This window comes from Quercus suber, unplaced genomic scaffold (genome assembly GCF_002906115.3).
Source record: "Quercus suber isolate HL8 unplaced genomic scaffold, Cork oak 2.0 scaffold_285, whole genome shotgun sequence".
NCBI classification, from domain to species: Eukaryota; Viridiplantae; Streptophyta; class Magnoliopsida; order Fagales; family Fagaceae; genus Quercus; species Quercus suber.
This window is the reverse complement of record NW_027069741.1, coordinates 217,513-289,601: the sequence shown is the minus strand read 5'-3', so window position 1 is coordinate 289,601 and position 72,089 is coordinate 217,513. Positions and strand designations below refer to the sequence as shown.

At 37.7% G+C, this 72,089-nt stretch overlaps 1 protein-coding gene, 2 long non-coding RNA genes and 1 pseudogene across 5 annotated transcripts; 2 read left to right on the top strand and 2 right to left on the bottom strand.

Moving 5' to 3' along the window:
- Positions 1-1,310, top strand: part of LOC111997170 (probable indole-3-acetic acid-amido synthetase GH3.6) — a 13,552-nt pseudogene extending 12,242 nt beyond the window's left edge.
- Positions 1,311-2,283: 973 nt separating this feature from the next.
- Positions 2,284-2,935, bottom strand: LOC136071105 (uncharacterized). Its single transcript, XR_010632421.1, has 2 exons — positions 2,879-2,935; positions 2,284-2,583 (listed from the first exon to the last, which is right to left on the bottom strand). It is a non-coding gene; the product is annotated as an uncharacterized LOC136071105 (long non-coding RNA).
- Positions 2,936-25,362: 22,427 nt separating this feature from the next.
- LOC136071097 (secreted RxLR effector protein 161-like) lies at positions 25,363-25,806 on the bottom strand. The gene has a single exon (XM_065781988.1). It carries the CDS (start codon positions 25,804-25,806, stop codon positions 25,363-25,365), a length of 444 nt encoding a protein of 147 aa, XP_065638060.1.
- A 38,878-nt stretch (positions 25,807-64,684) lies between these two features.
- Positions 64,685-67,357, top strand: LOC136071092 (uncharacterized). Of its 3 annotated transcripts, none has more exons than XR_010632401.1 (4): positions 64,685-65,268; positions 65,389-66,231; positions 66,316-66,861; positions 67,137-67,357. It is a non-coding gene; the product is annotated as an uncharacterized LOC136071092 (long non-coding RNA). The 3 variants fall into 3 exon arrangements; XR_010632400.1 differs by lacking the exon at positions 67,137-67,357 and having other exon boundaries at positions 65,389-65,537; positions 66,164-66,231; positions 66,316-67,078; XR_010632399.1 differs by lacking the exon at positions 67,137-67,357 and having other exon boundaries at positions 66,316-67,078.
- Positions 67,358-72,089: the final 4,732 nt, after the last annotated feature.

Genomic DNA, 72,089 nt, shown 5'->3' with positions numbered 1-72,089 from the left:
TGAATAAGGTCCTATGGTTTATTTATGCCGATAATATAACAAATACCAAAGGTGGTTTTAAGGTTATGGTTGCTTCTTCATATCCTATGCATAGCAGTAGGGCGAACTGGTCTCAGTTGGTCTCTTGTTCAAGCCCCCGGGAAGTCATTCTTGGGTCAAACTTAGAGCACCAGATGTATTGCCACCTTCTTTGTGGCCTTAGAAACTCTGATTCTATTGATGGGATTCGTGCCCCATATGCCATAAGCTTGATCAATGTGTTTAGTCTTTTAGAGTCTAAGTGGGAGCAGCTATGTGATGATCTTGAACATGGGGTCCCAAGTTCAGAGATTTTCGATGTTGTGATGAAAGATTCTGTTACTGAAGTTTTTGGGGGCCCTCAACCAGAATTGTCAAGGAGAATTCGGGTGATTTGTGAGGACAATAATTGGGGTGGGATAGTGTGTAAATTGTGGCCTAATGTGCGGTACATTAGGTGTGTTACCACAGGGAGTATGAAGCAGTATTATCCAAGGCTTAAGCACTATGCAGGAGAGGTACCTTTGTTAGGTGGAGACTACTTTGCTTTAGAATGCTGTGTGGGTATCAACTTGGATATTATGCAGCCTCCCGAGACAACCAGATTCGTGTTGCTTCCAACTGCAGCTTACTTTGAGTTTCTTCCGTTTGCTTTGGATGAGATCAATGTTGTTGAAGAAACGGTGGACATTTCTGGTGTGGAGGAAGGCAAGATGTATGAAGTGGTTGTCACTACATAGAGAGGATTCTACCGATATCGTTTAGGTGATATTGTGAGAGTTGTTGATTTCTATAATTCTGCTCCACAAGTGGAGTATGTGATGAGAGCTCCTAAAACTTCATCCGAGATAATAACTGAGAAACATTTGATGTCTGCCATGGAAAGTTTTCAAAGGGTCATCAGAAAAGATATGGCAGCGGAGATTTCAGAGTTTGCAAGTTTCTTGGACTTAATGTTGAGCCCAAAGCATTTGAAGCTTTATATAGAAGTTAGATAGGGATGTAAGATTTTGCCAGAAGAGAAGTTAGAGTCAATTGAAATTCTCAAGAGGTGTGGTTCCTCTATTGAGGATAGCTTGGGAGGCATTTACATGGTGCAGAGGAAAAGAGGTGAATTAGGTCCTTTGGCAGTATCCATTGTAAAGCCAGGTAGCTTTGATAGACTATCATTGGTAGCCATTGAGAATGGAGCACCAGCTAGTCAATATAAACCACCCAAGATTATAAGAAATCACCAAATTGTTGACTTCATGGAAAGATGTATTGTTGTTACTATATCTTTGGATGGTTAATTAAGACTTAATCACTAGATTGAAATCCTTTTCTGAAGAGGCAGTATAGTCCCATTTCGTTATTACAGTTCATGATTCTTTTACATGAAGCATTAGCTGGATCCTAAATCATGAACTAATGTAACTGAACATATATGTAAGAATGATTCTCCTTGCTGTTTTTTGCTTGTATTATTTTTCTCTCAATAATGTACTTGACCAGTAAACGTAAATGAGTCTGTAAGTTGCTTTCGACAGGTGAGCTACGTTTCTCAGTAAGCTAATTTGTAAATTTGTGATCTCCAGTAATGCACGCAATAATTAGCTTGAAAAGCTAGGAGAAACTCTCAAAATGATCAACATTGATTAAGGCCTTTGCAAGATCAACCATCTTCCAAAATTAAAAACCTAGGGAGCTGTCTGGAATATCATTTTTTAGTCTGACATTTTGAGTCAAATTTCAGCATTGATTGAACATTTTAAGCATTTTCCATTGATGTAAAAACTCATTCATCTCGTAGCTCTTTGATGGCTAGGATGTCAATAACTAGAAATCAAGTTTTTTTGTGCAAACAATAGGGGACTCGTGAATGCATACAAATTGGCTAGTGCAGTAATTACCAACTTAGCATTACTCTGGGAAATTCATAAACGCCTTATTTACTTTGCTTGTAAACTTTCCTTTTATTATGATAATTGGATCTTTGTTTAAAGGTTTAGGCTTTGTTTTTCTCTTAATCCTGCTTCAATACATTTTTACTTCTATCTTGAACGAATAAAATTTGTTTCTTAATACAATAGCATCCATTCATTCAATTGTTTCTGACAACAGCATTACAATATTCTGGTAGTTTTGAGAATTTGCTTGAGATGTCTAATGTAGCCATGTCGAACTTTCAAAAAAGATTTCCTCAGGCGAAATGGTCCTTATTTCCTTTTTTTTTTTTTTTTTCATCTTCCCACCCAATTCTTACTTGGACAAAGGAAAAGGAAGTGTCTTTGACAAATTTTTGTTGTTGATGACCTCAAATAAATAAATTGAATATTGATAAATATGTAATAAATAGAATGCAAAAATAGGGTAATGGAACATAATAGAACATTCTTATTACCCTCCAAAGAAAAAAAGAAAAAAGAAAAAGAAAAAAAATAGAAGATGAAGAAGAAGAAGAATAACTTTTTGTATTAATGGCTACTTCGATTTGTTCCAGAGTCCTCCCCTTTGTTTCAGGTACAATCGTGATCACAAACAATATAGCCAGTGCATTGATTGCTGCATACAGAAGGAAGGTACCTGAAAACCAGAGACACTAGTTAAGTGGTATCTAATGATCTCCTAAGGTCATCCTAACATAGAGTTAGGTGGTATTTTTGTGAAAAATCCCTGTTCAAATTAACAGACTGCTCAAATTCTTTTTAGTTTCATCACTCCAACAAGCTAAACTGTTTTTTGTATATGTTGTGATTCCCTAAACTTGTTTTATATTTCCATACTAAAATTTTTTGTTGCTAAGCTAGTAAACTTGCCTAATATAGTATTGCCATACTAATTACTAATACTACTTTTAAATGAAAAGGAAGAGCTTTACCATAGGTGCTCCAGCTCATAAGAAAGTTGAAAGTGTAGGAACATAGCCATGCACAAATTTTTTTAAAGAGTTAATAAAATATAAAAATGACTATCAATAGTATTTAAATTATATATATATATATATATATAGTGTGTGTGTGTGTGTGTGTGAATTATATTATGTATCTTATTGTATATTTTTAAGTGTATCCATGCATATGCATGAAGTTACAAGCTAGTTAAGTACAAATGCTTAGGGTACGTTTGGTTCACTGAATGGAGATTACGACATGAATTGTAATCTTTATTGCTAGTAATAAAATGTGTTGTAATGTAATAACTAAACCTATCCATTAATTTGGTTGTAAGTTATAACATTAGAATGAAACTTAACATTTATTTTAGGAAATATCTTACTCATATAATTATATCTCCTTAAAAATTGTTATTTTTAAATTTAAGAGAGATATGTATAATTTTTTTATGATTTTTTATTTTTATAATTCTTAGATGTATATGAAAAGTTTGTTTATTTGGAAATATATTAAGTTTTGAAATAATTGCACTTATTAAGGAATAGCTAATACAACCTTTTAAAGAGGAATAATTATTCCTCATTTTGAAGAATAGCTATTTATAAGGAATGACTATTCCTTGTAATAAAAACATAACCAAACTAAAGAATAGCTAAATCATAGGAATAACTATTACATTACAATACTTATTACAATCTACCAAACATACCCTTAGTGGGTATTAGGATCCAAGTATTCTTGATTAATGTTTTGGGTGAAGTATACCCAACCCAAACTCGGTTCAACATCCCTAAATCTAGGTATGGGATAATGGCACAACCCAACCATGTCACAAATTTCCATGCCATGTATATGAATTCAAGAAATAAATTAAAACCATTAACCCTATCAAATAATAAACAATAGAACTTTCATCCCTAAAGAGACTTACCTTTCCATGTTTCCAATTCAAATATGTGCTAAAAGCCCACAAGGGAATGAAGACAAGTAGCACATTCAACCGATGGAAACAAAATAAGGAAGGGAAGGCGTACACAACATTGCCAACATATGCGAGTAATCCATGTGCACTTCAACTTGCAAAATAGAAACTCCAAAAGGATAGTGCAAACAAGGAAATCTACGAGAGTTTTTATTTACAATTTGACATAACTAGACTCGAAATGCTTGTACAACTTAAAATACCAAGAACAATTGCAAAGACATCAAATGGGAAAAATTAAAGTATACTATACCTTATACTTTATTTAGGAGTTTATAAAGGAATGAAACGAGTAAATAAATGATTGAAATGAGGAAATAGTGAAATGTAAGTAATTTTGTTTTAGAACTTGGAATTAACATAAAAGAAACAAATGGCTTTTTGTTGGAGCTAGGATTCATTGGTTTTGGGTCATCTGGGTTTTCATTGTGTTTTGTTGCTAAAACGAATCACTTGGGATTTAACAGTATTTTTTTCTATTTATATGATCATTCCCCTATTCTCTCATCTTATTTCCCTCTTTTTACCCTATTTTTACTGAGTGAGTCATTATGCATGGTCACTACTAGTGCTATAGAAAATTGGTACTCTCTCTCTCCAATTCATTCTTTGGAATTGATAGAGTTTTTGGCCATATTTCATTTAGGAGAGCCATAGCCACGTTTATTCGAACGTAAATTTTCCATTTTCCAATTCATTAATTTTTTTTTTGTCATATATGATATATGGGGATAAAAGCCCAAGTTCGTATATTGGGCCCTTGGGTCCTATTTGAGGATGTGGGCATGTCCGAGGAGGAGTAAATGATTGGGAAAGGCCCCAGAGTGGAGAATCTCGTAAGTAAAGGATGGGAGAATATAGTCCGAGGAGTGTATCCTTCTCGGATACGATGAATATCGGTTAAGTAGGTACTTGGGCAATTTAGGTAAACTTCCAGGAAGCTCCAATGATAAGGATAAACCTCAGGCACATACAAAGGTGATAAGAATATAGAAATATCTACAAGCAAAAGTTGCTACCACCGCATTAAATGCACTGCAGCAACTTTTCTGGCCGCATTTATGTGAAGAAGACTCCTGAACAGTGCAATCTCAGCTACCACCACTCATAGAGAACCAAAGAAGATGTTCGATGGGACATGTACTCAAGTGAAAGCTTAGATGATTAACAAGTGTACGATCAATATGGTCTGAAGGGAAACTATATAATGTAAAAGACCTCCCAAAAGAGGGAGATCGGAGGAAATAGAAAGAAAAGAGAGAAAAAGATTTACTATAGCACTAAGGATTATATTAGCTTTCAGGAACAGTAATTTAGTTCATAGTTCATTTCCTCGGACACCAATTTAATCAAGTTTCAAGTGTGTTTTTGTACTTATTCATCTTTTAAATCCTTATTAGTCGTTGTTTAATTTACAAATAGCCCAACTCTTTCACCCACTCTCTACAAATTCATTGTATTGAGCTCATTAGGCTCACATCCCACATCTTTTGGGCTTGGGTTACAAATCGTGGCCCTACATGATACATTAGCAAAATAGTTTAGTAATTGAATGTAGTTTTCACTTTGAGATTTTGATGGCTTTGTGTGTGATTTAAATTGATTAGTAAAGTTGTGATTTATATGTATGTATGTACACATATGTCTCTGTATGTAGTTGATGTGATTAAGATCTAACAGTAGAATTCATAAACTCCACCATTATAAAGTAAAACCTAATGAACAATGGAATGGGTGTGGCGGTAGGCCCAATACTTTTTACTTTTTACTTTTTCAAACTGAGAATTTATATCTCTACAAAGATGTGCTCAGACATTCTCAACTCGTCCTCTCATATGCTCAAACCCTCCTCACCTCCCTCTCTAGGCTCTAAGCACTAGGCACTAGGCTTCTAGCTTCTTTTATTGTTTTTGGAATTAGCTTCCGGTGCACCGTGTGTTTATTTAACATCAAATTTAACGTGTGATGGGTATTGTGTTAATCAATTGAAAGGAACATACTATTAAAAGAAAAAAAATTCTAGTAAATTTAGACCTAGATTGACTTTAATCAATTATTATATTCTAAAAAAATTGATAAATGAATAAAGTAGTTAATCAATCACTGCTAGGAACAACTGAAACGATCAAGTCTATAAATATAATAATAATAATAATAATAATAATAATAATAATAATAGGTGAAGTAGAGAGAGTGTGAAATTGAATTCCAAATTAGAATTTTAATTGTGTGCCACATGTACACACCAAATTAGAATTCCTAATTAGAGTTCTAATTTTGTGCCATGTGCCTAGAATCTAAAATTGAAGTTGAATTTTGTATCATGTGGCTAAATGTATGTAGGCTCATTCTCATTAAAACCACTTCTATGTATCAGGTCAAGTGAGTTACTGTGCTAATTAAGTTTTTTCTTGATTTTGTAGTCAAATGTGAAAACCAAAGAGATTAATATCGGTGAAATTGAACTTGAATTTTGCATCATGTGGCTAAATGTATGTGGGCTCATTCTCATTAAAACCACTTCTATGTATCAGGTCAAGTGAGTTACTATGCTAATTAAGTTTTTTCTTGATTTTGCAGTTAAACGTGAAAACCAAAGAGATTAATATCAGTGAAAAGAACTTGGTTTGGGTACATTGCATAATTTCCAAAAAGATAGCAAAGCCAGAGTTTGCATCTTTGTTATAAATTGCTTACAAAGTTTGCATCTTTACATTTGCACTGAGTTTCGGATTAAAGTGCTTTCTTCTTGGTTCTGACACTGAGTTTTGTTTACTATTCACTTACAAAATTTGCATCTTTACATTTGTTATAAATTGCTAATATGTGATTAGATACACATTATGCCTAAAATTCACTATCCTTATATTTGGCTTTTTGTTCAGGTTTGGCACCTATAACAATGAAGAAAGCACTGCTGTGGACCGATGAATGATAATTTTTGCAGGCTGCAAGGGAACCTAGTGATCAATGGAATCTCACACGAATTGGAGAGGACCCAGCTGTAGATGTCTGGATGGTAGATGTGAGTCACTACGTTTTTAAAATTTTCAGTGAAGGTAAAGGTTATGAACAATGTAAATTTTCCGGAGAGAGATTTATTATTCTATATTTACATAAGTTTGGTCGCCTTCTTGGAGTGGATCACTCCACCCTATCTTTCTACCGGAATTTTTTATTTAGATTGTTACAATTTAATCCGAAATTTTATTTGAATTTTTTTATTGTTGTTACTATCACATATTATCATTCCAATTATTCAATTAGAATATGAAATTGAAGTCTAATTTTACTATACACGTGTACAATCTAATTATTTTTAATTTTGCTGTCATGTGTAGAAGCCAATGAGATGAAAATAATAACACATTAAACACTCATGCTTTGGGAATCGGTAGTACCAATCTAAATTTATTGGACCTACTTCGTGATAATACAACTATGAAGGATATATAAAAACATGCACAAACTCATCTCTCTATAAAAAGAGATTGGAGAGAATTTCTTTTATCAGCCATGGAACTTCAGAGGTTTTTTCTTTACACAAATGTCCATCATGTTACAAAATGACCCATCGTAAAACTACAAAATGAGTACAACTCTGAGGGTTATTTTTTTTTTTTTTAATTTTAAATTTTTTAAGCTATGAAATTTTCAATCACCAATAGAGATTGAAGATTCAAAAGTGTGAATGGATTTTTTAAATAAACATTGTCATCAAGGTTCATCTTTCTGTGTAAAATATATATACTGCTAAGTTTTGTTAATGAAATTTTTTTGTTAATAATATGAATTTAGACTTAACTGTGCCTTTTAAACATGAATAAACTCATGATTAATAATATATCCATTCCCGTGTGGTAGCACGGGGCTACATACTACTTAAAATAATTGGTGTCATTTATGTAAATTCAAGAAATTGGGAAATTAAAAAGGAAAAGATAATAGTAATGACTACTTGTCTAATAAGAGCTTTCATGTTAGTGTTGTTTGTGCTTGAAATAGCATGGAACGTGAAGCAACAGAATAATATATATATACACACACACACAAAATAACACATCTTAGAGTAAAAAAAAAAAAAAAAAAACCCTTTCCATGCAAAAAACCTTTCTAGTACTACTGCTACTAGCAAATACCTTTTTGAAACTCGTTGTACGATTGGCTCATTGTTCCCACCAATCCCAAAACCTAGCATATAACTTTTGTCCTAACCCTGACTATGTATGACTGTAATGGAAATATTTATTAGGACTATAATGAGAATATTTGTTAGCTTCCAAGTGTTGGAACTTGGAAGTTATATTATAATATCACGAGAAAGTTTATGTCAGTATTAAAAAATTAGGATTAGATGACCAAGCATTCACATTAGCAAGGGACATGATCGAGAACCATTGCATGGACAATTAACAAATTTGTAAGGGAAAAAATGGGTTTTTGCCCTTTTCGGACAAATTAAATAGCTTTATACCCCATTTTCCAAACTAATTTGGGAAATACCCTTCTTTTAAAATTTGATTTGTGATAAATCGAGTTAGGCCCTATAGTGACGTTTTAAGGCCCTATAGTGGCGTTTTGTAACTCGACCTCAATGAAATCAAGTTACAATTAAAAAAATTGCCTGTAACTCGATTTCATTGAAGTTGAGTTAAAAAACACCACTATAGGTCCTTAAAACATCATTATAGGCTCCTTAAAACGCCATTATAGGGCTTCAAATTTTTTTTTTTTTTTAACTCGATTTATGAGTTTAAAAGATGGACATTTCCCTAATTAGTTTGGAAAAGGAGGTATAAAACTATTTAATTTGTCCGAAAAGGGCAAAAGCCCATTTTGTCCAATTTGTAAGTATTCCATTACTGTTAGTGTCCACAAGAAGTGTAATTATTACACCATTAAAGTTTTGTTAATCGCATGAAACTCTTATGGCATATTAAAGTGCCGACAATATTAATTACACCACTAAAATAGTAGAATGTTAATTCTTATCAATTAAAAGTGTCGACTAAAACTAAAACTAATATAGCATAATGTTTTGTTTTAATTAATTGTCAATTTTTTGGTGTGTCCATAGTATTAGAGTTTAAATTCTCCCTTTCATATTATAACTAAAAATAAATAAAATAAAATAAAAAATAAAATAAAATAAAATAAAATAAAATAAAATAAAATAAAAAANCCCAAAACCCCCCCCCCCCCCCCAAAAAAAAAAAAAAAACTGGGTCTAAAATGCATGAAATGCATGAAAGATAAAGAAAAGAAAAGATAGAGACCACATAGCGAAGGATTCAAGCTTGGAAAAGGCTGAAATTGAGAAAGGAAGAAGGTATTTTGTGAAAATAAATGGTTTGGATCGAGAGAGAAGAGATAGAGAGATATTTAAATTTAAGCAAACCGGATCGAACCTCAACTATATATAGAAAAACACAGCTCAATAGATCGAGAAGGTATCGAGAACAAAAACTCGATAGATCAAGAGGTATCGAGAAGGTATCAACAGAAAAAGATTCTCAATAGATTGAGGAGGTATCGAGCATCTATCGAGTAGACAGAGACTCCAAAGAATTGGCTCGATGGATCGAGCTATCAATCGAGAGATATTGAGAACAAACCCAGAAATATTGATAGAAGAGACTTGTATTAAGATGATATCAAGGTTCTATTGAGGAGGTATCAAGCATCTATCGAGAAGCCTGAAACAAGGTTTTTTAAGGAAGAAAAACAACACATCATCAACTCCAAATGCAATCAACATAGACACCAAAACTAGCAACCAAGAAGCATGATAAGCACTTAAACACATCATCAACTCCAGATGCAAAGCATTCCTAGATCAAAACACACTAAATAAGTCTAACCAATTTTATTTCAAAAACAAGTTTAAACAGTTTAGTGAGCATATACTACCACACACAATCATCACTGTTTGATAGGAAACATCACCTTTGAGGTACATCATATAACTCCCACATCTCCTAAAAACATGCTTGCAACCATTTTAAAAGCATTTTGATTCTTTTTGCTTTTCATGTTCTTTGCATATTTTTTATTTTAAGCATATAATGCATAGGCATATGGGGGAGAGAAAAGATACCCAATTATGTAAGCCAAACATATAATTTTTGATATGCAAGTGCTACACCTTACTGAGCATGACTTTTATGAATTACACACAGATGTTTTATGATTGACGAGTTTTAGTGGTAAGATGGTTATTTATGCCTTTCTCTTAGGATTTTTTAGTCATTTCCATCAAAAAGACTAACAAATATATGAATAATAAAAGATCAACCAAAACATACAAATCACATAAACGTAGCTCACATTACTTAGTTGTGCATGAAGATGCTCATCTAAGTTACAAGAGATACAAAGTTGAGAAACTTTGTTTCAAAGGCCATCCAAGGTACACAAGTACTAATATATACAAACACACATTGTTTTTATTTTCTTTTGATTTTTCCCCTTTTTTTATTAAAGCAATAAACAAAACAAACACACAAACACAAAAAAAAAAAATAAATAAATAAATAACTAGACTGACTCAAAAATAAACAAACACACAAGAAGAGCATAAAATGACATAATCACTTGGAATCTTTTTCCTTTCTTTTGCTTAAACCTTTGTTTAGATGGATAAGAAGGAAAGTTGAATCCATTGAAGTTTAAGAGTAACATGACAGCCTTAAGAAGTTCTCCAAGAGGAGTCAAAGAAAGTTGAAGTTGATTTTGGCTACCAAAGGATGACACATTGTTGCTATGTTGAGTGGCTAGCCACTTATAGCAATTTGGACGTGTGTGTCTTGATGCTCCATAGTAATTGCAGAACTGTGGCTTCTTTGGTTAAGACTTCTTGTTAGTAGAGCGATGATCATTCTACTTAATCTCTTTCTTAGTTACCTTAGCGGGTGCTCCTAGAATAGATTTTCCCTTATCAAGTTTACCCTCACTCACATTTTCAATTTTAGGATTAGTTTCCTCAAAGTTATTAGTATTAGCATTAGGGAAAAATGACTCTATTTAAAGCATTAGAAGAGGTACTACAGGAAGGGAGAGAATGATCATACCCAAGACCTATTTTGTCAAACGAAACTTTTTGGAAGTTGATTTCAGCCAACTTGGCACTCGAAGTCCTTTCCAATTGAGCTCTTACTTGAAACAATTTTGCATCTAGTTTCTTGGTCTTTTCAGCCATAAAGTTTTTTTCCAACCGTAATGCTCCGATGGTTTGATTAGCTTCATCAACCTTGATAGAGAGTTCCTCTCATTCCAACTCCACTTCACTTAGCTTCCTCGTACCTAACCTGTAAAGTTTCTTATGTTTCTTGGAAACCTTGTACAACTTAGAGTAGGTAGTGTGGATGTCATCTTGTTTATCCATCTTCTCAAACTTGGATTCCATCAGCTCTTCTTCCTCATCAACCAATTCTACCGCTTCCACAGGAGAATCAATGGTAGCTATGAAAGAACTCACTATTCACTCTTGATCACCATCATCAGAACCTGCCTCTAGTTCTGTATCACTCAAGGTGGCAGCTAGGGCTTTGCTCTTACCAATGGATTTGAGATACGTAGGATATTCTTGTTTCATATATCCATACCCTTAACATCCATAACACCTCGGCCCAACAAGAACACTACTGTTTTGTCCAGCATCTTTAAATTCTCTCTTGACTTTGCCTTGGGACTTGAACTGGGAGAATCCAGATTGTTTGCGATCCTTGTCATTTGTCTTGACGTTCGCATACTTGATTAACTTCTTAAATTATCTAGTGATGTATGATTTGAGCTTAGTATCCTCATCTTTAGATGTTCATCTTTTTCATCACTTTTAACTTTCAACGCCATATTCTTGCTTTTGCTCCCTTTGTCAACCCTTACTAAACCTAGTTCATAGGTATGTAGATTTCCAATCAATTTTGTCAAAGGAATAGTATCAATGTCCTTTGATTCTTCTATGAAAGTGATCTTAGCATGAAATCTCTCTGGTAGAGATCTAAGAATCATTCTGACAATCTTGGGCTCTGGAATCTGTTCTTTAAGATTAAATGTTAAGTTCACTATGTCCTTGAGCTTGGCATAGAAATCATTGAATGACTCATCATCATCCATCCTTATTTCCTCAAAGCTAGTAGTGAACCTCGAGTTTGGAGTTTGTAACATCTTTTGTGACCTCGTAGGTATTCTTATGAATAGTCCATGCTTCCTTTGCACTATTAGTGGAGGAGATATTTTTGAATTCCTCATTGGTCACAACGTTAAACAAAGTATTTAGTGCTCTATTGTTAAAATTTGCAACTTTAAGCTTAGTATCATCCCATGATGCTGGTGGATCATTAGGTTTAGTCCAACGCACTTCAATTGCTAGCTGGACTTTCTCATCTAAAGACTACAAAAAGGCTTTTATGTGTACTTTCCGATATGCATAGTTAGTACCATCAAATAAAGAATGAATAATCAAAGATTTCCCACAATCTATAACAACAAGAGTTAATTGATCACATAGCAAAGATTAAAATCTAATCAGAGTGTGCTCATTCTGATACCACTTGTTGGGTTAAGATAGCTTGACACAAATTAATTAATTCAATTACCTAAGTTGACAAATCACTAAAAATACTAAATGCAGTGGAAAATAAATTTGATGTGGTGATTTGTTGACAAATGGGGAAATCCTCTCGTAAGGCAAAAACCTCATCAGGTAATTTTAAGGCCACCACTCCCAATAATCCACTAATCAACAATCAAGCAATTACAAGTATAAGGAATCTTACCACTACCTTGGTCTATCCCGAAATACCAACTTACAGTTGAACCTTTACTCCAATACCCAATTGGACTTGATCATGTAGTTGCCTTCTTTCTCTTGACGCACAAATCTTCAATCTGTGACTAATCCATTTTCACAGATTCCAGTACGTAACTAACTCCAGCAACTTGAATGGATGTTATTGGTTGCAAAGTTCTTCACTTCATCAACAATGAAGATCAAGAAGCCCATTGTTACAAAACCCTATGGCATACAAACGTAGTAGCTTCTCACAAAGAAAAATAAACTCTTGGTCTCTGTATCTGTGTGTGACAGCTCTTAAAATAAGCCTTATATATGTGAAGGGTTTTGAGAAAATAAACCCTAAACAAATACATAAGGTTGGGCCAAATTTTAGATTTGGAAATCTAAAAATCGTAATTCTCGATAGATCGAGCTTCTATCGAGTCATCTATCAAGCTTCTTATTTAGTCTCTATAGCAATATCTGTTGAGCTATCTATTGAGACTTAATGAAGCAAATTTTCTTCACTTGTTTCTTGGATCAATCTTCATGTCATTGATACGAACACTTGATATGCTTAAACAACATATTTCTTGATGTATTAAACCCAACTTAGATTAACCCAATTACAAGTAAAGTGTATTTTGTCAAAAGATTAGCCAATTACATAAAATATGACCCTAACAAATTGAAATTTTAAAAAAAACCCTCTATAAGGATACACTATTTACCAACATATATCCCCTTATGAAGGATGCAACTTCTCTTTACTTCCAAAGGGCCCAAAGGAGAAAGGTCTTTTCCTCCCAACCAAAAGTGTGTTCGAATTTTTTTTTTTCTCAATTTTTTGGCAAATAATCTAACTTTCAGTTTTTTTTTTTTAATTTTTTTTTATATAAACTAACTTTTAGTTTTTTAACACATTAAACTTAAAATTTACCAAAAACCATATCTTTGATAAACACAATGCAAATAACATTAGAAATAAACAAAAACCAAACTCACATAAAATAGTTCATTAGCATAATTCAATCATTTAATAAAAATAAATAGTACATAAAATATTTAATTTATATTTCTATACTTTACATATCATGTACAATTTTTAATTTATATTTCTTTACTTTACATATCAAAAGATTATCTGAGAAGTAATTGACTAGTATGGTGAAACAGAACTCCCAAGCACCGTTTTCAAAAGTACATGCTGCGAACATAATTTCTTTTTCACAACATTTAAAACATTAAAATTTCATATTTTTTATTGACATGGTCTAATGATAAAGAGCAATTTTTAGGAGCAAACGTCATAGATTAAAACTACCTCAAAAAAATGTATTAAGAAAAAAGAATTCCTGAAACACGCATGCATAACGCATGCTAAAAGGCAAGTAATCACTATCATTAGATTTGCCACCAAAATATTTCAGATTCAATGCCAGATATTGTATGATTTATATATTTTTTGCGTCTTTATAAAATTTGGTTTCCTTATAAACTACACCATCATCCGATTATACCATATGAAAATAAAAGTAATCACTAACATTAGATTTGCTTTGAAAATATTTCAGATTATATGCCGAATATTCCAGGATTTGCAGTTGCTGTGTCTTTAAAAAAAAGTTATCTTAAACACACACACATAATGCATGCTTAAAAGCAAGAAATCACTATTAGTTGATTTGTTTCCAAAAGACTTCAGATTCTATAGCGGATTTTTTGGGATTTATATTTTTTGTCTTTATAAAATTTGGTTTCCTTAACGACTCTACCCCATCATCCTATATATAACTAATCCGTAATGGCAAGTAATCGCTACCATTAGATTTACTTCTAAAAGATTTCAGATTCTATGCTGGATATTCCGGGATTTATATTTTGTGTCTTTATAAAATTTCATTTCCTTAAAAACTATACCATTATCCTATATATATTTTTTACAAAATCTATTTGATTATATGTATTTGTAGAGGCTTCAACTACCAAGCCATTGAATTGTACGACTACAGTCTCAATGATTTTTGAGAAGAGAAACATGGTTCTAGTTTGAAAAGGAAGAGAACAAAGTGTAGGAGGGCTAGGAGTAAAAGTTTTTTTTTTTTTTAGGAATGACTAAAAGCTTCAAGAGACAAAGAACAAGAAGAAGAAAATATTAATGATGGTGGCAATAGATGTTTATATGATTGGATTAGTGAATTACCAGAATTCTTGAAGTTGAGGTATATCCAGACTTTTCAAGCATTTTTTTTTTTTTGGTATATTTTGTTGTGCGTTTTATTTTGTTTATTTATTTGATATTAACACACACAGCCCATTGGATTTTTAGCTTTACAATCTCACCCTCTAGGGCCTCTACCCACATGAGAAGAAGAGTTACCATTTGAGTCAAGGCTCATTGGCAATTTCAAGTTATTTATTTACATGTTCAGAGGCTTCTTTTTTTTAGTCAAAATTTCTAATTCATCCGAATTGGAGATTTATGCATTTGTCCAACGAAGTTTATGTGTTTAGCAATCACTGAAATAGTTGCGAGTAAGATGAGACGTAACACTAGAGCTTTGTTTGATTAGGAGGACAGAAAAGTGGGAGATGAAAAACTCTTTTATTTGGTTGAAAAGAAAATGAGAGGATAGGAAATATAATTTTTATAAATATACTCTAGTTTTTATAAATAGAGAGAAGAAGAAGAAATAACACATAGCAGCATAGAAGGGAGAAGAGTGGGGTAGATGCAAGGTAGTCGACATCATACCGGTCAGTATGTACCGTACTGGCACGTACACTGGTATCGAAAAGCTAATGTTTCGTATCGGTTTAGATACTGGCTGTACCGGCCATGTATCGGCCATATCAGCCAATTTCAAGCAATACCAAGCGTACCGACTGGTACATAAAAAAGCTTTTTGTTTATTTATTTTTATTTTTTTATAGTTTCGTAATTTTTGAATTTTTGTAAGGGCAAAATGGTAACTTACTTACATTAACTTATTAGTATTATTTATTTTCTTAGTATACAATGAACAATTCAGCTTCCTATTTTTTATACTGTGTTTTTTTTTTTTAATTGATGCTAAATTTTAAAACCATGAATAATTTGTTCTGAATTGAGGTAATGTTTTATGGTAAATTTTTATATTTATTATAATATATATGTGTGTGTACACACACATACATACATACATACATACTTATATATATATATATATATTTATAACTATAAAAAATAATGGTAAACCCAAAATGGTACACCGGTATTGACCAGTACCGAAATATATCGTTCCACTAGTCAAATCGGTATAGCCACCGGTACGAGATTGACTCCCTTGGATAAATGGGCAATTTCCTATCAAACTCCCTTTACTCTCCTATTTTTCTCTCCAATTTCTTTTTTGAGAGGGTAGAGGGGAAGAGATTTGGTGGCCTAAGAAGAAAATAGTTAGGCCCTACCAATTCTTGGGTAGGGGTGTTCTAATTAATTTTCTATTTACATGTGAGTAAAATAACGCCCCAAAAATACCATATAAGCCACCTCACCCTAATATAATAACCTAAATTTTGGTAAAACAAATCTCTCTCAATGTGCTTTAATTTGTAAAATTATGTTGTACATGTCCCGAATTGGGATGGATCCATCCATTTGATAAAAATGTATATGATTCTTGTGTTCATGGTCTATATAATAATATAAAGCAATGTGGATATGTTCTACGCATTCTTGTATTGCCTTTTTCAACTTTGATATATTACGTCCAACTCCAAATTTTAGAAAAATATATGAAAAGAAATGTTTAAGAGATGGAAAAAAAAATTGCACATATATAGAATATCACGCAAAAGGCATTGAAGCACCAAATTTAAGGTTCAATTTGTACATGAATAATGGAATGTTCAATTTGTAAATTATGAATAACGAAATTTTCATTTTTTCAGTTTGATTGCAGATGGAACAAGCAGATCTAAACTTTGGGATTGAGTTGAAACACGGTGAAACTACAAGATATCATCTCCTTGATCAACTTTATCCCATCAAGGTTTTGACTGTCTGCAATTATATGCTTCAGGTTTGATCTCTTTAGGTGTGTGCGCGCGCATATATATATGAACAGTATGCAGTTATATTCAAACATATATTATTATTATTATTATTATTATTTTGACAAATTATCTAGTCTTTTAAGGATATGAAACCTGGTGTAACAGTACGTAGGAGTACTTCAACTATCTTCCAAGGTTTGGTTAGAATTGAGGATCAGATTGTGGATTTCATCAGAAAGCAAGTTAAGTTTTGGATTTGGGGAGGAAAGTTTTGTGCTAGTTTCAACATAAATCAAGAACTCTGTTATCGTTAGAGATTTGCAGACCCTGCTCTTAAGAGAAGGTCTCCTTAGCTCATGGATTATGCAAATTCTTCCTTGTGGGTTTTTTTTTGGGAGTTGTCATGCGGATGGATTGTTGGTTTTGTTTGAGTCTGGATGTTTTAGTGCTATTTGTGATCTGGCATTTGGATTTTTTTTTGTTGTTGTAGCCATGCTCTAGCCAGTAGGTTTCTGGCAATTGTTGCTTTTGGCTTGCCATTCCGTTTCCTCAAGGCACGCCCCCTGAGACCAAGAGGTGCATGATCTTAGAGCGGAAGTCCATCATTTGTAGCAGCGGCTTCACCAAAGGGTGCAAATAAGGGAGCACAGAAGTCCTACATCAGGCTCAAGCTCCAGCTTAGATGATGAGCGGAGCCACAAAAGGAGAATAAGAAGCCCACGAAGCAATGTTCACAGGGCACCTTCTCACTTGGTGAGGGGAGAAAGGCACCCTCATAAAAGGAATGGGATGCCTCCCTAGGGTAGCTTGGGGGGTGATGCCATGAGCAGGGCCTTGCGCCAAATCTCTCGGTCACCATTCTCTGGTTATATTGAAGACGTGGAGCTCCCCCGTCACCTTATCCAACCAGTCTTTACAATTTACAACAGTAAAACAGGCCCAGTAGAGCATGTGAGTCATTTCAACAAGAGAATGACCATTCACTCCAGAAATAGGGCCCTCATGTGTAAAGGTTTTCCATCGAGTCTCGGTCCCACCCATGAGATAGTTTGATGGTTGGAAGTAGGGTCCATAAGGTCGTACGAAGAATTGAGAAGGGCGTTTGGCACGAAATTTGTCACATGCAGCAGAGTTTCCAAACTCCTGGATTCCTTGCTCTCTATAGCCATGAAAGAGGGAGAGACCTTGAAGACATATTCAGAAAGATATTGGGAGCTCTATAACGAAATTGATGAAGATTTTGAGGACATGGTGGTCCGCACCTTCAAAGTGGAGCTTCCTATGAATTTGGACCTAAGAAAGTCCCTTATTATGAAGCTCACACAAGATATGCACCGGCTAATGGATAGGGTAGAGGAGTATAAAAGGGTAGAGGACGACCAAGTCTAGGACAAAGGAAAGGCTAAGGTCTTTACGAATGAGCGAATAGACCCTCGGCCTGATCATTTTGGCCCTAGTCAGCCATGGAGAGAGTTTTTCAACCAAACACCCTAACAGTGAACTCTATATTCAAGGAGCCTGAGTACTGAGTGTTGGAGAAAATAAAAAATGAGTCATACTTCAAATGGCCAAACAAGATGGGTAGGGATCGCACCAGACAAAATCCGAGCCTATACTGTTAGTATCATCAGGATCGAGACAACACGACCGAGGAATGAAGGACCTTGCATGATTTCTAAAATCAGTTGATCAAAGTAGGAAAGCTGAAGTAGTTTATGCATCGCCCATCCAGGCAGGGAGAGCAATCAGGTTTTGGTGGGGACCATTAACGTTATTTTTGTTGCTCCAAGAAGGGAGGCTAGCCCCTCGTCTAGGATAATGACCATCATTCCATAAGCTGCAATTGGAGAAGATCACATCCAAGAGAGGGAAAAGTTAAGACGAGCCAATCTTGGGCTTCTTCGAAGCTGATAAGGTGGGGACCTTCAGCCTCACGATGATGCCCTTATGGTCGCACTCTTGGGGGATTTATTGTCAAAAGAGTGATGGTAGACCAAGGAAGTGGGGCTGAAATTATGTATCCTGACCTATATAAGGGGCTAGGTTTGAAGCCTAAGGATCTTAGTAAGTATGATGTCTCCTTAGTCAGGTTTCATGGAAAGGCAGTAACCTTCAAAGGGATGATTAGGTTGCCAGTACAAATGGGAAACGAGGTAGTGGAACTGGATTTCATTGTAATGGATGTCTTTTCGCCTTACACAGCTATTTTGTCAAGGCCTTGGCTTTACACTATAGAGGCTGTTTCCTCCACCCTACATGTGGAAGTGAAGTACCCGATAGAAGGTCGTGTCGAGAAATTGCTGGGATGCCAAATTGTGGCTAGGCAATGCATGGTCGCAGTTGTAAGGTATTAAATGCTGCAGATAAATCACCTAGACCCAAGCCTCGCATCATAGCAATCAATGACTGGTAAGACTAGGGCTCTAGACAAGATAGCAGGAGCTAATGTATAATGCATAGAACTAGAGAAAGTGATCCTTGAAATGAACTACGAAAAGTATTTCTAGGTGGGGACCCAACTACCACTGCCTGAGCATCGCCTGAGAGAGCTCAACTTCTAGCCTTGCTAAGAATTAACCTGGATGTTTTTGCATGGAGTACATATGAAGCCTAAGGGTTGATCTAGATTTTATATGCCATCACCTTAATGTAAACTCGGCAGTTGTACCGAGTAAGCAACAACCTCAGTAGTCCTTTAAGAAGCGTGCTAATGTGGTGAAAGAAGAGGTTAATTAGCTGAAAAAGGCAGGGGCTATCAAAAAGGTCTTTTATTCCAGATGGCTAGCTAACACCATCATTGTCAAGAAAAAGACGGGCAAGTGGAGAGTTTGTGTGGACTTCACCGATCTTAATAAAGTCTACCTTAAAGATCCCTTCTTGGTCCCGAGGCAGACCAATTTGTCAATCCAATCTTCTACCATCCATGGATGAGCTTCCTAGATTCTTTATAGGCCTACCATCAGATTCCATTAGCACTACTAGACCAGGAAAAGACTACATTCCTCACCCCAACAGGAAACTATCATTACCAAGTAATGCTATTTGGTCTGAAGAACGATGTATCTACTTACCAAAGGATGGTAATAAGGATGTTTAAAGCTCAATTAGGTAAAAACATGGAGGCCTACATAGACGATATGGTTGTGAAGAGCAAAGAGGTATCCAAGCACCTAGGAGATTTGAATGAAGTCTTCTCAGTCCTAAGGAAGTACAAGCTGCGTTTAAATGCTTCTAAGTGTTCCTTCGAGGTGGGATCTCGAAAATTCTTGGGTTATATGATTACCCATTGAGGAATAGAGGTTAACCCTGATTTGATCAAAGCCATTCATAGTTTGGTCCCACCTTGGAACTCAAAAGAGGTACAGCACCTGACAGGAATGACAACCGCTTTAAATAGATTTATATCTCAGTCGGCTGACCGATGTAGGCCATTCTTCCAATTGCTTCATAAATGGAAGGATTTTACATGGATTGACGAGTGTGATAGGGCTTTTAAGGAACTAAAGAAGTATCTGGCTCACCCCCAATCTTATCTAAACTATAAACAAAGGAAGTCTTGTATGCTTATGTAGCAGTCACGGCCCATGCAATGAGCCTAGTTTTAGTTCGAACAGAGGAAGGGGTGAAAAAACACATCTACTACTTAAGTAAATCCCTCCAAGAAGTAGAAGTAAAGTATCTCCCTCTAGAAAAGGCCATCTTAGCCATCATACATGCTACCAAGAAGCTTTCCCATTATTTCTAGTGATCGGCCACAATCTAAATGACCCATTTTGATTAAACCAATTAATTAATTAGCCAAGTTATTAATTAATCAATTTAGCATGCAAATATGTGGAAGCACAAACAAATCATCAAACAACTAAATATGCAGCTGAAATTAAATGACACGGTAATTTGTTTACGAATGGGGAAAACCCTAACGGCAAAAACCCCACCGGGTGATTTTCAGGTCACCACTCCCGAAACTCCACTATTATCAAATCAAGCGGTTACAAGTAAAGGAATCCTAAGTACCTTACCAACCTACAGTTGAACCCTTATTCCAATACCCAATTGGACTTGATCTGTAATGACAGTTCCCACCTTTGATGCACGGCTCCCAAGTACGTGACTAACCAATGCGCGGATCCCAGTACGCGATTTCAAAACACCAACTTAAGGAAGAAAGGTTGGCTGCAAAGTTCTTCAGTTCATCCTACACGACGAAGATCAAGAAGATGCTTGGTCACAAAACCCTATGGTGCAAATACACAGCAACTTCTTCAGAGAAGATGAACTAGGTCAAGAACTTTATCTTTTGATCACAATTTTCTTGAACAAAGATTGCTCAATGAGTTTGCAACTTGTGTCACACTAGACGGCTCTTAAAACAATCCTTTTATATGTTTAGGGTTTGGAGAAAAGAATGCCCAAAAACATATTCACGAATCCCAAGAAAATCAGATCAGAAAATCTAAAATTTGAAATCTCGACAGATAGCAGGTGTCGAGGTAGCTATCGAGCAAGTGTCGAGCTTTAATGAAATTGCACTTCGGCTTGCTTTTTCTTAGACAGACTTGATGACTTCAACATTTGACCTGGGAACCTTGTTTTTTGAAGTATTAAAACCACCTAGAACTACCCAATTACAAGTAAAGTGTGTTTTGTCAAAGGATTAGCCAATTTACATAAATAAGTGACATACGTTCTTAATAAGTGAAAACACATATGTCCTAACAATCTCCCCCTTTGGCAATCCGTGACAAAACCACAACAAGCAAATGAACATATGAGAAAAGTCATAAATCACTAAACTCATATTCACTTGTTGAATACAATAAAATCTATCCTAACACAAACTCTTGAAAAATTTTGCAAGAAGAGAGTTTATGGCAAGTAGACTTTGACAACCTGTATTTCTGAAACACTTTAAACAAAACTCATTAAGGCATCTTGTGTGAAACAGAAACAATAGATTGCATAAAAATATAATGAACATGTGTATAAAGATAGAGAAGAAATAACACATGAAAAGAGAGGTGAAAGAAACATACATCCACACATATAAAGAAGTATAAGTACAATGTATGTAAAAATGGTCAAATGACCTCATATACAAGATCAATGTATCTAAAAAGAATAGAAAAGAAAAGATACATAAAACTTCACTACATCCCTCAAGAATATCAACATTCCCCCTATCAAAATGTCCTATACTAACTCTCCCCCTAAGATGACTACTCTCATAACCCAAAACTACTTCCCCTTTTTGTCACGAGTGACAAAGGGTAGAGTGTCATGTAGACATCTCATCAGTAGAGCTAGCATCTCCATCATCATCATCATCATCATCCTCAAAATCTAAAGCTACCGGAGTAGGTGGTGAAGGAGTAGCCTCTGGAGAAAAACCGCCCATGGTCGCCTGCAGTCATGCAATACGACCAACACGAACATTCACTTGATACAACTCGGTAGATAGTGTATCAAGGCGAGTGTCCATGCGCTGCAACTGCGCCATAATGTCTCTTAGAGATACATCGCCCGTAGAGGAAGAAGGAGCGGATGTAGATGGAGCTGATCTGGATGGAGCAGATCTGGACGGAGCCGAACGGGAGGGAGGAGTGGAATCCATCTGTCGCGATCTAAACTAAGCCTCACTACGTTTTACGGTAGTGGCATCTATGGCAGATATGTGTGTGAAGTGGTCGGACACAGGAAAGGGAATGGAAAAATGGCATAAGATCCTCGTGATAGCAGAAGGAAAGATAAACTTATCACGGGATGCCGAATCAAGATGAACATCTATGATAGAAAGAATAAAGTGAAAAGGAAAATCTATAGTGAGATGCTCAAGAAGAGATAACAAAAATCGAGCACGAGGCTCTGTGATAGAGTCGTAGTGAAAGAGAGGATGGAATACAAACGTCATCACCATGTTCAGGAATCTAGGACCTTTAGCAAAAGGCCTATATGATGTGTATTGATGCTCACCCCAATCAGCAGGGCGCTGACAAAGGGCAGAGATGAGCTCATCTTTGGACACAGTCCTCAGACGCTCACAAGAAGGATAGTCAGGAAACTCTATCCTAGGAACCCTAAGCACATCCGCAACTAGCTGCGGTGTGACAGGGATGCGCATACCTCAAACGCAAGTGAAAAAGAGAGATACTGAATGATCTATCCCATGCATGTTGGAGTAAAACTCCTGAATTAGCATGAGAGGACAAGTGACCAGGACGTCACATAGTGACTCCCATCCCCTACTGTGAATGACAGAGGGAAGGTTCGATTCGGCGAAGTCCGCCAAAATAATTTGGCGTTCCGAATGAACACCTCGTCGAGAAAAGTTCTTCGTAAATGCCTTGTAGGCATCTCCATCACGGAACCGAAGGTTAAGAGGAGTAGAGTCAGAAGAAGAGGAAGCTCCAGAATGCAGAGGGTTCTGAGCAGGAGTGGATTTACGTTTGGGTGTCATAGACACTACTAACGTAAAAGAATGAGAAAAAGATAGAGAGGGAGACAATCAGAAAAGTCCCAACACAGTTCAATTAGAGCAAATATGATAAACAAAAAGAATGTATGCATGGGAATGCATGAGCATGTGACATGCAAATCAAAAAGGCATCATGGGCTCAGCCCAATCCAATCCTACCAGCACACAAACATATAGCACATATCTAAATGCATGTAAATATCATTCTAATGCATATGAAATGCAATGTATGTCATTTTGAAAGCATTTAAATGAAAACCCAACCCAAAATTTCAAGAAAAACTCATTAATTTAGAAAAACCCCAAAAATTTTCAAAAATCCCAAAAACTAGGTTTCAAAACATGAAATGCATGAGAAAGGAAGTGAAAAATGAACATACCAAGTGATTGAAACCAAGGGAAGGCCAAAAATCAAGAGGGTTTGAAGATTTGGGAGAAAAAGGTGTTTGGGAGGTGAACAGCCACGGATAGATCGAGAGAGTTCGAGGGAATGAAGTCTGAATCACGAAAAATCCTTATATAGACACTTCAGTAAATCTCGACAGCTGAGGTGTTTAGAGGTATCGAGGAAGCTTTCGAGGAGGTATCGAGAAAAATGGTCGTCGATAGCTGGAGGTATCGAGAGGTATCGAGGTGCAAGATCAAATTTCAAAGAACAAAAGCTCGATCGATCGACAAGGTGACGAGGAGGTGTCGAGGAGACAGAAACTTTCTCGATCAATCCACTAGGTGTCGAGACAGGTGTCGAGATTGCGATAGGAAAAGGCTTGAGAAGCTCGACAGATGACCAGGTATCGAGTAGGTGTCGAGGAGGTGTCGAGCCAACAGTTAAAAGTAGTTTTTCGAGAGGAGAAAAACACAGACATGAATGCAATCCAACATACACCTCAACCAATGATCCACTCAACATATAAAGCTCTCAAAATCATCTCTCAACAAGAATTTAAGCACATGGATCCTCAAAAACACACACACACACACACACACACACTAAACAAGTCTAACCAATTTTATTTTCCAAAAACAAGTTAAAACAATTTAGCGAGCATACATTAGCACATGTAGAACCTTTGTGATGGCCAAATCACATTGTACCTGCACATGTATCAAAAGTAGCAAAGAATATTGCGTGTTGTGTGTGAAAAACATCGCAAGATTGCATATGTGTATACATATTATGACGATTTCAGATATGAGAAAATAACTTTAACTCACACACAATCATAACTGTTTGATGGGGACTATCACCTTCGAGGTACATCCTATAACTCTCACATCTCCTAGAATACACACTTGCAACCATATTTAAAGCATTTTTGATCTTTTTGCTTTTTATTTTCTTTGCGTATTTTCTTTAATTTTAGCATACCATACATGGGTATATAAAAGAGAGAAAAGAAATACCCAAGATGTTAAGCATTTGACATCGCACTTTTGCTATGCCGAAGCATACGAATGTCTTTGATACTGCACTTTTGCTATACCAAAGCATACATGTGTCATTTATGATTGGCGAGTAACAGTGGTGAGATGGTTATTTATGCTTTTCTCTTAGGATTTTATAGTCCTACCCGTCAAAAAGAGTGATATGAGTGTTAAGGTTTAAGAGATAACTTAATCTTACTCATCACAAACAAGAGCCACAAAGCTCACTTGCTTAGTTGTGCATAGCGATGCTCATCTAAGCTACAAGAAATACAAAGTTTAGAAACTTTGTTTCAATGGCCATCCAAGATACACAAGTACCGAAGTACACAAAACACACACTATTTTTGTATTTTTCTCATTTTTTCAATTTTTTTTTTATTTTATATTAAAAACAAAATAAACAAAACTGAAAGTAAACACACAAAACATGTTAAACAAAGCAAAGCATAAAACTAGATGCAAATGCATGAGGAAGAAGAACAAGAGAAGGAGATCAATCCATGGAGATGACACCAATGTTTTGACATAGGAATTCAAAACGTTTGCTGCCAAGAGGTTTGGTGAACAAGTCAGCCTTCTGATCATTAGTGTGGATAAACTCAAAAGTGAAAGTACCATTTTCGACAAGCTTCCTAATGAAGTGATGTCGAATCTCAATGTGTTTGGTTCGAGAATGCTGAACAGGGTTTTTAGAGATATTTATGGCACTGGTATTGTCACAGTAAATGGTGAGATGCTCTTGACAAATATCATAATCATGAAGGAGCTTTTACATCCAGAGGAGTTGGGTGCAGCGGCTACCGGCAGCAATGTATTCAGCTTCTGCAGTGGATAATGAGTTGGAGTTCTGCTTTTTGCTCATCCAAGAGACAAGATTGTTACCCACATAAAAACAACCCCCCGAAGTACTCTTTCTATCATCAGCATTACTAGCCCAATCAGCATCAGAGTACCCAGCTAAAACACCATTAGTGTCTCTGCTATACCACACACCAAACTCAGCAGTGATTTTGACATATTTAATAATTCTCTTTAAAGCAGTCATGTGGGATTTCTTGGGATTAGCCTGATATTTAGCACACACTCCAACACTGTAACTAATGTCAGGTCTACTCGCAGTGAGGTAAAGAAGACTACCTATCATGCTTCTATAAAGAGAGGGGTTAACACTCTTGCCTAACAAGTCTACAGTGAGCTTAACATTTGGGCTCATAGGGGTTCTAACAGAACTAGTAGATTCCAGACCAAACTTTTTCACAAGATTCTTAGCATATTTAGATTGAGAAAGGAATATACCTGAATCTTGTTAGTGAATCTGTAGTCCTAGGAAGTGAGTCAGCTCTCCAATCATGCTCATCTCGAACTCCACTTGCATGAGTTTTGAGAAGCCATGAGCAAGTTCATCCTTAGTCGACCCAAAAATGATATCATCAACATAGACTTGAGCAACTATCAACTCACCATCTTCCTTTTTAACGAAGAGAGTTTGATCAGCCTTTCCTCTTGTGAACCCATGTGACACCAAATATTGTGTGAGTCTACCATACCAGGCTCTAGGAGCTTGCTTCAACCCATAAAGTGCCTTTTTAAGGTACAATATATGATCTGGAAAGTGTGGATCAATGAACCCTTTTGGTTAAGCCACATAGACATCCTCTTTGAGTAACCCATTCAAGAAGGCAGTCTTTACATCCATCTGATAGAGTTTGAAATTTAGTTGACATGCTAGGGCAAGCAAAATTCTGATTGACTCCATTCGGGCAACTGGTGCAAATGTTTCATCATAGTCTACTCCTTCCATTTGTGAGTACCCTTGAGCCACAAGTCGAGCCTTGTTGCAAATCACATTGCCTTTTTCATCAGTCTTGTTGCGGAATATCCACTTTGTACCAATGATGTGCTCACCTTCTGGTCTAGGTACTAGAGTCCAAACATCATTCCTCTGAAATTGAAGTAGTTTATCATGCATTGCTTCGACCCAACTTTCATCTTGTAGTGCTTCCTCAACTTTCTTGGGTTCAACTTGTGACAAGTAACAAGAATAAGACACAAAGTTAGCAACACATTTATTGACTGTACGTTTCCTTAATGTGAGTTCATTCATGTTTCCCACAATAACTTCAGGAGGATGATTTAATTTGATTCTATAGGAGGGTCCTTTTTCTTCATGAGACTCAGAATCTAGTGAAGTAGAAGCATCTGCAAAGTCTTGCACAATACTAGGAGTACTTGGGGACACAGGCTCTGGTTTAGCAATATCTTGAACTTCCTTAGGCTCAGGAGGAAGAATTTCTTTGGAGAGTTCCTCAATGCCTTTCTCAAAACTGGAATCAGAAGACTCATCAATGACCACATTTACTGTTTCCATTACCTTCAGAGTTCTCTTGTTGTATACCCGATAGGCCTTGCTTGTGGACAAGTATCCCAGAAATATGCCTTCATCGCTTAAAGAGTCAAACTTTCCCACATTCTCTCTATCCTTAAGGATGAAGCAAGTGCTTCCAAATATCCTGAAATACTTCACATTTGGCTTTCTTCCTTTCCATAACTCATAGGGAGTCTTTTTGGTACTGGGTCTGAAGTACACCCTATTAACCGTATGACAAGCAGTGTTTACAGCTTCTCCCCATAAGTTTCGAGCCACATCTTTGTTATGCAACATGGCTCTAGCCATCTCTTGAATAACCCTATTCTTTCTTTCTACCACACCATTTTGCTGAGGTGTAATAGGAGCAAAGAACTCTTGAGATATGCCTAATCTTGTGCAAAAAGACTCCATGTATGAGTTCTCGAATTCTTTACCATGGTCACTTCGAATTAGATCGATCTTTAAGCTCTTTTCATTTTGCAGTCTTGTGCATAAAGCCTCAATGTGCTCAGGAGCATCAGACTTAGATCGGAGTAAGATGACCCAAGTGTATCTAGTGAAGTCGTCTACCACCACCATGATGTATCTCTTACCACCAAGAGACTCGGTTCTGGTTGGACCCATAAGATCTAAATGCAAAAGCTCCAATAGTCTGGAGGTAGCTAAAGTCTGAGTGCCCGGATGCTTAGCTTTTATCTGTTTCCCAAGCTGACATAGTCCACACACCATATTGCTTATTCTGCTAAGCTTTGGTATCCCCAAGACTGATTCATGCTTAGATACAATGGATAGATGCTTGTAACTAGCATGTCCTATTCGTTGATGCCATAGATCTTCATTAGGCAAACGAATGCTATTGCACACTATATCGGCATCCGGAACTAATCCATAGCAGTTGTCTAGAGTGCGAACCCCACTAATGAGCTTCTTTCCAGACTCATCTATGACAAGACACTTTCCCTTTGAGAATAGCACCATGAAGTCTTGATCACATATTTGACTTATGCTCAATAGGTTCACCCTTAGACCTTCTACAAAAAGAACATTTGCAATGTCTGGCAGTCCTGGATTCCTTTCCCTTTAATTTGTGACTTGCTTCCATCACCAAAAGTCACATTACCACCCTTTTTAGGCTCAAAGATCTTAAAGAGAGATCGATCTCCAGTCATGTGTCTTGAGCAACCGCTGTCAAGATACCATAGACATGTATCCATTACTTTGAAAGAAGACTTCATCATGAAACACACTTCATGCTTGGATGACAAACAGAGGGAATGGTTCTTTCACTCAACTGCTTTTGATGAGCTAAGCCTTTAACTTTTACTCTTCTCAGATGAACTCCTTTGCACATTTTTATTCTGAGGCAGTCTAGTTTCTTCTTAGCCATACTGAGATCCTTTCTAATAGTCATTATAAAAGAATTCAAATAACTTTTAGACTTGTATTTTTTGAGACACTCAAACAAATAGTGATTAGAAAAGCAAGATGTATTTGAAAACAATGATCTCTTCAAACCAGTTATAACCATGACAACAGAGGTCAATGGATTAACACAGCAAAGATTAAACCTAATCAGAGTGTGCCTGCTCTGATACCACTTGATCGGCTATAATCTGAATGACCCCTTATGATTAAACAAATTAATTAATTAGCCAAGTTATTAATTAATCAATTTAGCATGCAAATATGTGGAAGCACAAACAAATCACCAAACAACTAAATATGCAGCGGAAATTAAATGACACGGTGATTTGTTTACGAATGGGGAAAACCCTAACAGCAAAAACCCCACCGGGTGATTTTCAGGTCACCACTCCCGAAACTCCACTATAATCAAATCAAGCGGCTACAAGTAAAGGAATCCCAAGTACCTTACCAACCTACAGTTGAACCCTTACCCCAATACCCAATTGGACTTGATCTGTAGCGACAGTTCCCACCTTTGATACACGGCTTCCAAGTACGTGACTAACCAATGCGTGGATCCCAGTACATGACTTCAAAACACCAACTTAAGGAAGAAAGGCTGGCTGCAAAGTTCTTCAGTTCATCCTGCACGATGAAGATCAAGAAGATGCTTGGTCACAAAACCCTATGGTGCAAATACACAGCAACTTCTTCAGATAAGATGAACTAGGTCAAGAACTTCGTCTTTTGATCACAATTTGCTTGAACAGAGATTTCTCAATGAGTTTGCAACTTGTGTCACACTAGACAGCTCTTAAAACAATCCTTTTATATGTTTAGGGTTTGGAGAAAAGAAGACCCAAAAACATATTCACGGATCCCAAGAAAATCAGATCAGAAAATCTAAAATTTTAAATCTCGACAGATAGTAGGTGTCAAGGTAGCTATCGAGCAGGTGTCGAGCTTTAATGAAATTGCACTTCAGCTTGCTTTTTCTTGGACAGACTTGATGACTTCAACACTTGACCTTGAAATCTTGTTTCTTGAAGTATTAAAACCACCTAGAACTATCCAATTACAAGTAGAGTGCATTTTGTCAAAGGATTAGCCAATTTACATAAATAAGTGACATATGTTCTTAATAAGTGAAAACACATTTGTCCTAACATCTAGGCTTACACGATTATCATCCCTACCCAGCTACCTTCACAAGCTTTGCTCAAGAAATCAGACATTACAAGGAGAGTGGCGAAGTGGGGGACCATCTTAAGAGCATTTGATATCAAATATCTCCATCGTACAACCGTTAAAAGGGTAAGTTTTAGCCAACCTAGTGGCAGAATTCACTAAAGGAGTAGAGAAAAAAGTGTCTGAGGAGCATCCAAGGGTAGACAGGGAGGTGATGATCATTTTTGCATCTACTCTGCCATATTGGGAGTTGTACATGGATGAGGATGCAAATCAGAAAGGCTTGGGGGTTGGAATAGATATGATCTCCCCAGAATGAATTACTGTCAAGAAATCCTTGAGATTGGACTTTTCGGGTACCAAACATGATGTAGAATGCAAAGCCCTTAAAGCTGGCTTGAGTTATGTCAAAAAGTTTGGGGGAAAATCCATTAACGTTTTTTGTGACTCAAGGTTGATAGTGGGGTAGGTCTAGGGAGAGTTTAAGGCCAAGGATCAAAGGATGCAATGGTATTTGGGTAAAGCATTTGCAAGCCAGCTTTGGAACTTTCACCATAGACCAAAATGTCTAGAAGAAAGAACACTCATGTTAATTCACTAGCAACCCAAGCCATTTCCATAGGAGAGAGTTTGCCAAGGGTCGTAATAGTAGAAAACCTGCCAACCCCAAGTCATGATAGCAAAACTCCCATACTAGTAAATGTGATGCACGTCGGTCTAAGCTGGATGGACCCAATGATATCATTCATAAAGAAGAGAACGCTCCCCGAGGATAGACCAAAGGCTGAGAAGATTTGAAGGAAGGCAACATGATATTGGTTGTCTGAGGAGCAAAAATTGTATAAACATTCTTACTTAAACCCCTATCTGTTATGCATACATCCCGAGGCAGTAGAAATTTTGTTAGAAGAACTTCATGACAGAGTCTGTGGTAGTCACACAGGGGGAAGGTCTTTGTCACACAGAGCTCTTACTCAAGGGTATTGGTGGCCTAGCATGCATAAGTCCATTCAAGAGTTTGTTAAGAAGTGTGACCAATGCTAAAGTATGCCCCAAACATCTATTAGCCAGGAAGGATCCTTAACCTTATTTCCAGTCTGTGGCCCTTTGTGCAGTGGGGATTAAGTATTGTCGAGTCATTCCCAAAAGGAACAGGAAATTAGGGAATCCTCATGGGATTGATTATTTCAAAAAGTGGGTTGAAGCAAAACCCCTCTCCAACATTCAAGATCAAGATCTGAAGAGGTTTGTTTGGCAAAATATTGTCACAAGATTTGGTGTACATTACACTCTTATCTTGAACAATGGACTCCAATTCGATAGCAAAGCCTTCCAAAGATACTATTGTGAATTGGGGATAAGGAATAGGTGTTCTACACCAGCCTACTCGCAGAGCAATGGACAAGTCAGGGCCATTAACAAGGTTATAGTGGATGAATTGAAGAAAAGATTGGATGAGGCAAAAGGTAAGTGCGTGGATGAACTACCTTACATTCTATGGGCATATCGCACCACGCCAAGGAGGTCAATAAGTGAAACCTCATTTCTATAACATATGGTTCCAAGGCGGTTATTCCCCTAGAGACGAGGTTCCCAACGATGAGGACTGACTAGTTTGACAGTAACTTAAACGAGCAACTCCTCTTCACTAGCTTAGATATGATTGAAGAAAGGAAGGAAGTGGCCACCATAAAGTTAGTTGATTACTAGTTGTGTGGGTTCTTTTTTTTTTAGAAAAGTAGCACACAGGTCCAAGTAAGGAAGTAAGGATCTTGGGCCCAATGCTTTATATTTTAAAGGACTGGGCTTGATTCACAACAACTAAATGAGGCTGATTTCAAACTAAGTGGTGCACAGTGCATGAATCCTAGAACACATACATACTAACATATAGAGAATATATGTTTTGAACAACAGGAAACAGCAAGGAACAAAATAATGAGAAGAAGGAAATACAATAGGATGTTAAGGATCCTTAAAATAATGTAAAATGCTTCATTATTTTCTTAATTATGCAATACATTATGCTTACTAGGACATGTTACGAGGTCCAAATAAGTTCAAAAATCACAGACTTAGATGGCTCTTCAGGCCTCTAAAACTTGCAAAGTTTGAATCCCTTTGATTCCAAGTATAAGTTCTCTAGTGACTGTTCTAAGGATCCCAGACAGTGTTTTCCCTCCTTTTTATCTCCTTTTGAATTCTAGCAGAGTTTTCTCAAGTATTTTACTTCAATTGACTGTGGCTGAATTCCCTTCACTGTTTGCTGCTTCCCCTTTTTATAGTGCCATCCTAGGGTTTTTGGGGTATCATTAATTCACTCTATTTGTTCCTCTAGGTACCAAAACTTATGTTGTGTCAGCAACACTGGTAACTGGTTCCTTCCTCATTCTTCATTATTTCCCTCTTTTGAGGTTTTCTCTTCAAAAGACCTCAGCTAACTTTCCTGTTCTAGGGGGTCCTCAAAGGCTGACCTTTAGTCTTTCTTTTTCCAAGGTTTCTAGACTCCACTTTTCAGACCCATTTTTTGGCTGCTTTCCCCATTGTCATTTTTCTCAAGTGGGCTGATTCCTTCCTGCCAGGCTGAAGGATCCTCAGCCACCTTCCTTCATGGTTCTTCAAGGTTTCCCGAGGTACCAGGCCCTTGCTCATGAGTTGTTAGTTTCCAAGCCTTCTGATCACTTTTCTACATCCTTGGGCGGCTAATAAGGACATATCTATTCTTATTCTTTGTGTTTCTTGGCATGCCTCCTTGACTTGTCTTAATCCAATCTTGGTACAATATTGTGACTTTTTGGACCTTAAATAACTCCTAAAATAATCTAAGGGTTAAACATAGCCTCGGTTAGGTTTGATTGCCTTGCGTAAATTAATGCTTAGTTTATTCTTAATTAAACAAGTAAAACACAACCCCGAAAAAGTCTGATCCCTCAGGACACTTACCTTATTCAAAATTTATTCTTTAAATGTTAAATGAGCTTGTAAGGTTGAATTTAATCAACCATTCTATTGGCTTTATTCCGTGCCAAATTTGCTTGTATTTTAGCATTTAGTAACCATGTAGGTGGGAATTATGTAAGGATAGTGTGTGAGAAAGTGTGAAGAATTGCTCAAGATTAGGTAGTGAAGCAAGGACTCGTGACTGGATGTTACGGGTGGCTCGTGGCTTACAAACCGCCAGAAGATGCTCATGTGCCAAGCATGCAGAGAAGCTAAAGCGTCATGCTAGCTGGAGCACTACAGGACAAAAAGTCCAGACTGATTGTTCAGTTGGAGCACTACAGGACAAAAAAACCCACCACTATATATAGACCCTTATACCCACAAAATGTAGAGAGCTTCTAGAGAGAATTTTGAGAGAGAAACCCTAGAGAAAAACAAGATTGATTCATCCATAATCTTTATATAGAGACTCTTTAAATTCCTCTACTCTCACCCTCTCCATTGTTACACCCTTGAAAGGTTCTTACCCAAATCCTTTTCTCACCATATTCACATCTGTGAGAATGCTTTTTAGTGCTTTAGGAAGTAGTTAAGAAGGGACCAATGGTTATTGGTTGATACTATGGGCTATAGCGGAATCCGGTAAGCTAAAGAAGACAAAGGTTCGGCACAACCTTGTTGGAGCAAGAAGCTTGGAGGGCTTAAGTACACTAGGTAGATTAGGCTTGAAGGGTTTTCTGCTATTCATGTATCCCAACTTCATTCTTTAGTGGATTATTGACCACTTGGAGGGCGACAGAGAGGTTTTACGCCGAGGGCTTTGGTTTCCTCTTCGATAACACATCGTTATGTTGTCCTTGTATCTGTATCTCTCTTCCCTTAATCTTTGCCATTTAATTTCTGCTGTGGATGTGATTTTATTTAGTTTAGATTGTTTATCAATTTCGGTATAAGCTTATATTCATTTTCTGCACATACATTGTTTGATATTAAGCTGGAATTGGTAATTTGTGAATTGGGGGTCTAAACGTTCATAGTGTTTTATAAACTTTTTGAACATTCAATTGGTATCAGAGCGGGTGCACTTTTTATGGTTTAAACACCTTAGTGCGATCCTTGACCCCGTATTGAGATGGACCTGTCTTAATCTTTAAATGTGCCACCATATTTTGATGGTAGCAACTATGCTTTTTGGAAAGTCAGGATGAAGGCATTTTTGTGTTTAATGGATGAAACCATTTTGGGATGCAGTGGATATTGGATGGACTAGACTGGAGGCTGCCAAATCCACGTAGGATAAGGCAACCCTCGCGGTGTTTAATACAAATAGCAAAGCACTTAACGCTACTTTTTGTGGTATGTCTCCAGAAGAGTTCCACAAGATATCTCACATTTCTATTGCCAAGGAGGCATGGCAGATATTGAAGACCACGTATGCAGGAACAAAGAAAGTGAAGGATACCAAGCTGCAGATGCTGACCACTCATTTCAAGGAGCTGAAAATGAGTGAGGATAAGTCTTTTGACTCTTTCTATAGCAAGCTGAATGAAGTAGTCATCGGCAAGTTCAACTTGGGGGAGAAAATGGAGGACTCTAAAGTTGTGACGAAAATCCTTCGTTTGTTACGAGAGAGCTTTCGTGCCAAGGTGACAGCGATTGAAAAGAGTAAGGACCTTGATGATATCAAAGTCCAAGAATTGATTGGCTCACTTTAAACCTATGAATTGTCATTGCCCACATAAAGGAAGAGCAAATCTCTTGCTCTTAAGACGGTTGATGAAAGGGTCGAAGCTCATAACTCATCGGATGAGGATGTTGTCAATAAAGATGTGGCATATTTGGTGAAGAATTTCCGAAAGTTCTTAAAATTCAAGAACAATCGAAAATTTGGGGGTAAAGGGAAATTCCAAAATTCTAGGAAGGAGAAAAAGGAATTCAAAAAGAAATATGGAAAGGAATCCCAATCCACACAAGGAATCACTTGCTTCAAGTGCAACAGACATAGACATTTCAAGAAAGAGTGTCCAACTATTTGAAATCGAAGGGCAAGACATATGCCACAACTCTTAGTGACTCGGATTCATCCAATTCTGATTCTGAGGAAAATTATGATGAAGAAGGGAATTACTTTGCTTTTATGACCATTGCTCATGTGGAGTCTTTAAAGGACTTGAATTTGCTTCTACAAGAGCTTGGGGAGCATAGTGATGAGGAATCAATGGGAATTGTAGAAGAATCAGATGTTGAAGAAGATGAGAGTATAGGGGAATATGCAAGTGTGGCCAAGGCAGCCATGAAAAAGATGAAGAAGGCAGAGGAGGACTATAGAAGTCTTCTAGTGCAACATAAAGAGGCCAAGTGTGAGATAGAGATGTTGAATGGATAGTTGACTGAAGCCTATTCAAAGATAAAATTTCTTGAGCTTAAGGTAGTTCAAGCAAATGCCAAGGTAGAGAGGTTCTCTACCAAGAAAATAGATGATGCCATTTCCTCTCAAAAACAATTCTCAGACAAATCCGGGTTGGGATATACCGGAAAAAGTAGTTCAGTTGTCGAAATCACCAAAGAAGTGAAGTTTGTGCAAGCCAAAGAACCTGTAGTGGCTACCTCTACACCTAAGAAAGTAGGGGATGAAAAGAGGAAGAACATGGCTAACCGAAGGGTGTTGAACAAGACCCATAACCAATCAGTTATCAAACCTGAAGCTAGGGGAAAATCTCTTCCAAGATCACAAAGAGGTCCGAGAACGAACCATTTTTATCATCATTGTGGACTTCAAGGACACACCAAACCAAATTGTCATAAGCTTAGAGCATTGAAGAATACAACTGATCAAAGGTCAAAAGGACCAAGATATGACAAGAGGACTTGGGCTGTTAAGTCATCAAGAGGTCGAAATGATGATCCTGGTGTGATGGACGTGATGAAGATTGTAAGGTTGAATTTAATCAACCATCTTGTTAGCTTTATTCCGTGCCAATTTACTTGTATTTCAGCACTTAGAAACCTTGTATTTAGATGAGATTCATGTAAGGGTAGTGAGTGAGAGAGTGTGAAGAAATGCTCAAGATTGTGCAAGGATGCAGGGCTTCACGGATGGGATTCGCGGGTGACTCGCGACTAGCAAGTCACCAAAATCAGCACACAAATGAAGCGTGCGAGAAGATGAACAGTCACGCCAGCTGGAGCACTACAGGACAAAATGTCCAGCCTGGCTGTTCTGTTATCTCGCGGCTTAAACTTGTAACTCAGCCAAGTTGCGAGACCAAGCCGCCAACCAGCTTTGTTTTGAAAAACCTGATTCTTCGCATTCCTATCTCACCCTAGTATAAATACCCCTTAAACCCACAAAATGTAGAGAGCTTCTAGAGAGAATTTTGAGAGAGAAACCCTAGAGAAAAACAAGATTGATTCATCCACAATCTTTACCTAAGAGACTCTTCAAATTCCTCTATTCTCACCCTCTCCGTTGATACATCCTTGAGAGGTTCTTGACCAAATCCTTTTCTCACTATACCCACGTCTGTGACAAGGTCTTTTGGTGCTAAGGGAAGTAGTTTAGAAAAGACCAATGGTTATTGGTTAATGCTATGGTTTATAGCAGAATCTGACAAGCTAGAAAAGATAAAATTTCGGTGTAACCTCGTTGGAGCAAGAAGCTTGGAGGGCTTAGGTACTTAGATATATTAGGCTTGGAGGGTCTATTGCTATTCATGTATCCCAACTTTATTTTCTAGTGGATTATTGACCGCTTGGAGGGCGGCGGAGAGGTTTTACGCCGAGGGCTTCAATTTCCTCTTCGATAACATATCATTGTGTTGTCTTTGTGTTTGCACCTCTCTTCCCTTAATCTTTACCTTTTAATTTCTGTTGTGGATGTTATTTTAATTGGTTTAAATTGTTTATCAATTTTGATATAAGATTGTTATCATTTTCCGCACATACATTGTTTAATATAAAGCTTGAATTGGTTTTTGTTGTTTGGGGGTCTAAATGTTCATAGTGTTTTCAACGCTATTTGAACTTTCAAAGATGATCAGTGCATTCACCACCTGCTTAGAAAGCTTCACTAGAAGGTTTGAAAGTCCTAACTCTCGTACCTAATCCTATAGGGATATCACCCCAAATGCATGTGACGTGTGGGTGAAGAGGGATACTCATGCATAAGCATTACAACATGTCCATGCATCAATTCTTCCTATGCTTTGTGACTATGCTTAGTTGTGTGCTTTTTGCTTGTTTGTGTTGAAAATTGTTTGTTTGTTCATTTGCTTCTTTTTAAATGTTTTTACATTGTTGTTTTGATTAATCTTTTCTTGCTTTTGTGTCAAAAATCCAAAAACACATAAAAAGTAGAAAATCCAAAAAGTTTGATTAACATTGTTGAGTTTTGTCTCTAAACATGTTTTGCCTTGTACCTTTGTACTAATGGCTTTGTACATCTACGAGCTTAGCTTGTTTCCTATGCATTCATATCATTGTGAGAGAACTCTTAAAATCTATGTGATTGTTGTAAATAGATCTTCAACTTTGTTATGAATGATTAGTGAATGGTTTTGTTGATCTTCCCACTATTTTATTTTATTGCTTTTACTTAAAGAGTACACCAAATGTAAATCTCGAAATGGAAAGAGATATTGAGCTGCAAAAGCCTGTCGCACATACTAGTATTTGACTAGGAAAAAGGGAAAGCAACCAAAAATAAATTGTATGATGCCCAAAAAGCCAAAGGCTTTCTCTTCAAATTGAAATATCAAAAATTTCAAGCATTGATCTCACAATGAGATGTATGGATTCAAAAAGATCAAATGATATGATGTTCATGGAGCCAAATGAAAAGTTTCAAAGAAATGTAATCAAGTTCATGTGGGAGATCATATATACATATTTCTATAATTGAGATGGGTCACATTATCTAGTGCTAATTGTGTATGTCTTGGTTAAATTGATCATTGAAGCTTCACATTAGACTAAGAACTATCTCATTTCTGATATCCACATTCATCACACATGTCTATGTTCAATGAATGTCATATTCATTTGTGTGATTGTACTTGATTAAATGTGTTTTCACATACTTAATCTTTCTTGATCAAACACAAAAAGATTTTTAAGTCTTTTAGTTTGCTTTTGGAAAGTATTTTGCTTTTACAAAAATTATCAAAAGTTCAAAAACAATGGTGCCCTGTTTTGGCAACTCAGTCGCGGGTTGGTCTAGTCGCATGCCCCAATTGCGAGCCCATATAGAGATTTTTTGCAGCTCACTGGTGGGTCAATGTCCCAATCGCGAAAAATACTTAGAATATTTTTCAAAATTTGGATTTTTATGTTTCTCGTGGCTCATTGTGACGACTTGTTCGCAGGTGAAAGGTCCAATCGCGAGGGGTACACAGAGATTTTCGCTACTTACCTCGCGACTGTCTCGTAGGTAGACCTTCCAATCGCGAAAAACACTTAGAATTTTTTTTCTTCAAATTTTTGTTTTTAAGTGTTTTGGCGGTTGGTCATGGCGACTTGCATGCGACTTTACTCAGTCACGAAAATCATGTGTTTTACGTTTTAAGGGCAGTTTTTAAAATTTTTTCAGCTTTCCCTCGAATTTTTGTGACTACTCATTATCTTCCTCATTTCAACTCTCTCTCAAACTCATCGTGTTTCTCTTGAAAAACCTCCATTCTTGCATCATATCTACTCCAATCTTCAAGAAAAAGGTATGGGTTTTCTCATTTTCTTTAACTTCTTCTTGATTATAAATTTATTTTCTTGGATTTATGAGTTGTTATTGTGATTTGAGAGATATTGTGTTCAAACATATGTTTGGTTTATTTTGTTGAGTGAGTTTGTTTGAGTGCTAGTCATATTGATTGAGTCTGTTTCATGACTGTGTTGCTCTGCACATATCATGTTCATAGTAAAGTGTCACAATGACAGTTATTTGTGACTGTGTGATGTTCATTGATCACTTTCTACTGATATCTATCTTTGAGTACCAATGCTTATTCATTTTTGACTAACCTGAAGCTAATCAAGTTGATGTACGTGTCTTGGTTTTCTGTTGTGTCTTCTTTTCAGCAGATGTCATGTCGTTCCTTTGAAGAAAAAGACATTGTGAGTGATGTTCCATCCCCTGTTGCTAAGCAAACTCGTCACTCGACTCAGTCGACTCAAGATCTAAACAATGAGAGATTCAGGACTCCTCTTGATTCACAGACTTACTCAGACATATTTGTAGACACTCCTACAATTGTGGAACGTGTAATACAATTTGATTCCTTGGGAACAACATTTATCCCTAGGATTTTTGAATCAAGAGATTCGGCTGATCTGTTCAGAAATTTCGAAGACCCGGTTGATGAATTGGTTAAGGAATTTTACTCTAATGCTAGATACACCGGAGTAGAGTTGAATTGTTAGGTCAGAGGAACATAATTCTCCATCAATCCATACTACATTGCAAAGGTTCTTCGCATCACCAAACCAATAAATGTGGACATCACTTCATATGATGACAGAATACTTCAGGTACAAGACATTCTTCAAGTCCTTGGACCTGATCATGAAGTTAGAAGCAAGGGCTCCTCTATAGACATTGCACAGTTTTCACCTGAACTAACGACTCTAAAATTGATTATGTTCTCCAACCTCTACCCATTGTCTAACACTGCTTTCATCAATCTTGGAAGAGCTCAATTCCTTTGTGATCTTATTACCGGCATAACGATTGACATCTGTGCCCACATCTTTCAAATCACTGGGAAAGCAGCATCTTGATCAGCAACCCGAACATGTCTTCCTTTCTGTAGTCTCATCATGAAAATCTTGCTTTGTGAAGGTGTTCATTCACCAACAGATGGAAAAATTATATAACGTTCTCGACCAATATCTATGATAACTCTTCAAGCAAGCAAGAGTCACTCCTCTAAAGCACCTAAGAGTGAGCCATCCACACATGCAACCTCACCTGCTCATGATTCAGCTACACCTGTGCATATCGAGACTGTTTCTCCAATTCTTTCTAAGATGCAAACAGTTGGCACTCCATTTGTTCCCTCTGGATCTCAAACGGACAAGCAAAGCAACTTGATTGAAAATATGTTTCATTGGATTTCCGATTTAGAACGGCTTCTTCACTCCATCCACAATCAGACTCAAATGCGTCTCACAACCATTGAGACACAACTAGATGCTATTCAGCAAAAACTAAAAGATGGTCTTTAGCTATTCGTGCCAAAAAGGGGGAGAGATAGCATATAGTAAGGGCGAGAGCAACAAAAGAATGAGGATGAGTGTGTATACTGAAAGGGGGAGTTGTGTGCTCAAGAAGAGGAAGCTGATGTACACTCACACATATTTCTGGATAGTTTAACAAATTTTAGACATATTTCTGGATAGTCTAACAAATTTTAGCTATTTAATTGCTAGCTTTCATAAACTCTTGTGTGGATATGGTTTTAATTCTTTGGTTTAAGATATTGGTACTGTGGTATGTATATATATATATATATATATAAGATGTTTTTCAGTTTAAGTTTTGATGTGTACCTGTTGCTTTTGTAAGCTTTTAAGTTTTTTGTACCCATGCTTTGTAGCTTAAGTACTTGATGTTAAATGTCATACATTTTCTTTAAGTACATCACTCTTATGCCCTTTGTTGGATTTTATATCCTTAATGCAATCACCTTGTGTTGTTGCATTGGTTGAGTGTTAGACATGCAAATGATACTTTGCAATTAAGCTTATTAGCTTGCATATCCGGATTTTCATTCCGTGTGTGAATGAGTATTGCGATCACTATTTATAGTGATTGTTCATTTTTGTTCAAGCTTTGGTTTATTACTTTTTTCCATTTTGCTTGATCGCATTGTGTTTACTCCATATGCATTAAAAGTTTTTTGCATACAATGATCATATTGTGTTGTTGTGCTTCAGGAGATACTTGTTCTTATGGTTCAAGAGCTTCACAGATTCTAGAGTTAGGTGTGAGTGAGTTTTGATCAACTGTTCCCAACTCACGCGTTAAGTCTAGAGTTTGTTGTAGGGTTTTGTCACGGAATAGCCAACAGGGGAGATTGTAAGGTTGAATTTAATCAACTATTCTGTTGGCTTTATTTTGTGCCAAATTTGCTTGTATTTTAGCATTTAATAACCCTATATTTAGGTGGAAATTATGTAAGGGCAGTGTGTGAGAGAGTGTGAAGAATTGTTCAAAATTGTGCAATGAAATAGGGACTCGCAATTGGATCTCGCAGGTGGCTCGCGGCTTGCAAGCCGCTAGAAGATGCTCACATGCCAAGCATGCAGAGAAGCTAAAGCATCATGCTAACTGGAGCACTACAGGACAAAAAAATCTAGACTAGCCGTTCAGTTACCTCGCGGCTTGAACTCGCGGCTCAATCAAGTCACCAGCCAGCATTGTTTTGGATAAATGACTCTTTGTATTCCAAACACCCACCATTATATATAGACCCTTATACCCACAAAATGTAGAGAGCTTCTAGACATAATTTTGAGAGAAAAGCCTTAGAGAAAAACAAGATTGATTCATCCACAATCTTTACATAGAGACTCTTCAAATTTCTCTACTCTCACCCTCTCCATTGTTACATCCTTCAGAGGCTCTTATCCAAATCCTTTTCTCACCATACCCACATCTGTGAGAAGGCTATTTGGTGCTTTGGAAAGTGGTTAGGAAGGGACCAATGGTTATTGGTTGATGCTATGGGCTATAGCAAAATTCGGTAAGCTAAAGAAGACAAAGGTTCAGCACAACCTCGTTGGAGCAAGAAGCTTGGAGGGCTTAGGTACACTGGGCAGATTAGGCTTGGAGGGTCTTCTGCTGTTCATGTATCCCAACTTTATTCTTTAGTGGATTATTGACCGCTTGGAAGGCGGCGGAGAGGTTTTACGCCGAGGGCTTCGATTTCCTCTTCGATAACACATCGTTGTGTTGTCCTTGTGTTTGCATCTCTCTTCTCTTAATCTTTGCCATTTAATTTCTACTGTGGATGTAATTTTATTTGGTTTAAATTGTTTATCAATTCTAGTATAAGCTTATATTCATTTTTCGCACATACATTGTTTGATATTAAGCTTGAATTGGTAATTTGTGAATTGGGGGTCTATACATTCATAGTGTTTTATACACTTTTTAAACATTCAGAACTTTTGATTTGTTTAAATTCCATAGAAGTAACTAGAAACTAATGTGGCTCTTAGGCCTTTAAGATATTTGTGATATTGAAATCCTAGGCCCACCTGGTGTTCCATATTTGACAGGGCAATGATATCCATCATGCCAGTCTCCCGAAATCATCAAGAAGTCTTCATCCAAGCCCTTGTTTGTTTCGGGAAGACAGGAGATCAACGTAACCACAGGAACCCTAGTCCTAAGGTAAAACCCCGTATCCTTGCTATCCTGACAACTATATACCTAGTTAATATCGCGATGGGTGATGGGTTAGGACCACACTTATCTTCTCGTTCAACCGAGCTACACTACACACTATCGGGAAAAGATTTAGGGAACATTGGGTAGGGCAGATCCTAAAGAGGTGAAAGAAGTCCCTTATAACTCCATCCATAGGGATCCTCATCCCCCCTTCTATGAAGTCTATCACAGGGATAACTACATCCTCATTTTGCCTTTTGGTGTACCAATCCCCTAATTTGCCATGTTGTATGGTTACATTGGCGAGAATATTATACCTAGCCTTGAAAGTCTCTTTGTTTTCGGGAGTGTCTACTAAGCTAGCAAATCTACCCATCCTAAAGTAAATTTTTTTGAAAGTGGAAGATTGACCTCCACCTTCCTTTATATAGAGATGAAAGAGAGTGGTAATTTTCCCTCCCATATACTCTGAAAAACATCAGCCGTAGGATCTTTATCTTACCATAGAACATGGGGGACATGAAGTTGTCTGCAGCATTAACTGTAGCGTTGAGGAAACCGATGCGTCAAGAGCGTGTCTAGGGTAGTTGAAAAACATTTCTATGCGGGAACATGCCCAGAGCGTGCCAACTCCTCCATCTCCTACCAAAACCCCACTCCCTCGAGCAACAAAGGGAGTGATGTTTCTAGGGGCTATTATGGGAGGGGGAAGCATGAAGAGGGAAGATTGCCCAGTGGGCTCAACTCGAGGAGCAGCTGGGCCTAATTGTTCATCACACCAGGTCCAACTCAATTAGGAGAGTCCAGTCAGTAAAACCGAGGAAGGCGAACCACCCGAGTAGCCTGAGAAGCAAACACTCCTTAAGAGACCAGAGATAAACCACCAAGGTCATAGGAGTGAAGGCCAAGAAAGGAAGTAGTGACATGCAAGCAAGGGAAGGAGGAGGTTTCCATATAGAGCATCCATTACCTCCACATTTAATGCACTATACCAACTCAGTCTGCACATTAATGGTAGAATGGCCCCTGAACAGTGCTCTCATAGCTTCTGGCCTAGTTTACCACCACTAACAAGGCACTAATAGGACAAGTATCTAAAGGGGGATTAACGGCCCTCCAAGTAGAAGGCTAGGATGCAATTCAAGTAGCTATATATGGGAAGGAAGATCATCCTGGAAGGGGGATCAGAAAAAGTGGAGAGAGAGAGAGAGAGAAATAAGGAAATAGAGAGAAAGTGATCACTATGTATCTAAAGACTGTGTGTCAAAAGAACCATCCCCCCTTTGCCACCCTGAGGAAGAACTTAAATAAGAATCTCTCTTTCATTGTTGCAATTCTTTATTAAAACTGTTGTCCTTGCCAATTTCCTTTCTTTAAATTACTATACCAAGGTTATCAAGGCTTAAAAGGCTGATCTTGACCATCCATCTCTAGAAATTAGTTGCATTGGGCCTCCATATCTACAAATTAGTTGTATTAAGGAAGAACAAGTCATATTGGACTTGTTCTATAGTGACAATCTCTCCTTGTAATGCACAGTTCCCAGTACGTGATTAACCAATTGCACAAATCTCAGTATGCAGCTTCAATCACCAACTAGATAAGGTTGTTGGCTGCAAAGTTCTTCAGTTTATCCAAACGATGAATATCAAGAAGATGTTTGGTCACAAAACCCTACGGTGTACAAATACAACAGCTTTTTCACAAGAAAGATGAACTAGGGCAAATTATGTCTCCGATCACAATTTGCTAAACTTTGCTCAGCACTTATGCAACTTGTGTCTCTGTTTACTGCCCATAAAATAATCTTTTTATATATCTAGGGTTGTGAGAAAAGAAAGCTCAAACGTACAATCAAGGGTTAGAGTCAAAACAAAACTGAAACTCTGTTTTTCATAAATCTCGACAGATGCCTATCTGTCAAGCTGTTGTTAAGCTACGGGCTAGAACAGCTCTTAAGTCTCGATATATAGCTAACTGTCGAGCTAGTTGTCAAGCTTTAATAAACAACACTTTCTGCACTTGAATCTTGGATAGACTTGCATGACTTTAACACTTGAACTTGAAACAAAGTTTCTTGAAGTATCAAAGACATCCTAGATCTACCCAGATACAAGTAAAGTGTATTTTGTCAAAGGATTAGCCAATTACATACAATAGTGACATATGTTCCTTACAAGTGTATCACATATGTCCTGACAATCTCTCTCTCTCTCTCTGCTTGTTTAAATATGGTCATGCACTTTGTATGATAAACTCACTTGGTTGGAAGGGTACTACCCTTGTGATGCATATTCATGCTACATTGTGTGCATGATTATTGCGGTGTGATTGTCATTGATTCATTTTAGCTAGTGACATTGGTTTTCTTGTGTATGCGACACACATCAACGTGTTTAATACTTTAGTGAGCTCTAGTTTGGCTTAGTATGAACATATTGACGTATGTCATATACACAGGCACAAAATCTTGCCAGTGCGCTATAGCGCACCAAACATGAAACTCTACCAGATTTTGCCTCGAAAATGGGGCACCTTTTTGCCATATTCTCGTAGTGAAAGTTTGGTGAGAATAGTGTTTTATGTGCTAAGACGCATCTATCCTAAAATACTGTCGAATTCCGACCATGAAAATAAGGCAAAATGCTCTCTTTGCCGTACTTTCTCTTTTCTCACTTTATTATTTTTATTCTTCTGTCTCTCACTGTTCACATGCTCTCTTTTCCTTCACTTTATTGTTTATATTATTTTAATGGAATGAATATAAAATTAAAATTTTTGATATTAAGTATATTATAAAATAAAGTGGTGAAATAGGTAAAATACATTTTTTAAATACTAAAAGCTAATCTTTTAACACTGCGGTTAATGGGAGAAAAGTCTTTTCATTTTTCAACTATGTATTCGTGGACAAGAAGACATTTCGTTAGATAAACATGGGCCGTCATAAATATATCCCACCAATTAGCCTGTTTTCAAAAGAATCTTGACTCATGTATCCTTTAGGTAAAGTCTATTTATACAAATCCCAGCCATGGATGACATCATGGCTTTGCTGGGATTTTTTTTTTTTTTTTTTTAAAAAAAAAAAGCAAAAGTTGTATGATCATTGTTAGTCTATTGGACTTAAAATTTTTTTTTTTTTTTAGCTGGTCATTCGAACCCTAGCTTTTTGCCTATGCTCGCGTGAAAAGATTTACACAGCCCTTATACAAATAATTAATCCAATTAATCATCCTAATTTACACAACATGCAATAGAATGAGGAGAATACCGAAGCCTATGACACTCACAAAACCAACTGAGAAAATGGGTTGATGTATGATGAGCCAAAATGATATTAAAGTAATTATTATTAAATGTATTTTGAAAAAAAATAGTACAATTTCAAACCACAACCCCAAACCAAATAAAGTGGTCACATTTTATCAAAAAAAAAAAAAAAAAAATGTGGTCAGATTGTGAACGGTTAGACTNACATCAACCCATTTTCTCAGTTGGTTTTGTGAGTGTCATAGGCTTCGGTATTTCTCCTCATTCTATTGCATGTTGTGTAAATTAGGATGATTAATTGGATTAATTATTTTGTATAAGGGCTGTGTAAATCTTTTTCACGCGAGCATAGGCAAAAAGCTAGGGGTTCGAATGACCAGCTAAAAAAAAAAAAAAAATTTTAAGTCCAATAGACTAACAATGATCATACAACTTTTGCCCCCTCCCAATTATAATTTGATTTTTTTTTTTTGAGATATTTTATCATTTCTTATTAATATATTAAGTTTTCAAGTTTATCCTAAACATAACTTATTTCACAACTTTTTCTATAGTTTGTTGAGATGGAAGGTTGTGAGTAATGGACAATTACTTTTCGCATAAACCCACAACTAACATCACTTTTATTTTTCACTATCACAACCTACCAATTCAGTAAGTGTACAAAATTGTGTTACTAGCTTTATTTTAAACAATATATTTGAAAATTTCCATACTCAAGCTTCCTTCTTCATTCATGGCTTTTATTTATCTACAATTGGCTATCCATATATTCCATCGCGCATATAATTGTCATAATGTAGTTAGAGCATTAGCATCAGACAATTCTAATTCTACTCTATTTTACCATTCCAAAAACCTACTTTATCATTATACCAAACAATTTTACCATTCCTCCAACATCCCAAAACTCTATTTTTATTAAAATATTAATTTTTAATCGTTCTTTATTATTTCTTTCCAACTGCTACATTTTTTCAGACTTGGCTGGTATTTGATCAATTTTTTCATCCTTTTTTTCACTCTCTCTCCCATGCTCTCTGTCACTTTCTCTCTGCCTCTCCATTTCCCTTTCTCTATGCTTGACTGCCTTTCGAATTTGTGGGTCTCTCTGGTGCTAGGTGTGGCTAGGCTACAGTGGTTTTTCGTGGATTGTGGGTCTCTGCGATGGATCGTGGATCGTGGAATTTTTGCATCTTTGCAGTGGATCGTGGATCGTTTTTCGGTGAGTTTTAATTTTGTTGGGTTTTGATTGATTTTGGTGGGATTTGATTTTTGTGGTTGGGTTCGTGGGTTGATTGGAATGGCTTTGGGTGTTGGTTGTGGATGGGTTTGGGTTATGGTGTTGGCGGTGGATTGATTTTGGGTTGGGGTTTGATTTTTGTGGTTGGGTTTGTGGGTTGATCGGAGTGGCTTTGGGTGCTGGTCGTGGATGGGTACGGGTTATGGTGTTGTTGGCAAATTGATTTTGGGTTGGGATTCACGCAGTGGCGACTCCAAGAAATTTGTTCAGGGTGTTCCTTAGGAAGCATAAATTACACAATCTTATTTCTTTTTAGCCTTTAAGTAATTAGGTTTGATTCAATGTTATTAATTTCATTCCGTTCCGACCGTAAAGGCCGGAAAATATTATGCCGGTAAACAAACCGGAACAGTAACCCACCCTATTCTACTTCGGAAAAAATTTTGGGTCATTCCGGTCTATTTCGACTGTTTCGGTAAATAATGACAATTCTAGAAATATTTTTTAGAGTGATCCTTAAAGGAGCATAAATTACGCAATATAGCACACATCCCACGGTTTATTTTGCTTTGCACAATGTAAAGACAAAAAATATGCATCATCCACTCGACTCAACCCACTCAAAACTGCTTAACATAGTTTTTTTTTTTTTTTTTTTTTGGTGTCTTTTATAAATTATAATGTGTATTCACTTACTTTTAACTTTTAAGGGAGCACATACCACTACCCCAATTCAATGCCATAACCCCATCCACCCCATACTAAGAGACAAGAGCCAATCATCAATTTCAACACAATTACATATTTTTATATTCACATACATTTGCACAAAAAGACAAAAGCTAAGCAATTTATATTGTCAAAAAAATAAGTCTAAGTGAAAAGACTCACAACACAAGTCAAACAAGAAAATGAAAGCCAATGAGCCACGTACCTAGCTGAAGTAACTGAGATCACCTTTTGCTTTTGTAGTGTATAGTTTTAAAACCATACACGTGTGGTCCTCTAGGATTAGAGCAAATAATAAAGTATTTTTGGCCTTAGAAATCCGTGAAGCACTAGAAGCTTTAGAAAACAACTCAAAGAAAAGAAGAAGTTTCCTACTCCTAATACTTTCCTAGAACACAAATTTGAGACAAGAAATTGTCAAGCTCATAAGCTACATTCCTAAAAATTCAAAAAAAAAACATGCTCCGCCACTGTGAGTATGAGAGGAGAGAGAGAGAGAGAAGGAGAGAGAGATAGGAAAAGGAGAGAGAACTGAAATACCTTGAGGTCAGGGGCGGCGCTGCCGCGACACGTTGAAGGCTAAGGTTCTTATTTCCCAATCTCACTTTTGCCGTCGCTGATCTCACAATCTCCGATCTGGACCAAGTCAATCTCCGATCTCGCTGTCGCAGAGCTGCTCTGCGTGTTCAGTGTTGCTGTTGTTGCCTTGTTGAGTCGCTGCTGCTGCTGCTGTTGCTGAGAAGTGAGGACATGAGGTTCTTTTAGGTTAGGAATTGTTTTAGTTTAAAATATGATTGGGTAATGGTATACGTATTAAGTTTATAATTTTTTATTATTATTATTTATTGTTGAGAATCTGTGGGTTTGCTAGGCTTGCACTGATCAGTTTTTTTTTTTTTTTTGAGAATCTGTGGGTTTCTGTTTTCAGTATATTGGGCTTTTTTTCCTAGTGGGCTTGCCTGTTACAATTTTTTTTTTCTTTTTAGATTTTAGTTCAATTTTTTTTTTTGGCTTGAAATGAAACAAATAATTTTTTTTTTTTTATTTTTTTTATTTGAGGGTGTTCCTCATTTTGATTGGGGGTGTTCCTCATTTTTTTTAAAGGGTAAACAAATATAAAAAAATTAATTATTATATATAATTTTTTTTTTCAGGTTAGGGTGTTCCTGGGAACACCCTGACATGAACGTGGCGTCGCCACTGAGTTCACGGTGATGGAAGGTAGGTGGGTGAGTGGGTTTTGGTTGATGGTGGGTATGGTTTGTGGTGGTGGTGGCTAGTGGTGGGTTGAGAAGGAAGAGAGCAGATGGAGAAACAGAGAAGGAAGAGAGAGAAGATTTCAAGGGAAAAAACATAATAAAATATTATTATTATTTTTACAATACTGCTACAGTACAATTCTATCTTTAGAATTGTACTGTAGTAGAATGCCAAAAAAATTTGCAATTCTTACCTTTAGCATTCCCTAATGCAGTAGATTTTGAGGCTTAAAATGCTAAATACACCTTACATATGGCATTAATATTCTCCAATACTAATGCTCTTACTATGAGATTTGTATAGTCAAGACAAACTGTTGAAAAGAAACTAGAGATTCAGAGTTGGGAACTTTCAAACGGTGTAAAGTGTTGTTTGTAATGGGAGCTAATTAAATATATGCATGTGGCCCACGCAATTATCATGCATTCTGAAGTTCTATGTTATTTATTTTGTTAGCCATAGTAGACGTTGTTTTCTCGTGTGCATTAAAATTCTGTACCCATGGTCTTGAATCTTGAAAGTATCATTAGGATAATATCAATTCATAAGACCATGCAAACACTTCCCCCATTTTGTTTTAATTTCATCCTGACACTGCATTATTTGGTAGTAAATTTGTGTAGGTAAAATATCATAATTGTTATCATAATTAGAGCATTCGCATCAGCTCTGGTATAAATGTGTAAAATACACATTTTGATCACTTTTACACATTTTGAACCAAAAAACACTCCCCATCAGTTCTTTCAAAATCATGTAAACTTGTGGAAATTTATCAACGAGCTACAGTACCCGTGTAAATTTACACGGGCACTGTAGCTCGTGTATTTAATTTTTTAATAATTTTTTCTCCCTCCTCCCTAACTGACTCTCATCTCCTACCTCTCTTCCCCAACCTCCAGCGCGCCAGAATCAACGGAAAATGAACCCAAACAAACCCACACACAAACACACCCACACACAAACAAACCCAAACAGCCAGAATCAACTGAAAATTAACCCAAACAAACTCACACACAAACACACCCACACACAAACAAACCCAAACGGACAGAGATATCAGTGCTTATCGGAACGATCTGGGTCGCCGGAGCTCATGGGAGCTTGATCGGAGCTTGTGGATTAGACCGAGAGGGAAAGATCGAAGCTTGATCGGAGCTTGTAGATTAGACCGAGCTTGTAGATTAGACCGAGAGGGAGAGATCGGAGCTTGTGGATTAGACCGAGAGGGAGAGATCGGAGCTTGATCGGAGCTTGTGGATCGGTGCAGCCGTGGATCGGAGCTTGTGATCGGAGCTAGTGTGGAGTAGATTAGACCGAGAGGGAGAGAGATGGGTATAATAAACTCGACTGAGAGGGAGACCGAGAGGGAGAGAAATGGGTATAGAGAGAGACTGAGAGGGAGACTGAGAGAAATTGATCAGAAAAAATGGAAAGTGATAAAGAGAGAGAGATAAAAGGCGTGTATAAAAGGGTTTGGTGAGAAATAATAAAATAATTGAAAAAAGTATTATTTAAATAAAAGTGGTGATAAAATAAATGAACTGATGTGGGTATATTGTAAAAGTGAATGTGTAAAATAGAAAAAGTAGGTTTTTATGTGTAAAATAGACACAAATTTTACATGAGCTGATGCGAATGCTCTTATTATGACTTTTTGTCATTTTCAATAACCTACCCCTTTTCTCTACCAACTGACGCATTTTGATGTAAATGTTGCAGCAAAAAGTTGTGTCATTAATAGCAATCGTATTAGTTCATGGAAACTTTTCATCTATTTTACATATAAAAAATTATTTTTTTTATTTATTTTACACATTTACTTTTACAAAACATTCACATCAGTCTATCTATTCTACACATTTATTCAATAAAATATTCATTCTTTTACAATTTTTTATTATTTCATCACTCACTACCCCTCTCTTTCACAAACCCAACACTACTAAAAAATACGAAAATATTAAATGCATAAGCTACAGTAGCTGTACATATATGCACGGTTACTATAGCACTTGTGCATTTATACACAATTTTACACCCACTGATATGAGTTTTTTTTGTTCAAAGTGTATAAAATTGACTACTTTTTATATTTTGCAAGATTATGCATGATCTGATGTGGGTGTTTGGATTGGGCTGTTTTGTGGGATCCACTAAGTGAAATTTTGTTTAGCTTTGTTTTTCGTTATTTGTTTCCAAAACTTTTTTTTTTTTTTTTTGCTAGGTAAATGCGGAGACTCGAACCCCCGAGCTCAAGGTATACAGGGACATCGAGTGACACTAGCCTACAAGGTCTAGTGGCCTTTGTTTCCAAAACTTGTTTCTCAAAATTTTGACTGAGATATGAGAATGAAAATTGAGAATAGTTTTAGAGCACTCACAGCAGTGGTACTATATTGGTATATTATTATATTTTAGCTCCTCAAACACCAAAATCATGCTCCAGCAGTAGAGCCAATTTTTTTTTTTTTTTTTAACTCCATTGCTACAGTGCACATTTATAGATAGATAGATGTCCACTATTCATGAGAGCTAAAAAAAAAAAAAATTATTCCTGCCCAATTAAAATATTACCTCTCTCTCAACTCTGATCATCTCTCAACTCTCACCTCTCTCTCTCAACTTCCTCTCACCACTGCCAGCCCACCCCCACACTGTCGACCCACGCTACTGGCTCACGCCGCAGACCCACATCACCAACCCATCTCGCCCTTACTCTTTTTTATTTTTTTTTCCTGCTGTGGGCTGTGGTGTGGTGGTGGTTGTGGTTGTGTGGGTAGATCGGCATCGATGGGTGGCTAGATTAGTCGACATCAGTGGGCTATGTTTGGGTTCGTTGACATCAGTGGGTGGCTCAGGTGGGTTTCGTGGTGGTGATTTTTTTTCTTTGTTGTGGGTTGTGGTGGTGGTGGTGGTGGTGGCTGTGGTTGTGGTTGTGGTTGTGTGTGTGTGGCTGTGATGGTTATGTAGTGGTGGTGTGTAGTAGATATATATTATTTTATTATAGTGAGATGAATTATTTTATTGAAGTAGATATATTATTTTATTGTAATTTTTTTTTTATTATATTGAAAGCTAAAATAAATCCACTACTGTAGTATATGTGTAGATAAAATTAGGGCTGTACACAGTTCGGTTCAGTCGGTTTTGGAGAAGTTTTTTGCACCACACCTATAAGGTGCGGTTTCACCCTATGCTTAGCTGCACCTCACATTTGGAAGATAAAAACCGGTCTACACAAGGTGCGGTTAATCTTAGCAGTTCGGTGCGGTTCATTCGGTGCTAATTTCAATAAAATACTAGTAAATAAAAACTATACAAGCAGCTTTCTCAGTGCTAAAATCACAACATACTAGCATGATATAATAAACTAAAGTCACAACAGTATAATCAGTCAATAGGATAATCAACAAATAAATTTACAATCTTTGAACCCTAGAAACAAAATCAAACAACAAACAACATGAGAAAATACCCAGGAACTATTTAAGCCTTACAGATTTATGCCTTTACTAGGCTGAAGCTGAATCTTTTAAATTACCCCTGAAATTACAAGAAAATAACCAAAAAATAAAAAATTAGAATCAACAAGAAATATTTAGTGACCATAAAATAAAACTAAAACAAAGTAGGGGTTAGGGTTACCAAAGACAGAACTACATAGTAGCTGATAAGGCAAAATTATGGTACACAAGGCACCCCCGCTTAAACCGTCGGCTTCACTCAGAATGGAGCCTGTAGTTCATGCTGACGGGCTAAGCCATAAAGGGGCTGATTCCTTCAAGTGGCTGACGACCTTTCCTAACTGAAGGGATCAATACAAACTGACGGTCTTAAAGGCCGACAGATGTGATAAGACCATGACTTGGCCACCACGCATAAATAATAAAGAGATGGCTTGTATTCCACATCAATATTAGAGTCCTATAAGGAAAGGATTCTGCATTCCACGCTCATAAGGATTCCTATAAGGAAAAGACTTCTACTCCAAGAAAGATAGGTCCATCCTCTACTACTATAAAAGCCCCAATATCCTCACAAATCGAGGTACGCATAATTAACCCCTCTCTAGCACTCTAGAGTTGAAAAGAAGTTCTAACTTGACTTTCGGAGGGTATTTGACCGACACCACATCGGTGCTCTCTGCTAGGTCTTCTTCTTTTTGCTGTGCAAGTGTCGTTTTAAGTGTGCAAGCATCGTGTGACTCGCTGGTGAGATTTTCTGCATCATCAGTTGGCGCTGTCTATGGGAAACGGCCGAGTTTATCACTTCCCGGACAAAGAGTTACATGGTACTTACTCGTTCGATGGCGACTACCAACAACATTCAAGGAGACAAACTACGCCCCACTGCACTCGAGAGACAGGTACAGACTCTCACTGCAGCCGTGGAATGCCTCACTAAGCAAAACCATGATCTGGAAGAACAGTTACTCCAGAAAAATGCAGGTCACAGCACTCAAGAACAGGACCAAGAAGGCACTAGTGCCGATAGGAGAGAACGAGAAAGGCTGGAGGGCAGTAACCCTCTAAGTAGACCGGAGCGTCAAAATCTGAGCATGCCATCCCTCACGGATGCAACTCAACCACACATTGCCACGGAGATACAGGCAATGAAGAAACAAATGGAGGTCATGATGAATGCCCTCAAAGGACGTGTATCCAGCGACTTTGACGATCTGGTGAATCGCTCTGACTCGCTGTTCACTGCAGCCGTCAATTCTTTCCCCCTACCACATAAATTTCGCATGCCGCATATAAACAGTTACGACGGAGTGAAGGACCCTTTGGATCACCTAGAGACCTTCAAGGCCTTGATGCACTTTCAAGGGGTAGGGGACCAAAACATGTGTAGGGCATTCCCTACAACGCTGAAGGGCCCCGCAAGGGTATGGTTCAGCCGACTGACGCCGAACTCCATCAGCACTTTCAAGGAGCTAAGCACTCAGTTCACTACACACTTTATTGGGGGACACAGGTATAAGAAGTCCACAGCATGCTTGATGAGTATTAAGCAACGAGAGAACGAGACGCTGAGGTTCTACATAACACGCTTCAATAAGGAAGCGCTATCAATCGACGAAGCCGACGACAAAATACTTGTAGCAGCCTTCACAAATGGGTTGCGAAAGGGTAAGATTTTCTTTTCACTATACAAAAATGACCCCAAGACAATGTCGGAAGTACTCTACAGGGCCACCAAGTACGTGAATGCTGAAGACGCGCTGCAGGCCCGGGAGGAAAAGCCAAGAAAGAGGGAGAGGCAGGAAGAGCACGACAAGACCAAGGGCGGAAGAGGCCGAGGACAAGAGATCGAAGAGACGAAAGGAATTCCAAACCCCCGGGAGGAAGGTTCACAAGCTTCACCCACTAACCACCCCGATAGATCAGGTCCTAATGCAGATCAAGGACGAAAGGACTTTGACCTTTCCTGGAAAGCTGAAGGGAGATCCTAGCAAGCGTTCAAGAGACAGGTACTACCGCTTCCACCGAGATCACGGTCATGACACAGCCGACCATTACGACCTAAAGTAGAAAATTAAGGCCCTCATAAGACAAGAAAAATTACAAAAGTTTGTAAGCAAGGAAAGAACGGATCCACCACCTCCAGAACAACCCCCCCCTGACAGGATAATGATCGTCCTAGACCTCCCATCGGCGACATAAGAATGATTGTAGGAGAAACAGCTACCGAGTCATCCAAAAAGGCTCGGAGGACGTACCTCAGGATGGTCCAGAACGTCCAACTGATGGGTCCGGTACAAAAAATAGCACGAAGAGAAAGCCCTATTATCGGGTTCTCAGAAGAAGATGCGCGATGTCTTCACCATCCGCACGACGATGGGCTTGTTGTCAGCCTACTAGTTGGGGACTACAACTTGCACCGGGTGTTGGTCGACAATGGCAGCTCGACAGACATCTTGTATTACCCGGTATGCCAGCAGATGAAAATCGACAGAGAATAACTGATTCCGACGAATGCCCCACTCGTCGGTTTTGGAGGAACAAAGGTGTTTCCCCTAGGTGCAATCACATTGTCTGTAATGGCAGGCGACTATCCTCAACATATAACAAAAGACGTGACGTTCCTCGTGGTCAACTGTTCATCCACCTACAATGCTATCCTAGGGCGACCCACCCTCAATTCATGGAAAGTGGCAACCTCGACTTATCATTTAATGATCAAATTCCCAACCGAATGCGGAGTGGGAGAACTACGTGGAAATCAGGTGGCCGCACGCGAATGCTACGTGGCTATGATGGAAATGGATGATCGCCTCCAAGCCATGAGCATAGAAGAACATCGGAGTACAACGGAGCCCATCAAGAAGCTTGAAGAAATACCCTTAGACAACTCCAGACCCAACCAAACAACAAGGATTGGGACCTTTGCAAGTCCCATAATCCGACAAACACTTACAGCCTTCCTCAAAGAAAATCGGGACGTATTCGCCTGGAGTCACGAGGACATGCCAGGAATAGACCCTTCAGTCATGGTGCATAAGCTGAATGTGTCACCCTTCCTTCCACCCATCCGGCAGAAGAAGCAGGTGTTTACCCCAGAACGAGATCAGGCCATAGCTGAAGAGGTCCGTAAGTTGCAGGAGGCGAACTTTATTAGGGAAGTCTACTACCCCGGCAGGCTAGCAAACATAGTGATGGTCAGGAAAGCTAGCGGGAAGTGGAGGATGTGCGTAGACTTCATCGATCTAAACAAAGCATGCCCCAAAGACAGCTATCCTCTCCCAAGGGTCGACACTCTAGTAGACTCTACAGCTCAACACCAGCTGCTAAGTTTTATGGACGCTTTCTCCGGTTACAACCAAATCAAGATGCACGAAGCCGATCAAGAGAAAACTTCATTCGTAACCAGCCAAGGCCTCTTCTGTTATAAAGTAATGCCATTTGGTCTGAAAAATGCGGGCGCAACATATCAAAGGCTTATGAACAAAATTTTAGCGCAGCAGATCGGAAGAAATGTCCAAGTCTACGTAGATGATATGCTGGTAAAAAGTCGGAGGGAGGAAGATCACTTAGAAGACCTCAGGGAAACATTCGACACTCTTCGCTCTTACAACATGAAGCTTAATCCAGGAAAGTGCGCCTTCGGGGTGACGGCAAGAAAATTCCTAGGATTCATGGTTTCCCAGAGGGGCATCAAGGCTAATCCGGACAAGATCCGGGCTATAATGGAGATGGCACCACCAAAAAATGTGAAGGAAGTACAAAGCCTCAATGGAAAGATAGCTGCGCTAAATAGGTTCGTCTCAAGGGCAACGGACAAGTGCTTACCCTTCTTTCGCACACTAAAAAGATCCTTCGAGTGGACTGCCGAGTGTCAACAAGCGTTCAAGGAATTGAAAGCTTACCTCTCTTCCCTACCATTGCTGAGTCCCTCCCAACCAGGTGAAGAACTTTTTCTCTACCTGGCCATCTCCTCGGCTGCCGTCAGTGCCGCCTTGATCAGAGAAGAAGAGAGAGTGCAGAAACTTGTGTACTACACCAGCTGGGCGCTTCGCAGAGCCGAAGAAAGATATCCGCCCATGGAGAAACTCGCCTTCGCTTTAGTTATGACTGCACACAAACTCAAGCCATACTTTCAAGCCCACACGGTGATCGTCCTAATAGACAAGCCTTTGCGACGGGCAATGTGCAACCCCGAAGCCACAGGACGACTGGCACTATGGGCCATAGAATTAAGCGAGTTTGATGTCCAGTACTGCCCTCGAACCACCATTAAAGGACAGGTCTTCGCAGATTTCATAGCTGAGTTCACAAATGGTGAGGGCAAGAGGGCAGAAGAATCTCCTCTATGGAGCATGCATGTAGACGGATCCTTTAACAGGCAGGCCGGGGGAGCCGACGTCGTACTACAGTCACCCGAAGGAGACACGGTCGAGTGTATGATTCGCCTTGAGTTTCCTACCACCAACAACAAAGCGGAGTACGAAGCGCTGATAGCAGGGCTTGACCTCGCCAAAGCTGCAGGAGCCAAAAAAGTGGTTATTTACTGTGACTCTCAAGTCGTAGTCAACCAGATAAAAGGGGATTATGAGTGTAAAGGCGAAAAAATGAAGAAGTATCTAGACCAAGCAAGGAGGAGGGTAAACGAGCTGAAGGCTGAAATTATACAGATCCCCGGGGAGAAAACGAGCAAGCTGATCGCCTAGCCAAAGCCGCTTTAGCCAAACATATGGCCGTCTTTGGTAATGTACTCTTTTTCATTCAACTCTCCCCACTTATAAATTCAGTCGATATACAGGAGGTTGGTCTGAAAAGCGACTAGATGGTGCCATTAGTTTCTTACTTAAAGAACGGCATATTGCCAGACGGAAAGGAAGCTGCAAGAAAACTGAAGGTCCAGGCAACGAGATTTGTTTTGATAAGAGATGTCTTGTACAAAAGAGGCTTCTCCTGCCCTTACCTACGATGCTTAGGTCCTGAGGAAGCAGACTACGTCATGAGAGAGGTGCACGAGGGAATCTGCGAAAACCACTTAAGGTCGAGGTCACTAGTGCACAAGCTAGTGTGGACGGGGTACTTTTGGCCAACCATGCAGAAGGATGCCGAGGTTTATGTAAAAACCTGTGACAAGTGCCAAAGGTTCAGCAATGTCATCAGACAACCACTCGAAGAACTCACCCCGATGACAGTGCCATGGCCATTCGCTCAATGGGGGCTGGACATCATGGGGCCGTTCCCTATGGCAATATGACAACTGAAGTTTCTAGTAGTGGGCATCAACTACTTTATGAAATGGGTGGAAGCTGAAACCTTGGCCACCATTACGGAGAAGAACGTACGAAGTTTCATCTGGTGATGTATCATATGCAGATTTGGCATCCCTAGAGTCTTAGTCTCGAACAACGGGAAGCAATTTGACAACGACTCCTTCCGGGACTTCTGCTCGCAATTGGGGATACGGAACCACTACTCCTCCCCCGCCTACCCTCAAGCCAACGGACAGGTCGAAGTCACGAACTGATCCTTGCTGAAAATTATCAAGACTCAGCTTGAGGGGGCAAAGGGTATATGAGCTGAAGAGTTGCCAAGCATACTATGGGCTTACAGGACTACGGCAAGGACACCAATATGAGAGACACCATTCCGACTAACATACGGGAACGAAGCAGTCATCCCTACTGAAGTCAGCCTCACAAGCTACAGGGTGCACAACCATGATGAAAGGAAAAATGACGAGGCCATACGTCTGCAACTCGATCTGGTGGACGAAGTTAGGACGGCAGGAGAACAAAGACTCACACGGTACCAGGACCGCATGGCCAAGCACTACAACTCCTGGGTTAGACACAGAGGCTTCCAGATTGGAGACCTCATTCTAAGGAAAGTCGTGGGCGTAGCAAGAGACCCAACCCAAGGAAAACTCGGCCTAAATTGGGAAGGACCTTACCGAGTCATGGCATGGCAAAGGAAGGGCACCTACCATCTGGAGACATTAGACGGACAGAAGTTACCACATCTTTGGAATGCTGAACACTTGCGAAAGTACTACCAGTAGAGACAACGACGTGAAGAACAACACCCCCCATTTTTTCAGTATTTACTTTTAAGTATTTGCTACAATAAGCCCAAAGGGCAGTTTTTTTTCTTGCTTTTGTTTTTTTTGCTACAATAAGCCCAAATAGGCAGATTTTGTTTCTAAACTACTTTTTATATAGATGCATGACAATAAGAGGAGTTTATTCAGAACTACTGAAGTTTCTACTTACAAATTCAAATTCACAAAATATGGACGACCTTGAAACCTCAAAGAAAAATGGCTAAGTCCACTCAGCTATTAAGCTGACGGTCTAAATAAAAGACTAACGAAGTGGCTAAATCTACAATAAACTCAGCTATTAAGCTGATTGTCTAAATAAAAGACTGACGAAGTGGCTAAGTCCACTCAGCTATTAAGTTGACGGTCTAAATAAAAGACTGACGAAGTGGCTAAGTCCACTCAGCTATAAAGCTGATAGTCTAAATAAGAAACTAACGAAGTGGCTAAGTCTACAATAAACTCAGCTGTTAAGCTGACGATCTAAATAAAAGACTGACGAAGTGGCTAAGTCCACTAAAGTATTAAGCTGACGGTCTAAATAAAAGACTGACGAAGTGACGAAGTGGCTAAGTCCACTCAGCTATTAAGCTGACGGTTTAAATAAAAGACTAACGAAGTGGCTAAGTCCACAATAAACTCAGCTATTAAGCTGACGGTCTAAATAAAGAACTGTAATAGCTGACGGTCTAAATAAAGGACTGACGAAGTGGCTAAGTCCACAATGAACTCAGCTATTAAGCTGACAGTCTAAATAAAAGACTGACGAAGTGGCTAAATTCCCTCAGCCACTAAGCTGACGGTCCAATAAAAGACGCAAATAAACCGACGAAGCTCAAAGAAAATACAAAACTGACGGTTTAGTAAAACTGACGGCGCCACTAAACTAGACGGGTCCATAATCATGATTCCGTTCCTTTAGATCATAACCTACAACTGGACAAGCCTAACATTGAACAACTTCAAAATAAAGAAATAACTAAAAATCCAATAGCAAGAGGGCGACGGCTTTATTAAACTGACAGAGTCGTAAACACATTAAATTACGGCAAGGCTGACGACCTCAGCCTGCAGCTAAGAAAATAAATTCAGTTTACCAAACAAGAAAAAGAAACACTCGAGTGAATAGCCATACATACACACTGAAAAACGACGGGTGCTAAGTACCATAAAGCAAAAGTAAATTAATCTCAAATAAAAGCCCCAAAGACCAAGGGGGCACTTAAAACATTGTTTGAAACAAAATACAACGATTACAAAAAGAAAAACTACAACTGGAAAGGAGGAGCGTCACTTGAAACCTCTTTACTTCTCGGGTACAGGAGGGTCTTCTACGACAAGGACCTCCACTGCTGGGTTGACGGGAGGATTCGCGGCAGGCTGGGCCAAAACAACTCCATTATCTCCATGTGGAGGGGAATCTTCTAAGTAGTCGCCGCTAAAAGTGACGGCATCATTAGTAGGCGTCGCTGATGGGGCGTCATCTAAGGTGATCCCAGATAGGTCCAGCTCAGGGACAGCTGACGCTACTTGTTTAAGGTAGTCATCGAATCCCGTACCATAGTATCCACCACAGGAGTCAATAAAAGAGTCTAACGCCTTGAAATTCTTGACCGCGTCAGCCCCTGCTGTCTCCACCTGATCACGAAGAGTCGTCAGCTCTTTCTCTAACTTGTCCTTCTGACGACCCACCTCTTCCAGCTTCTGCTTTACTTCTTTCAGCTCGACGTTAAGAAGATGCATGGCCTCCTTGTACTGAGCCTACTGATCTCAAATTTTAGCATTATGTTTATTGACGCGGGTGACGACACCCTCTTTGACTACACACCGGTCCTGAAGATCCTTTATGCGAACCAAGGCCTAGAAAAAATACAACCGTTAGTCATTAAACAGGAAAGAGATGTGGGAAAAGCCAGTTAAGAATGATGGCTTACCCGTGTGAGATCAAACAAAGCTGACGCCCCTAGCTCCTCCGTCCCCAAAAGATCACAAGGATCTATGTCCGTCAGTTTCATAAGCGATTCTACTGCTTCAACGGCAAAATTCTTGTGTGTCAACAGGCAACGGGGCCCCTTCAGGACAGGACTAGAAGAAGTCATCACGCCCTTCCCTGCCCCATGACCTGACTTAGGGGTTGACTTCTCGAGGGGCTCACTCCTAGAAGTGACGGCTGCCTTTTTAAGGGGACGGTCGACATTCCTATCCGGTTTCCTTTTTAAGGAACCCTTAGTGACGGTCTAGGGGGCAGACGTAGATGTCATCTCCCCCTTTGCATTCTTTTCCTCCTTCTGACGGGCAGTGGCAGCCTTATCCGTTGCTTGGCGGCGTCCATCTCTGCAAAAGAAACACATAAGGGGAACTGAAGACAAAAAAACTGAAAATGACGGGACCATAAGATCAAGCCACTCACGATGATGGGAAAACTCTTCTAACTTGCGAGCCTCAGGCGTTAGCTCAGGGCCCCTGCAGTACGCGTGAAGAGTGTCAAGAGTAATTAAATCTCGACACGATCGCTCTTCTAAAGGAATCTCTAAAACCCGGCAGATGAAATCTTCCTGCTCGTTGGTTATTAGGGGACGAGTGTGGGCTGAAAAAGAAAAACAAGTTGACAACGTTAAAACCATTCAAAAACAGATAAATTATTACATGTAAAATTGACGGGAACAAAAGCTGACAGCTAATCCCTGACTCCCTGACAAACACCCAAGTATTATCAAAATAATCGTGAGGTGTCGTCACCCATTCTTCTTGACGGCATACCCAGTCCGTCCCTTCAACAAAAAAGAACCTACTCTTCCAAGCTCTATTAGAATTTGGCATCTCAAACACCAATCTCAAATCCTTTTCCCTTACGGCAAAGTGGTACATCCCCCTTGGAAGAAGAAAGGTGCCGAGGCCTGTAGCAACAAAAGAATTCATCCAAGGAAAGCTGATGGTGCCCTCCACTTAGACAACCCCACATCTCGGCACCTATAAAGATCCTCCACGAGTTTGGAGCAATCTGACTAACGGAAAAACTAAGAAAATCAGCCAGCTGACGGTGTAAGGCTGTTAGGGGCAGTCTGAGCCCCGCAGCAAACATGGCATCGTACATACCAACGTCTGCAGTTCTTCCCGTTTAACTTTTCTCACCATCCCTAGGTAGACGGATGAGAATATGGTTGGGAATTTGGAAGCGGATGCGTAACTCTTTAAAAATTTTGTCAGTCATTTTTGGAAGAAACTTATTTACAGCCCACTCCTTGGGAAGGATGAAGGGACGGTTACCTCCAGGACTTCCAGAAGTCCCTTCACAAGACCCCTCGTCGCCTTCATCTCCGTTACTTTCTCTCTCTCCTACCTCAACTTCACTCTCCTCACCTACTACTTCCGCCTGACCTTCGTCTCTATGACTTTCTACCTCCTCGTTAGGAGTTTGGGCTGATGTCTCCCTCTCTGACGACAAGGAAAACCTCCTGGACTCACTACCTGAACCAAATACCTCATCGTAGCCCGCTCCATTGCGGACCGACGACCGGTCACTCAACGCATCACTCGACATCTAACTACCTACAAGTGACGGTTTAATCTAAGCACCTAGGATGACGACCTGACTTTAAAGAAATCAATTGAAATAAAATATGTACAAAGAAAGAAAAGGAACTTACAAGTTTCTCAAAAAAGGGTGACGGTTGAAGAACAACAGGATTGACGAAAGTGAAATAAGAAAAATGAGGAGAGGTGGACCCTATATATAAAAGGAAAAACGCATGGAAGACGAAGCGATGCCCTCGTCCAGAAGCGGAGCCAACCCGAGCATGCCACATGTTCGAGCATTTAATATTGGCTACTCGAGGTGTCACCTTTGGAGTATTTTCTCTCTCCTAGCTAAAGCAATAAATAACGATGAAAGAATACTCCATAACCCGTCAGCTATAACTGACGAAGATATGAAGTAGGGGGCAATTGATAAGGCAAAATTATGGTACACAAGGCACCCCCGCTTAAACTGTCAGCTTCATTCAGAATGGAGCCTGCAGGTCATACTGACGGGTAAGCCGTAAAGGGGCTGATTCCTTCAGGTGGCTAATGACCCTTCCTGACTGAAGGGATCAATACAAACTGACGGTCTTAAAGGCCGACGGATGTGATAAGACCATGACTTGGCCACCACGCATAAATAATAAAGAGATGGCTTGTATTCCACGTTCAATATTAGAGTCCTATAAGGAAAGGATTCCGCATTCCACGCTCATAAGGATTCCTATAAGGAAAAGACTTCTACTCCAAGAAAGATAGGTCCACCCTCTACTACTATAAAAGCTCTAATACCCTCACAAATTGAGGTACGCATAATTAACCCATCTCTAGTACTCTAGAGTTGAAAAGAAGTTCTAACTTGACCTTCGGAGGGTATTTGGCCAACACCACACCGATACTCTCTGCTAGGTCTTCTTCTTTTTGCTGTGCAGGTGTCGTTTCAAGTGTGCAAGCATCGTGTGACTCGCTGGTGGTATTTGGCCGACACCACATCGGTGCTCTCTGCTAGGTCTTCTTCTTTTTGCTGTGCATGTGTCGTTTCAAGTGTGCAAGCTGGTGAGATTTTCTGCATCATCAGTAGCAAAGCCACGATGGAGAACGAAGATGAAAAGGAGATTCACTGTCTTAGGTATTAGGAATTTTGTGAGACCTTGAAAGGAAAGTCTTTCTTTGTGAGAGAGTAAGACTAAGAGTCAGAGATGAGTTTTGAGAAAGAGACTGAGAGCTTGGGTTCTTAAATAGGGGAAGGTTAGGTCGGAGCCTGAGACTAAGAATTTAAGAGGGAAAAACTACTGTTTGTTCGGGGGGACTAGAGCATGGAAAAAAAATTATGTGGGTGAGTGCAAAAGAGAAGAGAAAAATGGTTGGTGGGAGCTTGAAAATCTGAGATTGAGAGGAAAACACTACGAGATTAGGGTTTGGAAAAAATATTATGTGGCTGACTGAGAGTAAAAAAGAGAAGAGAAAATCAGGTTAGGTGAGAGCCTGAAATTGAGAGGGAAAAACTAATATTTTGTTCGGCAGGAGTAGGGTAAAAAAGAGAAATGAAAGCAGCTGTAAATGTGATGACTGAGTTCTGGAGTCTTGAGAGTAGCGGAAGTCTTAAGTGTAAAGATGAGAAATGAGAACTGAGTAAGAGGTGAAAAGATGCTTGTGGCTGAGATCACAAGAGGAAAAAAAATCTTGTACAGTAACTGACTCTATCAGTGACAGGCATTTTTTATTTTTTATTTTTTCAAAAAACGCAAGTGGCACTGTGGCAGTGGCATGACTTAAATGAAAACACATTAACCCATATACGGCCACATCATTTTTTTTTTTTTTAATATATTTCTTTCAAAAAATGCAAGTGGGAGACACTTACTTGGACAAGACCACACAAAGCCTCAGACTTTCCTCTTGACACACACAAGCTTCATGACTATTCCCCCTGACTTTTTTATTCAAAAATTTCTTTTGATAAGGACGACCTCGTTAGTCGTTCCTGGAGTTCCTTCTTTTTCTTTTTATTTTTATTTTTATTTTTTTTATTCTAACACTAAAACGACGCCGTTTTGAACTTAATAGTATAATTTTAAAATGATTCTAGAACGGCGTCGTTTTAAATCAGATTTAAAAAAAAAAAATTTAAATGAAACGGTGTCGTTCTAACTTCCTTCTTCTTCCTTAATTCCTTTGCTTCTCTCAGACCTCAGTTTCACGCCAAACTGACTGGTACTCTCTCTGTCTCCCTCTAAATTTCTTTTATTTTAAAACTGATGAATGATTATATATTATATATGTATAAGTTAAATATATATATATATATATATATATATCGGTTCGGTTTTTCTTTTTATTTTTATTTTTATTTTTTTTATTCTAACACTAAAACGACGCCGTTTTGAACTTAATAGTATAATTTTAAAATGATTCTAGAACGGCGTCGTTTTAAATCAGATTTAAAAAAAAAAAATTTAAATGAAACGGTGTCGTTCTAACTTCCTTCTTCTTCCTTAATTCCTTTGCTTCTCTCAGACCTCAGTTTCACGCCAAACTGACTGGTACTCTCTCTGTCTCCCTCTAAATTTCTTTTATTTTAAAACTGATGAATGATTATATATTATATATGTATAAGTTAAATATATATATATATATATATATATATCGGTTCGGTTCGGTTTCTCTTTGGTTTGCTGATCTTGTTGCCGACCACCGCATCGGTCGATTTTGGTAACGAAAAAAGCCTACCGATCATCACGCCAGGAACCTTTGGTGGAGCTTTCAGCGATCGGATCGGCGCGGTTTCGGGCAGTTTTATCGGTGCCGGTAAATTCTTGAACATGCCTAGATAAAATAGATAAATTAACTTTTAATAAAGTTAAATAGTTAAATTTTTAACTCTATTACTGTAGATGCACTACAAGTATTTTTAGTTTTTAAAAACTGAGTTTGATGGCATTTTTGTTATTAATTTCAACTGTGTGGGGCCCGGTGCAGTAAGTAGTCACATCACCTTCAGACCGTTGGATCTCTCTTCCTTGGATCAGCATCAGGTGCAATAGCTAGGGTATTGCACCTGGTGTAATTCCTCAATTTTCTTCACAATTTTTTTAACTTTTTTCAATTTTTAACTTTAATTTTTTTACTCTTTTTTAATATATTTTATTTAATAGCTGAGATTGAAAGTTACTTTTTCAACTTTCAATCTCATCCTTTGATAAGCTATTGCACCAGGTGCAATACCTAATACCCTAGGTATTGCACCTGATGTGAATCCCTCTTCCTTTGGGATTTCCTGGCTTAGCAATGAGTTTTACACTACCTATTTCCTCAATTTTTGCTCTCTTACTTCAGATGCCATTACTTCAAATCCAACTCACTCATCTCACCCACCTCTCTGAACCAACATTCACTTCCTTTAATTTTTCTTTTCCAAGCCTTTATATCAGACACCAGTGGTTCAGTTCATCATAATCTCACGCGTGAAAAAATCTTTTGAGAGAAGAACCCATCCCAGCGAAGACCCAGCACCACAGAGAAGCCCATCTCTCACCGGCGCTGAAATCGGTCAGTTCATCAGCTCCGAACTCTGCCCAGGTGACCACGTTTTCTCTCTCTCCCTCTGTAAACCCAGCGTGCTCTGTTTTGTATTTCTCTATATAATAAGCTGTCATTCTCTCCTATTGCACCAAAGAGACCTTTTAAGTTCTCTAAATTCTTTCACCCCGTCTTTTCTCTCTTGTTCTCATCAGCCGAAACAAAGTCCCCTCCTCTTAGCCACAGCTAAATCTACACCTTCTCTATTTCTTGTTCAGTGAGTACTCCATTCATTTTTTTTTCTTTGTTATTTTTTGGTTCATATATCACGTTGATGGTAGATATTTGTGTAGCTAATAAATTTGAGATGATTTTTTTTTCTTCTCTATTTGGTCAGATCAGTGAGCCATCTCATTCTAAAAGAATGATGCCCAAAAGAACTCTCAATCCGAGGCGGAGAAAGAAAATGGGTCCTAACAAGTTCTTAGGTGCCAATCTACGCACAACCGAATTAGATATTGGAATTGGGGGACTAGGAAAGAAAAGGTAAAATAGAATATGGATGATTTTGTTATTCTGTATTTCATCTTGGATTATTTGTTAAACTGGTTTGCTTTATCTATAGCTTGATTCTTAGGTCTATTATCTATTTAGATGTTATTGTTTCCAAGATTTGATTTATATATATATATATATATTTATATTCCAAATGAAAAGCTTTCCAACTTGTCTATAAATGATAGAAGGTCTTACTCTTGTACTTGTATATATGGGATAGTACTCTATATCTCTGTTTGAATTTAGCTTATAAAAGTCCAGCTTTTAGATTTGTTATCAAAGAGAGAAAAATTGATAGGTTCAGAGAAATCTTTAGCTTTTTTTGATGGGTTTTTCCACAATTTTTTTTTTTTTAAATGTACCAGAAGACAGGTAGCACAGTGCAACAAAAAAGAACACACGGCGCTGTTTATATATTATATGGAATTACTTATGTTTTTTTTTAAAATGAGTTTCTTCTCTTAAATTGCTGATTCATCAAATAGGTACACTAAATTAAGACCTACCACTAAAACATGAACTAACAAAGTTGTGTGTGAGAGAGACCAAATTGAAGCTTTTCCATTACAACTTATTTAGCATTTAGTATGCTTAATTTTCTTATATATATTTAGCTGCAGGCCAAGGATGTGGTTGCAATGGCCATTTAAATCTGAGAAGTATGATATAATTAAAGGCAGAAGTATGTTTCTAATCTTTTTTATTTTCTAATTCTCACATTTCTAATTTTTGTTATTTTCTAATTTAGGTTTATTTACTTTGTTAGGTGAATGCAATTTGCATCCAAGGGATTCATCTTACCTCTGTCATCATTGCTAAGATTATTAATCTTTCACTTCTTAGTAATGTCTCTAGTAGAGAGTCGTACGACCCATTATGTCGTTGGCCAAAAAAAGCCACTATCTTTAAAGCCAATAAATTTGTGAATCTTATTCATAGGTTAGGAATGAATATTATGAATACTAACCTGTACCCTACTGCCAACCAGACAGAAGTTACTTTATGTCGGATGTTTTTTCTTTATGACCATCGGCAGATAATAGTATTACAGTCTCTTGTGATGCAGCAATTAAGTCTCATCCAATGGATATGGCTGCCAGAAAAGTGCTGTATCCTCCTATTTGCTGGAGTGTGCTGGGATATAAGTTCAAGAGAAAAATTTCTCAATTGGAGAGAGAGTGTGTAAGGCTTTAGACAACTTATTTAACTCAGAAAAAATTCATGACCGATTTACATGTAGAGACTGACTTGGAGGGGCCCCAAATTTACTGAAGTCTGGAGAAAGAGAAAAAGATGTATCTGCAAATCTAAGGTGAAGCTTCTTGAGTGACTTTAAAGCAACAATTGTAAAACTAAACAAGATTTCTTTTGGATCCGTCCATGTTTCATTGAATCTGGTGGGTCACCACTTGTCACAAATTGGATGTTTCTACCAATTTTTTTTTTTAAATGTATCCAAAAAATTAAATGGAAAATGTTTCAATTTTTTGTTTCAAAATTTAAAATATAAACATATTAAACTTGTGCTATATTCGTACTGTTTTTTCTATTTTATATTTACAATTTTTTTTTTTTTTTTCATGTCAGGAAAATCTACGATTGTTATTTATTGTTAACAAACTATGATGATAAATATTCATCTTAAGGGAATCCTTGTTCTTGTTCATGAGAATCGACATGATAGTTGAACTTGAGGGAAGTAATGACAGACGAAACTGAGAAGAAGTTGTGAGATGGTAAAAGAGGATAATATTTATATATATTTTTTTTAAGGTGCCTAATTGACAGTCATTTTTACTTTCAATGAATATTGCGTGGTGATATTTGAGGAAAACAACATGGTTTGATCCAAATGGCCTGCACACATGGCGCAGAGAGGTTCATATTAGCAATTTAGCATTTAATTTATTCATCAGAAGTCATGTGGAAGAGAGAAATCCAGAGTAGATTAAATAACTATGCCAAAATTTTACACCCTCAAAATTAAATATTCACTTATAAAGTAAGTTCAATATATAAAATGTTGGATAATAAAAAAGTACACATTTTTAGGGTAAATGCTTTTTTTTTTTAGGCCAAAATATAAGCACAATATAACTCACTACACTAGATCTAGATGAGCTCGGTAGTGACCACATTTTTTTTTTTTATAAAATGTGACCACTTTATTTGGTTTGGGGTTGTGGTTTGAAATTGTACTTTAAAAAAAAAAAAAAATACATTTAATAATAATAATAATAATAACATTAATATCATTTTGGCTCATCATACATCAACCCATTTTCCCAATTGGTTTAGTGAGTGTCATAGGCTTCGGTATTTCTCCTCATTCTATTGCTTGTTGTGTAAATTAGGACGACTAATTGGATTAATTATTTTGTATAAAGGCTGCGTAAATCTTTCTCACACGAGCATAGGCAAAAAGCTAGGGGTTCGAACTTCGAATGACCATCTAAAAAAAAAAAAATCTAAAGTCCAATAGACTAACAATGATCATACAACTTTTGGCCCCTCCCAATTATAATTTGATTTTTTTTTTTTGAGATATTTTATCATTTCTTATTAATATATTAAGTTTTCAAGTTTATCCTAAACATAACTTATTTCACAATTTTTGCTATTGTTTGTTGAGATAGCAAGTTGTGAGTAGTGGACAATCACTTTTCGCATAAACTCACCACTAACATCACTTTTATTTTTCACTATCACAACCTACCAATTCAGTAAGTTGCGTACAAAATTGTATTACTAGCCTTATTTTAAACAATATATTTGAAAATTTCCATACTCAAGCTTCCTTCTTCATTCATGTCTTTTATTTATCTACAATTGGCTATCCATATATTCCATCGTGCATATAATTGTTATAATGTAGTTAGAGCATTAGCATCAGACAATTCTAATTCTACTCTATTTTACCATTCCAAAAACCCATTTTATCATTATACCATACAATTTTACCATTCCTCCAACATCCCAAAACTTTATTTTTATTAAAATATTAATTTTTAATCATTCTTTATTATTTCTTTCCAACCACTACATTTTTTCAGACTTGGCTGGTACTTGATCAATCTTTTCATCCTCTTTTTCACTTTCTCTCTCATGCTCTCTGTCACTTTCTCTTTGCCTCTCCATTTCCCTTTCTCTATGCTTGACTGCCTCTCGAGTTTGTGGGTCTCTCTGGTGCTGGGTGTGGCTGGGCTGCAGTGGTTTTTCGTGGATCGTGGGTCTCTGCGGTGGATCATGGAATTTCTGCATCTTTGCGGTGGATCGTGGATCGTTTTTCGGTCAGTTTTAATTTTGTTGGGTTTCGATTGATTTTGGTGGGATTTGATTTTTGTAGTTGGGTTCGTGGGTTGATCGGAGTGGCTTTGGGTGCTAGTTGTGGATGGGTTTGGGTTATGGTGTTGGTGGCGGATTGATTTTGGGTTGGGGTTTGATTTTTGTGGTTGGGTTCGTGGGTTGATCAGAGTGGCTTTGAGTGCTGGTTGTGGATGGGTATGGGTTATGGTGTTGGTGGCGGATTGATTTTGGGTTGGGGTTTGATTTTTGTGGTTGGGTTCTTGGGTTGATCGGAGTGGCTTTGGGTGCTGGTCATGGATGGGTATGGGTTATAGTGTTGGTGGCGGATTGATTTTGGGTTGGGGTTTACGGTGATGGAAGGTAGGTGGGTGAGTGGGTTTTGGTTGATGGTGGGTATGGTTTGTGGTGGTGGTGGCTAGTGGTGGGTTGAGAAGGAAGCGAGCAGATGGAGAAACAAAGAAGGAAGAGAGAAGATTTTGTGGGAAAAAACATAATAAAATATTATTACTTTTACAATACTGCTACAATACAATTCTAAAGATAGAATTGTACTATAGCAAAATGCCAAAAAAATTTGCAATTCTTACCTTTAGCATTCCCTGATGCAGTACATTTTGAGGCTTAAAATACTAAATACACCTTACATATGGCATTAGCATTCTCTGATACTAATGCTCTTCCTATGAGATTTGTATAGTCAAGACAAACGGTTGAAAAGAAACTAGGGATTCATAGTTGGGAACTTCCAAATGGTGTAAAGTGTTGTTTGTAATGGTAGCTAATTAAATATATGCATGTGGCCCACTCAATTATCATGCATTCCGAAATTCTATGTTATTTATTTTGTTAGCCATAGTAGACGTTGTTTTCTGAGTCTTTTGGCTAAATATTGCTAAAATTGAAACATTTTTGCATTATAGGCACTGTTTGAAGTTATTTGGTAAAATGAGGAGAGAGGTTGAATTTCGGCAACACCGTTGCCGAAATTCAACAAAAGTAAGAGAGAGAATTAGGAAAGAGAAAAAGAAAACAGTAACTTTGAATTTCGGCAACAGTGTTGCTGAAATTCATCTGCCCATTTTTCCCGCGCTGCCTGTAAGTGTGAGTGTGAGAAGTGGAATAAGGGGTGCCCGAGAAAAAAAAAAAAAAAAGTAATTTCGGCAATGGTATTACCGAAAATAGTAGAAAAAAAAAGTGAATGCCAAAATTTAAAGAAAAATATAATGTGCTATGTACACAATATTTTTACAATATTTTCTTTGGCTATCACAATTTAAATTTGACATTGAGATTACTATTTTAATTTAACAATAACAACAAGTAACACTTTAATATTTAGAATTTGTTGTAAAAATATTGTAAAAATTATGTGCACCTATTATTTCTTAAAAAAAAAAGTGTAATGAATTTGCCGAAAATTTTGTGGCAATTGTGACTTGCCGAAAATGGAAGAAAAGAAAAAAAGTTTTACTGGGTTTGTGGCAATGACATTGCCAAAATTGTAAAATTTTTCCCCACACAAAAACTTATTTTTTTCTATTGCCGAAATTCGGCAACGCCATTGCCACAATTAGTAAAAAAAAAAAAAAAAAATCCCAATTGTGGCAATGGTATTGCCGAAATTGGGGAAAATAAATTTTGCCACAATTTCGGCAATGGGATTGCCACAATTGGGGAAATTTTTTTTTTTTTTTTTTCAATTGTGGCAATGGCATTGCCGAAATCGTTGGACAATTACCCACAATTTTGGCAATCCCATTGCCACAATTGAAAAAAAATAAAAATAAACATTGCCAAAATTGAAAAATATTTCCCCATGGAATAACTTATTTTTTCCAAATGGTGCCATTGCCACAATTGAAAAAAAATAAAATAATTTTTTTTTCCAAACGGTATTGCAATTGGGGGAAATTTTTTTTTTCAATTGTGGCAATGACATTGCCAAAATTGGAAAATTTTTCCCCACAGAAAAACTTATTTTTTCCTATTACTGAAATTCGGCAACGCCATTGCCACAATTAGTAAAAAAAAAAAAAAATCCCAATTGCGGCAATGCCATTGCCGAAATTATGGGGAAAATTTTCCCCAATTTCGGCAATGGCATTGCCACAATTGGGAATTTTTTTTTTTCAATTGTGGCAATGACATTGCCGAAATCGTTGGACAATTACCCACAATTTCGGCAATGCCATTGCCACAATTGAAAAAAAAAATAAAAATAAACATTCCCAAAATTGAAAAATATTTCCCCATAGAATAACTTATTTTTTCCAAATGATGCCATTGCCACAATTGAAAAAAAAATAAAAATAATTTTTTTTTTCCAAACGGTATTGCAATTGGGGGAAATTTTTTTTTTTCAATTGTGGCAATAACATTGCCAAAATTGTAAAATTTTTCCCCACAGAAAAACTTATTTTTCCTATTGCCACAATTCGGCAACGCCATTGCCACAATTAGTAAAAAAAAAAAAAAAAAAAAAAAATTCCGAAATTGGGGAAATAAATTTTGCCCAATTTCGGCAATGGCATTGCCACAATTGGGAAAAAAACAATTGGGGAAATTTTTTTTTTTTCTCAATTGTGGCAATGGCATTGCCGAAATCGTTGGACAATTACCACAGTTTCGGCAACCCCATTGCCACAATTGAAAAAATAAAAAATAAAACATTGCCAAAATTGTAAAATTTTTCCCCATAGAATAACTTATTTTTCCAAATGGTGCCATTGCCACAATTGAAAAAAAAATAAAAATAATTTTTTTTTTCCAAACGGTATTGCAATTGGGGAAATTTTTTTTTTTTCAATTGTGGCAATGACATTTTCAAAATTGTAAAATTTTTCCACACAAAAAAACTAATTTTTTTCTTATTGCCGAAATTCGGCAACGCCATTGCCACAATTAGTTAAAAAAAAAATCCCAATTGTGGCAATGGTATTGCCGAAATTGGGAAAAGTAAATTTTGCCCCAATTTTGGCTATACCATTGCCGAAATTGTGGGAAAAAAATTTTCCACACAATTTCGCCACAATTGGGGCAAATTTTTTTTTTTTTTTTTTTTTTTCAGTTGTGGCAATGACATTGCCGAAATCGTGGAACAACTTCGGCAATGCCATTGCCACAATTGCAAAAAAAATAAAAATAAACATTGCCAAAATTGTAAAATTTTTTCCCATAAAATAACTTATTTTTTCCAAATGGTGCCATTGCCACAATTAGTAAAAAAAAAACAAA

Excerpts from the sequence above, each read along its gene's own strand:
- LOC136071097 (XM_065781988.1), bottom strand. The coding sequence starts at position 25,806 with ATGAGCCCAAATGTTAAGCTCACTGTAGACTTGTTAGGCAAGAGTGTT.